We start from the raw sequence: 72,089 nt of genomic DNA, 5'->3' as shown, positions 1-72,089 counted from the left end.
TTCTCAGTTAAGTCCAGTCTGCACGCCAAGTTCCTCAGCAAGAAAGAGCACGTGAAAGGGCTTCCTTTGACTTTTGATCAAATCCATTTAAAATCTTTGCCATGGGACCCTAAATATGTCTGGAATGCCACGTACCTGGGTAGTCCTTTTATTAGGTTTTTCGTTCTTAGCACAGAGCTTCTGGTCAGTAGGGTTACAGCGCTCTCATGTAAATGTGTTCATAATAAGGCATTGCCGTGGAGCTGGGTGGAAGCCAGGCATATGTCTACATTTGTCTCAGCTTTTAGAGGCCTAACACCCCTATGTGGGTACAGAACTGGATACTAGATCGATACTTACTGAATTGAAAAACAAAACAAAATCAACAAAAACAAAAACAAACTCTAAACAACAGAGTTCTAGCAGAATACACACCAAATAAACAGATGGTAAAAGTTTCCTAGACTCCTTGGTAGCCTATTTTCTCAGTTACCCTTGGTGAGGACTGCTATGTTTGTACTCTGAGGCTAACAGAAGTTTTTCACCCCGGGAAGCTCAGGGTGATGGCATTGTGCCTACCTTGTGGCTGTCCTTTAATCCCTCCTGCTTTGAAATGCTCATTTGTAAGCAGGAAGGCAGGTCCCCTGCTTGGATCTGGTCACAGGGCTGTAAAACAGGCTCTCACTTCAGTTCATTTTATGTTCTCTTCCCATTTAAGAAAAAGGAGGGCTGGCTAACTGGGGACATAGTTTTCAGATTTCATCAGTGTCTTTGCTATTGATTTTAAAATGATAACACAGCATTCCCATAATCCAGAAGAAGGAATTTTGTGAGTTCCCTCTAAAAGCAATATTCTCCTATTTCAAGTTAGAGAAGTTAGATTCAGTAAATGTAAGGATGGAGCCCCAAAGCAAGAGCCAGGGCTGTCTGGGACATGCTCACAGCCTTGGGCTACTCTAAATTGCCTTACTTGGAGCAAAGCATATCTGAGAGAGAAAGAGAGGGAAAGAGAGAGACAGAGAGAGAGAGAGAGAGAGAGAGAGAGAGAGAGAGAGAGAGAGAGAGAGAGAGAGACGGAGACAGAGAGACAGAGAGAGACAGAGACACTAATGCTACCATTATTCTGATGAAGAGTTGGCAATTAGTGAGCTTGTAATTCTCAACTCTGAAGATTTAGAAAACTGATCAAATCATGTTTTTCCAAGCTGAAGCAATATTTGCAAAGGAACTTCAGAAAGAACAAAAACCTGTGAGGTGGGGCAGGTATTGTCTGAAAGAAGTGCTGGTGGCCAGGGCAAAGTGGTGTATTTCTGGCTGTTAGACATCAGAGATGCTAGCATAGTTTAGCTAAGAATGTCAGTGGCTGTGTGTAGCCCTTTGGTCCTTATTTCTAATGCATATTTCCTACTCTAGGTTTTTTTTTTTGTTTGTTTGTTTGTTTTCTTTTTTTTAAATTTTAGGACAACTTTGTTAAGTAGTAGGAAGCTAGCTCAGATCTATTTATGGTCACCCATGTGACATTTTTCAAAAGTCATGATTTTAAAAAGAACTGAAGATTCAGCTGTGCAGAAACAATGTTTTTGTTTTTGTTTTTTTTAAACAAATCGGCTTCTTAACTGAAAATGCTCAAGCCATTCCTATGAACCCAGTCAGGTTCTTAACTTGACCCTCTACAGCATTCCTCCCTTTGAGCGCCCCCATGAGGTCAGCATCTTTCATTAACAAGGCCTTCCTGTCAATCACTGTTTTCTGAGAGCTGTCACAGGCTGCCCAAGAAGGAATCTCCCAGGTACTGTTAGTGCTAAGAAAACATCAATGGAAAGGAATGTAAGAGAATATTTATACGGATCTCCCCCCTGATGTCTTGTTAGATGAAGAAGCACTCAGCGCATCCTCTATATGCAGAAATTGACTTGCATTCCAGAAAATTCAGAAACTGGGGGAACTAATGACAAATATAAGCAACCATTCTTCCCACCTTCCTGACACTTAAATCTCTTTTACTGTCTCTTCTGCTTTGACCTTTTTAAAAGAAATTGTGCCAGCAGGATTCTTTTCAAGTTTGTTCCTTTCTCACTTTATATTTCATTATTTATACACTCCCTTTCTTTGTTCTGCTTTCAATTACAGTCAATTTTCTGAATATTTCCACCCCAGGATCTCTCTACATCCATACCAGCTTCTTCTGAGTGACAAACCCATGATTTGGATTTTCTATTGGAATTTTCAACAAGGATGTTTCAAAGTCATTTCCAATCCAATCCAACCAAACAACATTCAAAAGTTCCAACTGTTTTATGCCAAATGAGCAGCAGCAGAAGCAGTGGCGAAGGCGGAGCAGCAGAAGCAGCAGCCGCCACCTAGTGTGGTGAATCTAGAAGATCCTTTGGGGCTGAGACGTCTGAGAATACCTCACAGTAGAGGCTCACACACACACACGAAGGCTCTGAACAAGGTTGTTGGTGACTAATAGTGAATGAAATCAACACCACACCTGTTGTTGCTTCTTTTGACTCAGAGTTTTCTGCAGCCTCCGTGCTTCCACGGTTAGCTTGCCTCTGATGCAACAGTTTTAAAGAGCTGTGTGTGTGAAGGGCTGAGGTCACTTGCTAAACGGTATTTTCTTTCTCTCACATTATTTTTCTACCCTCTTCGAGATAGGAAGCTGAAACCAGATGAGAAAGAAGGCTCCATACACATTCAACCCACAGTAAACACACACACATACACATACACACCACAGTTCTCTTTCTGAGTGCATGTGTGTGTGTGTGTGTGTGTGTGTGTGTACATGTGTGGGTGCGTCAATGATGTTTAGAGGACTACCCTTGAAAACAAAAGTGCAAATGTACCACATTTTCTGTATCCACTCCTCTGTTGAAGGGCATCTGGATTGGACATCAAAGGAAGGAGAGGCCTTGGTCCTGAGAAGAACTGATGCCCCAGTATAGGGGAATGCCAGGACAGGGAAGCAGGAATGGGTGGGTTAGTGAGCAGGAGAAGAGGGGATAGGATAAGGTGTTTTTGGAGGGGAAGCCAGAAAGGGAATAACATTTGAAATGTAAATAAAGAAAATATCTAATAAAAAAAAAGAAAATCAAAAATGCAGTCCAAGTTGAGATTCAGTTCTTGAATATCAGGCATTTTCTTTGCTCATTCTTCATCAACTTAAGCATAGTTTTGTGGCCTGCCAAGCAGTACCGCTCTCAGGACCAGCACTGCCCTGACATCTTCTAAAAGGCTCCTGTTTTTGCTGCCCCTCCCTTTCAGCCTTGAACCAGCTCCCAGCCCAACTGGACCGCGTCCTGATGCAAAAGGCAACCTCTTTTGATGCTGACTTTTAAATACAATAGATGCTGCCTCCTTTTCATCTCACATTGGGTTTCTTTTTAGCAAGAACATGGAGACTTTTCTGAAGGATTCGCAGAAGACTCTTCGCTCATAGAGATTCATACCTAATTAAGAGCACAATTTTTGATTTTCATGTACAACTGGGTACACCATGTAAATCTTAGTTATGCGGATTTTTTTTTCACGAGGAGGAAGAACCCTCTTTACTGGGATAGCTTCAAGGGTGGAATGAATTACACCGTGACAGTGTACAAAAAATGGCCATACAGTGGTGGAAATTCAATTAACACACACACACACACCACACACACACACACTCCAGACTCCACTGAAGAGTTCTAACATCCTGTGCTTTTTTATTTCTTCTTTTTCTTTTCCATTGTAAGTTATAAAATTCAGATTCCTTTTTATTTTTTATGAACTTCAAATAGAAAGTCTGTCCACTTATAAGGCAGATAATTAATTACCTTTAGATATTTTGAATTTATTCATCATGAAAAAGATCTTGTATTATCATATCTACTGGAGTTAATTAAGCAATGTTGTATATCAGGGCCTGTTTGCCATAACAGTGGCTTTGTTCTGAACTGAAGTGGTATTTTTTTGAGTTAGTTTAATGAAGAGCTATGCTAAAAATTCTCTCTCTCTCTCTCTCTCTCTCTCTCTCTCTCTCTCTCTCACACACACACACACACACACACACACACACACAAACATACACATACACACACCTACACACACAGTCGAGATGTATGAATAAAGATGGAACAGCATAAAGAAAGAAGCTTCCTGCAGTGTTTGCATTGGAAACTATTGGAAAATGTTTTGTGCTTAGAGATAGTATTGCACTTGGCTTAGGTTTTGATGAGTCAGTCATTAAATCATTAAGCTTTTGGAATTGTATTTTGAATATAGTGCCCATCTGTAAAAAAAAAAAATACATAGAGACCAGGGACTAACATGACTTGCTTCAGGTCAGGAAGCAGGCTTAATTATAATATGTCTATCAGCATCACTGACTCCCTTGAATTAGTCTGACTTCCACAGGTGTGGCAAAATACCAAAAATTTAAGATGGCCAACTTAAAACACAGAAAAATCACTCTGCCTATGATTTCAGAGACTCTGCTTCATAGTTGCTTAGTCACTAAGCCTTTGATGTCATAGTAGTAAATCATGATGGGGGCAGGTGGTGGAGGAGAACGTCCTAGCAGGGATTCTATTCCTGCACAAACATCATGACCAAGAAGCAAATTGTGGAGGAAAGGGTTTATTCAGCATACACTTCCACATTGCTGTTCATCACCAAAGGAAGTCAGGACTGGAACTCAAACAGGACAGGAGGCAGGAGTGGATGTAGAAACTATGAAGGGATGCTACTTACTGGCTTGCTCCCCCCTGGCTTGCTCAGCTTGCTTTCTTATAGAATCCAGGACCTCCATCCCAGGGATGGCACCACCTACAATAGGCCCTCCTTCCTTGATCAGCAATTGAGAAAATACCTTACAGCTGGATCTCATGAAAGCATTTCCTCAGTGGAAGCTCCTTTCTCTGTGATAACTCCAGCTGGGTCAAGTTGACACACAAAACCAGCCAGTACAGGAACCTTTCTACCTCTTGACAGCCAAGAGGAAGATACAAAACAAGGACCACAGATATTCCATTCACGTGTTTCATGAGAGATGGATCCCCAAGGATCCAACTCGCTTCCACAAGATCCCGTCTCTAAGAGATCTCTGCTTCCTAAAGGCACTACAGGTTGGAGACCAAGCATTTAACACATAGATCTTGGGGGAACAATTGAGTTTCTGGATTATAGAATTCCACAATCACAAGGGAATCATATATTCTCTTGAAGTTCTGTTTAGAGAAATGAAATAAAACAAAATGACATTAGTCATTAAGTTATCAGTCCACTGGGAATTTTTAAAAATCTGAGAACCTAAGGAATTTAGTCTAAAAAAAAACCTACTAAGAGGATTTATCCTGAGTCCAATGCCAGGAACTAGACAGGCTAATTAGTCCCTTTTGTCATTACTGCACCCTAGTCTGAAGCACTGATGCTAAGACCCAAGTTTTCACAGTTTGAAAGACAGTGCTTACGTACTAATTTTTGTTTTTGTTTTCTGAGTTGCATTGATTTTTTTTATCTTTTTTAGCCAGAATACAAAAGGGTTATCATGACATTTACACACACACACACACACACACACACACACACACACACACACGCTCGCGCATATATTATACTTAACTAATATCTTTCTCCCTGTCATATTCTACTCTCTCGTTTCTTTGTTTTTTTCCTCCTACGGTTGCTGGGTTATTCTTGTGTACACACATACACATAGCCGTATCTTCAAACTTGAGTAGTGAGAGAAAGTATTCCAGGCGAATGAAACAATACATGCTATTCCAAAAGATAGGAGAGGTATGGCAACGTCTGTATAAAGACAGAAAAACATTTGAAATCTAATTACTTTGTAACCTAAGTTAACTATATAAGATTTTAGGGGATTTTGCTCTTTAGTTGTTTTTTTTTTCTTTTAACTTAAAGAAGTAGCTTCTTAAGCTAGCATAAGAAGTAATTAGTTTCAGTGTGACATTTTCATACATGCGTGGTCTTCTTCTTTGGTTTCATCCTTACACTGCTCTCATTTTCTTATGCCATTTTCAACTTTGTTCATTTTTACCAGGAAACCAAATTGACTTCATTATTTTTAATTGTGTAAGTACCCAACATGGTAAAAAGAAAACTCGTGACAGTGGGAAATATTAAACCTAGGAGGGATATTATTTTTCACAATGTTATAGAGCACTATTCAAAGCAGACAATAGAAGGGAAGGCAGGACAGTGATTAATTAGAAGTATCTAAACGGTGATCATGCCAGTGCAAGCACAGTGAGGCACCATTTGTACACCTGTTGAAGGTGGTCCTGAGGAAAGGGCCAGAGAAAGGCCTCTAGCTCTCCCACAGCTCCCAGATATCAGACAATTTTAGAAATAGTCTTGATTTCATAGTTTTCTTGAAATGGAAGTATTTTAAGATTCCTCTTTTTATTTTGGTTTCTGAATTTTACAATTTTTATCCTTCTCTGTGTTTGCTAAGCCCCAAATCTGTGGGGTTGTTTTGTTTGCTGTTAACTTTGGAGATTTCTCAACCATTATTAATCAATCTTCCTTTTTCCTCACCTCCAGTTGCCAACTTGCATATAGTGCATATTTTGAATGGCAATGTTTTTCTTTAATGTTCTGGTTTCTATTGTTTATCACTAGTTTGTTCTTATCTCAGTTTGAGGAATTTCTTTTTGCTTATCTTTAAGCTCATGGCTTTAAAAAAAAAAAAAACAAAAACCAAAAACCTCGACTATGTTCTAGTATATCCATACATCTATAGGAGGCATTATTTATTCATGCTTTTCCAGAACATGATGGTAAAATAATATCGCTGAAGTTACCACACAAGTCATATAATGTGAAAAAAAAAATCAAGTTGCTACCAATGTGGAAGTTTTACCCCTACTGGCTCTACCAGAGAAGAAAAGTATTTATCAGTCGAACTCAGCTGTGAAATCTGCAAGCCACAGTGATGACAGGCCTGGCAAGACAGGCTCACTGGTGATAATAATGGCATGAACACTATAGAAGTAACCAACCACTTTCTGATTGGATTTAAATCTTTCTCACATTATGGAACACATTACCTGGTACCATTATTGGGATAAGAGCTCATGGCTAGACAGGTCGTAGGCCCTAGGGGAGAACATATAACTATTTTTCAGCTAAGTGAACATAATATTAAACTAACTTTTAACTAATGATCCATTATATCCACAGATAAATGCATCTCTCACCATTCATCTGAGAAGCTTCTATTTGTAGTAGCTGGTGTTTAGCACGAAGCCTACAAGAGGTCACAGAGCAGAGGATAAGAGACACCTTAATGTTCAGCCCTAGAAGAAATATGTTTATCATACCTCCTCCCAAAGCTCAGGGATCATTTCAAAAGAATAGTTGGGAAGAGTATAGAGCCAAAGGCAATGGATGACTATAAGGAAACTGTCTTTTGGACACAAGAGGGCTGGTGCACATAAGAACTCACAGTGGTTGCAACAGTACACACAAAATCTATAGAATCGCAAGCCAGACTGAACCCTAGCATAGGAGTTGGGTATGCAGTTCCAATAGCCTTTAGCTCTCAATATGACAGTTGTTAGCTCCTGGGAGATGGAGAGGCAGTCTTCTCTAAAAATGTGATCCCTGTTAGGTTGACCACAGGCCTATGAGAGATCACACAATTCAGAACAATTCCCTAGCACAAATTGATCTTGAAAGATCAATATGGGGAAGGGATGTCAAGTTGGTTGGGTATAGAAGGGCAGTGGATCCTGAAGATGTGAAGGAGAGAAGATGAATATAATGAAAACACATTGCATCAAAGTCTACAAGAAGTAATGAAAATCCTCTAAATTTTTATTTTTTTCCTATTTCACTTGTGTGTATATATGTGTGAGTGTCAGGGTTCATAGAACTCCGAGCCTTCAAATTTCCATGGAGCTAATGGTTACAGGTGACTGTACATTGCCTGATGTGGGTGCTAGGAACTGAACCTGAGTCTATGCTCTTCTCCACTGAGCCATTTCTATAGCACTAGCATTCTCTAATCTTATGACTAAATCTCACTCTTTCAGCAGGCCTGTGCTGCAAGGCCAGTGCCCAGAGAACTTACTCTGTCTTTTCTGCTCTGCGTATGAAGCAGAAAGTCTGAGGAAGCAGAAGTCACAGGAAATGCCCTGTGCACAGGTGGGAAGGGACTGCACCTGTCTTCTCTCCTAGAAGCAGAATTACACCCGCGTCAGAGAGACCTGGTCCTTTCTTGAAAACCATGCCCCAAAGAGATGCTTTTTGCTTTTTTCTGGAAGAAGTGGGTGGGATTTCAGAAGGTGGGACATGTGAAGATGTGTGTGGTTCTGGTGTCCTTATGGGCATTTTTCTTTCAGGCTGGGTCACATTAAACCTGCAGCAATTGATGGAAACCACGATTTGAGTGTCTAGACTCATCGATGGTTCCAGAACCTTTCTCTTCCAGGAAATATGTGGAACTTTGACTCGTGATTTTATGTCTTGCTAGATCCAGGAGAAGAAGCTTGCTAGGCATCCTTGTTTTTGTCTGATGTGCCCAGAAAGAGGAGTCACTGTCTTTCAGTTTGTTATTTTTTTTTCTTTGTGAGGATAAAAGCAACATGCTCTAAACCTTGACTGTGTCAGAATCGATGACATTAAGTCACACTGCGGGTCTCATCCCGTGTCTCTAAAATTTACACATTAAAACCCAAAACAATGCCATTACTTTCTTTCAGGCTTCTTTGTCTCACACTTAGACGATTTTAAAACTCCCCCCACTGTCCCTGGTGATCTCCACATTTCCTCAAATTATGGTGATCTGGTTTTCCAGGGACGGCCCCAGTTTATGCCTGTTTTAGAAGCTGGATAATTACAGCATCCACTTTCATTGTCTCAAAGTGTTCCATTTTGGCAATAATTATGTAATGCCCTATTTGTAGTAAGCTTTGCCTCGAATCCATGTCTGTCTTCAATGATTTTTGTAAAATATGATCATCTCTCTCTCTCTCCTGTACCAGACTACATAAGTTCTTTTCTCAGTCCATGCGGTAAACTTTCAGTTGGTCATTCTATCAGGACATCTAAGATCTCTTGTCTACAAAGATACAATGTATCAACTTTGAATAGCTCTCTCCGAAGCTTGTTACCAGTTTTCTGAGGGACATTTGTACTTTTTAATATGGAATATAGTAGGGAATGGTGGCAGTATTCTAAAACATTCCCAATGGATTGTGAGCACTAGAACACAGTAACAAAGGATCTTTTATGCTGTGAGAGGCTACTTCTTTGGCATAGAGTATCTCCACCACTTGGAATTGCAAAACTGCAAATCTGTGAACAGAAAAAAGAACCTTCTTAATGTTCAGAAATAATTGAAACTGCCATCCTGGTCTATAGAGTTTTACAGACATATGGAGACATGCAGGTATGTTTAACTTAAAAGTAGGGCAGAAGTTTCACTGGATTTAGGAAAGTTCTATTATTGGAGTGCTTAGTACATCTTCTTGGAAAGAATAAAGCAGCATTGATACTCAGGGAACACATATCAGTGTAGCCCTCACTAACGCTCAGGACTAGACCACAGTGTAGCCTCAATGATTATTGGGAATACAGACTGTTCAGAGTAATCATTGGTATTTTGGGGTAGAAAGGATAGATAAATGTGTAAATTCTCTGTTTGGATGATTCTAGTCAGCCTGTACCAGTTTGTGTCTTCTACCCTGCATGTGATTTCTTCATTGTGATTTCTTATTTGTTTGGTTGGCCTTAATTTTTTTTTAGACCAAGTTTTGTTATATAAACTAGGTTGGTTGTGAACCTAGGATTCTTCTGTCTTAGTCCATCATTTGGGATTATAGGTATGTGCTATTGCATCTGACTTGTCCCTCAGTGTTTATTTATTTATTTATTTATTTATTTATTTATTTATTTATGCTACTGCTTACTACAATTATTTAGGTACGGTAAGGTCAAAGTTCAGGGAGTAGCTTCCACAGATAAGATGTTGTGTTGTAGAAGAGTGGATGCAAAAAATGTGGTATATCTACACAATGGAGTACTATTCAGCCATTAGAAACAATGAATTCATGAAATTCTTAGGCAAATGGATGGAGCTAGAGAATATCATACTAAGTGAGGTAACCCAGACTCAAAAGGTGAATCATGGTATGCACTCACTAATAAGTGGATATTAACCTAGAAAACTGGAATACCCAAAACATAATCCACACATCAAATGAGATACAAGAAGAAAGGAGGAGTGGCCCCTGGTTCTGGAAGGACTCAGTGAAACAGTATTTGGCAAAACCAGAAAGGGGAAGTGGGAAGGGGTGGGTGGGAGGACAGGGGAAGAGAAGGGGGCTTACGGGACTTTCGGGGAGTGGGGGGGCTAGAAAAGGGAAATCATTTGAAATGTAAATAAATTATATCGAATAAAAAAATTAAAAAAAAGATGTTGTGTTGTATTAAAGATCTCAACTAAAGAATAACACAGATGTGGAGAAATGCTACCACTGTTGGTAATTAGCAGAGTGTAGCAAACTGTGAGCAAGGACTTTTGTCATAGTTCTTGTGGAAAAGGTACAAGTAATCCAAGTTAGAGTTGGTTAGTTTGAAGAATCACAGCAGGTTAGAGTTGTCTGACATAGCCCTTGGGTTAATTGACTAGACAAATCAAAGGAACCCAACCTGCCCAAGGGATTTGCCTTGAAATTACACACTGGGGAGTACTGTTAATAATATTAGTCCTTCATCACAGATCAGCAGTCATTAAAGTTCTATTTTCTTTAGGTAAATTATGAGCAAGTTGCTCAGTCACTTGATTGACAGCTGTTAGGCCCTTCCCTCGTGGCCAGTTATCTTAAGGGAAGAACTACCTATTAAGCAATATCTTCATCTTTGGTGATTGTCCTGTCTGATTGTGTGGAACATTTATAGTCACTCTTAGAAGAAGTTACTCCAGCTGAAAGATGCCTGTGGCTGAACCTGTAACTCCTGCTTGACCAAATGCTAAAGTTGTAATCAATCACTACAGGAATGGGCTTTAGGAGACCCCTCCTCTCAGGAAAACAAGCTTGTGGGAGAACCCTAGGTGACCCTGCTCATCCTTTAGTTATTCCCACTCACTACAGGAAGACTGTACCTCCTTGGTTGCAAAACACTATAATTAGTGTCATACCCAGCTTGCAGTTGACTCCTAAAGAAGGCTTGTGATTGGTTTATAAGTAAGCTTTGTGACTGGTGGAACTGGAAGCCATGCACATGCAAGCTATTATTTGTAAAATTATCATTTGAGCACAGCATACCATATACCTTTTCTAGCTGTATAAGCAGGCTACTTCTCAATCTCTTTAAGTTAGCCTGGAAGACATCTGTCCCACAAAGCAACACTTGGCTCCAACTACGGCCATAATATTGCCTATTCACATGCATGTCTGTCATGGATAGAACGGCCATGAACTGGCTGCATATAGACCAGAAGTGTTTTCCTGTGGCTTTTAGCCCCTTACCTACCCAGCAGTAGTGGGAAGGTAGCTGGAAAGTTCCAGAAAGTGGTTGGAAGCAAATGCTGTGGAGAGTTGAAACTATGGGAGGCACTGAAGTAGAGGCCAGGAAGAGCAGGAAATCCATGCCTCAGTCAATTCAAGAGTTTCTGAGACACAGCCAGAGCAAAGACCCAAGGGTCCTAACACTGGAAGCTCACAAGCTGTAACATGAGCTTTTGGATACTAGGCTGTGGTAGCTTAAATTATGGAGCAACAGACTTCTGACCTGAGCATTTACAGTTATTAGTCTCGGAGTTTGAATGTTTGGGGCAGCAAACTTCTAATTTTTGGGGCCATTAGTGGTAGGTCAATAGGGTTGAAATCCCATAGCTTTCTCTAGCCTGAGCACAGAAGGCTGGCATTTACAGTCTGACTTTTAAAGTCTAGAGTCATAAGCCTTTAGTTGTCAAGGCTTTGAGCTCTGGGTTTGAGAGTCCAGCCAGGAAGCCTCTGGCACTCTCATGAGCTCAGATCTGTCAACACAAAGGGAGCAGTATTCATGTCTCTGAATAAAGAGGAAAGACATTCAGAAAGCAGTGTATGACTTTAGGGCAAATGAGCAGTGATCTGCAATGTGAGAGTCTTATACAGCAGACATTCAAGAATGCACATTTTAAGTTATCTACTGTTTAAAATGTGTGACCACGAGGACGAAGAATCCTCTACAGGGAGAGAGCACAGGAAGCCGGCGTGACTAGGCATGCTACAAGGTTGCCCAGAGTAAAGTCTGCTGACTAATATATGAAGTCAGGTGTCAGGCTCCCTGAATCCAGAAACATGGCTAATGTTCCCTTCCCTTTATCCTGTTCCCTTTACCTTCCATGCTTCCATTAATGGTGACAAATAGTCACCATTCTCTGATGTTAGATGGTGACTGGAAGAGAGATTCTGGTTTGAAGCTGAGATACTTCAGTAGGACCAATATCCTCTCTTAAAAAGATTTATAGTATCCCTAGTCAATAATAACCGTAACTTTGATAAAAGAGCCTTTTTGTGTGTGTGTGTGTGGCAGAGAATGAAGCATTGTTTAACTAGTGGTGCTCCTATCAGTTAAAAGCTGTACTAATAGACCAAGAGAGGTATCACTTCTCTGTGAATCCAGCTGAAGCAAGAGGATCCTGTGTTTGAGGTCAGTCTGAACTATAAAACAGAACCATATCACAAGCAAACGAAACCACTAATATTGTTGAAAAATTTAAAAATCATGAAAATAACTGGACAAACAATTTTTTGACAACTATAAGTACCTAGCAAGATACATAGGGTTCAAGCATGCCATTAGAACAGCAGGTTTCAACCTGTGGGTTGTGACCCCTTTGGGATGGGTCAAATGATCTTTCATATCAGATAGCCTGCATATCATATATTTAATCTTAAGATTCATACAAGTAGAAGAATTACAGTTATGCAGCAGCGATGAGATAATTTTACAGATGGGGGTCACCAGAACATGAGGAACTGTGTCATTAAAGGGTTGCAGCATTAGGAAGGTTGAGAACCACTAATTTAGAGAATAAAGTGGATTTATTTCATGTGTTTGGTTTATGTATAAACTGTGTTATATATAATATATAACAAATAAATTATTAATTTGGATATTATTCACATATTGTCCATGAATTTAAGTGACTATGCACTGTATATGGAATTAAAATTCTTGGTACTCTCCAACAGTCTATACATAAATTGTCATTGGATGCCTATGAGATTATCAGCTCCTTCCTATTAAGTTGTCTAGGATCATTAATCATGTCTCTTCTGCAATGTCTTGGCAGTGCCTTCTCAAGTTTCAAGATAGTATAATTGCTTGTCTTGCTCTGCCTCAGTACCTAGAGAAAATGCACATTTCTCAGTATGGACCCCTAACCAAATCACTGGGAAAGAGTTCCAACGGAAGGATGCATTCCTAGTTGAGACTTTCAGTTAACTTCACAGCCGTCAATGTGAAGTTGAATGCAAGTTACTGTCTCATTGCTGTCATAAAATACTTTATAAGAAGCAACTTCAGGGAAGACATGCTTATCTTGACTTACAGTCTGAATAAATACGACCTGTCAGGGTAGAAAAGAGACAGCGCAGGGATGTGAAGCCACTGAGTGTAGGATGTCTCTCTACAAAGCTGACACTGCACAGGAAATTTGACTGCACTAAGAAACCACAGGGCCTGACCGTAGTGACCAATTTCCTCTAGCCGGGCCCTACCTCAAGTTCCACCACCAGCTGTGAACAAACAGTTCAAATATATGGGCCTTTAGGGAAGCCCTTTCACATTCAAACCGCAAGACTAAGAAAATATTTGAAACTAAAATGTCATTTCTCAAAGCATACAAAATTTCCTTGGGGGCATCATAAAACCAAAGAAAAAATTACCAGAGAATTTAAATCCTTACCTCTCCTTCCAAATTAGGGTCCCTGGGAGTGAGTACCAGCCTTTAACAGAATAACCTGGATCCTAGTGCTCCAGCATCTTCACACCCATGGACTTATCCTAAATCCCAATCAGTTCTCGCCACCGAACTTCTCGTGTTCTCCAAATGAAAACTTTTTTTGGACAGTTCTCACAATGCTTCTAAGCACAAGCCTTTATCCCAAGCTCCTTCATTCAGCTTTCTCCCCACCATCCATTTCTAAGCATTCCAGCCACCAGAATTCTGTATGGACTTATGGTTTAGGTGCTTATAATACATCCCACTAATGAGACCCATTGCCAAGCCTGTCACCATAGGAGTCCTGGCTGGAGACATTGTAAATTCCCTAAATAGTGGCAGGAAACCTTCTTTGTCCTCCTCATTTATTCTTGGCTGAGGCTGGAGCTTCCCGATCAGACAGTCAGCCATAATGAATGAGTATATTTCTAAATCATTGGCCCTTATCTGAACTCCAGTCTCACTGTGAGTAACTAGTCATACTTAGATAATAAGTTACGTGATAATATGTTCAACATCCCAGTCTGACTTGCTGTCTTCCCACACGTTTTAGATCAGGCACATGGGTTTGTTCTGCAGATAATTGGGTTTACAGCCTTGCCCTGGCTGGTCCAGTGGAGAAGTGAGACTTCCTTCTGTCTTGACTTCACTGCACTTGATTGTTGAATTTTTCTTAGATTTCTACATGTGATTATTTGACAACCATCTACCTCTTATACTAGACTAAAATTTCTAGGAGATCAGTGAACTTGCTCTAATTATTAAAAAAATATCCACTATACTCCTAATCTGTAATAGAGAGCTTGGCACATAATAAGAACTCAATAAATATTTGTTAAGTAAACAAGTGAAATAGATAACACTCTTGAGAGTATTGGACCACATAGTTTAACATTAGAATCTATCATGTTATTCAGACTTGCAAAATAGTGTAAGTAGTGTGAATCAAGATGCTCTTGGCGAAATACTGTAATGTGCTAGGACTCATAGGCTTTAGATTAATGTTCAATTAAAAAAATGAATTCAAAAACTTTGACCTAAATAAAAGGGGACATATCCCTGGATAAATGTGAAAACCAATTCCTGTTGCTTAGAACATTCCCAAGTTCATCTTGATGGGAGTATGCGGACTCCTCTTATGAAATCATTTCCTCCACTCTACCTTGGCAACAAAACCAAACTGGGTTAGTTAAGGAACTAAGCATAGTCCCTGACTATTGCACAGTCAAGAGGAAGGTTCATTCTGGGTGCGTTTTGTTTGGCTCTCATCTTGTCCATTTATTATGGAAATTAATTGGCATTTCTTGCTTCCACAAATGCACTCAGATCCAACTTGATACACCAAGAACTCAAAGGATTGAGGCTATTTTATTTTTTTCTCTCTATCCACTCAGAACAAAGACTTTTCTTTCTTTACAGAAATAGATACAAAAATAAGACTTGGAAAGGTCAATAACAGTATCCTCAGTGTAATGTTCTGCAGCAATGAAGGTGAGATGCCAGCCCAAATGCAAACCACATATATAATTTCAAGCTTTGCAGAAGCCATATTTTAAAAGCAACAGGAAGTAATTTTAGTAACTTAAATATTAAAATCACAATTTCTGGATGTAAACAGTATGAAAAATTGAGATGTTTTGTATTATATCTTTTACTAACTCTTTGAAACTTAGTGCATATTTATATTTATAGTACATTCTAATACAGAGTAGCCACATTTTAAAATCTGAATAGCCATTCGTGGGGCAAACATCATACACTGGGCAAGGTAGCTCTAGAATAGGCTTTTGTGCTATAGCTTCCCGTTCTTTCTAAAGAGATGATCATACTTGCTACTACTGCAGCCACTAGAATCCCAGTGAACGACAACACAAAAAAGATCAGCTATGACATTTCTGACAAGTTTTAGCAGATTTGATGGGCAGGATCCCTCAAAGGCTGCAGTAGCCTCCCAGGCCCACGCTGTTGTTCTTGCTGCAGCTAGTACTGGACAGCTCGGTTTTGTCCAAGCCCAGTGTGGCTGAGGCACAGAGGGTGTGTCCCCCCTGTCTGTTCAGCACAACTAGAAACAGTCAAACCCAAACTGAATGTAGTGCACAATCTCTTAACAGTTACTCAGATTAGCTTTAGCTTTTGTATTTCCTACTCTAGGTAGTTCTGAATGTCGGGTTGCATCCCTCTAGGCCAAGAGCCTACCGATTTTAGTAAATAAGCTATTTTCGTATTTTAGAATTTTAATAGAGATGGCCAATGAATTTGTGAAGAATGAACGAACCCTATTTTCACAAGACTACATACAATTTCTCATGTTAATTTTTTTTACACTTATGAGAATATGTGTGTCTGTCTGTCTGTCTGTCTCTGTGAGTGTATTCACAAATGTGACCGTGGGCACCTGAAGAGACCTGTAAAGGACATCGGATTTGTTGGAACTGTGTTTTTACAGGTGTTTGTGGACTACTCTCCAAGGATGCTGGAATCTCTGAGTCACAAGTGTTATTAATGACTGACTGATCTTCCCAGCCCCTCTCATATTTTAAATGCAATAAATCATGAACGTTATAGTGTGGGTTGTGACCTTAGTCTCAGGTGATGTTCAAACGTTGCTTAAATCTACTGTTGCTGTGGAGCCTACTGAATGAATGGCGTACACAAGTCTCAATAAAGACGGGCTGACAGCAGGCTCCAGTACGCTTTCTCATTCTCTCTGCATTAACATCTTTTTTTTTTATTTTTTTATTTTTTACTATTATTATTATTACCTTTGATTGTTTTTATTTTCGTGCTTCTGGGCAAGATCTGGTATGAATAAATAGGTCTTGTGCCAAATAGAAAACCACCCACCCACCTGAGGGAATTGTCTCTGTTTTGATGCTCTTGGAATCTTTTCTATGTACTTCTCAGATTGGATTCTTGACTTCCCATCTGCACTGAGATGCCCACTTTTTCCTTAGAGACTTTGTTACTAAGAATTTAGTTTTTTTCTGGTGCAATTGCTCAAGGAAAGCCTTTTATTACTACATTGCTTCAGTTTGCATTTATTGCTACTATTGTTTTCTGTTTATTAAAATAATCTGTGCTTATTGTAGGAAAACCAAAAAAAAAAAAAAAAAAACCAAAAGAAAGAAGAAAATAATAATTGCCCACAATAGCAGTACACAGAAACAGTGTTAATATTTTGATTTATTCCCTTGTAAGTTTTTGTGTGTATATATTTAAACCTAAATTGGAATCACATTTTACATGGTTCGCATTATCATGACCTCATTTCTACTTCATGAAAGCGTAGTTGTTATTAGCTTTTAAATCCTTAAGTCATGTATGCTTCATGACTTACTTAGCAGTCACCCTATTGTTGGAAATGGCAAGTGTTTGTGATTTTTCTTCATTAGGAGTTATGTTTTCGTTAGCATTCTTGCACAAAAATGGCACTTCAGTGAATGTTGTTGGACATCAAATTTTAACAACTTCGCTGAATTTATTTTCTAGGAATGGAACTGCTAAATAAACTTTCTAAATGTTTCTAAATGTTTACCGTGCATCTTCTTAAACTGTTGCCTCATTGAATCAAATGTAAACCCAAATGGATATGTGAATGTTAATTTAAAGTCATCCATTTTGGCTTTAAGCACAGCACTTCAAACAATCTTTTTCAACAGCAATTAGTTTTTTGAGAAGATAATTTCCTTTTGTTTTGTAAGTCATTATGCCTTATTATTGAGCATGCACGCACACACACGCATGCATACACACACACACACACACACACACACACACACAGTTATCCTGTTATAGAAAATGCACAATACTATTTTAAAAAGTACAGTAGAATGGATGGCTTACAAATAGTAGACATTTATTTCTCATAGTCCTAAAGCCTGGTAGTCTCAAATTAGCATGGCATCCATGGTCGATCTGAGTGATGGCCCATTGCTAGACGGCAGAACTTTGATTTTGCAAGGAAAGGGAATGATAAGAAAGCTTTCTGGGATTTCTCATACAAGGTAAGTACTCATGAGGGTTCCACCAAATAACCCACTCACTTCACATATGGTTCATCTCTGACTGTCAGCATATTGATGGGGAAGAATTCAATATGAGTTTTTGAGGGACTACAACTCCTATGTCAAAGTTTCTTTTGACATTTTAAGAATTAAAAAATTACTCTGTGAGTGTTTGATGTGTTTAGGCTCACAAATCTTGGTCTACCATACTCATTATGAATGGAAATGAGGAGTTTCATTTTACCTTTCAATTGTGTTGATTGCTTCCTTTGGAATTTTTAATTGCATTGTGTGTGTGTGTGTGTGTGTGTGTGTGTACACAGACTTAACACTTCCAATAAAGGAGCCACACTTTTGAGCATGTGCTAGATGACTTTTATTTGTCAGAAGGGGAAGTAAATGTGTGAGAATAAGGGCCACCACATTTTGAACAACACTGTATCAAACTGAACTAAAATAATAATAATACAAATTTAAGAGAGTCCTTTGAAAGTTCTGAGCTCTTACAAGCAGGATAAAGGTAGAAATGTTTACTCAACTGTAAACATGGATCACATCTATGGAAGAGGAAATATGATAAAGATAACAGGGTCAAGAACTCAGAAGAAAACCAAGGGTCACCGAGTAAATATCTTTTGCACCCATAGGTCCTAATGAAAGGAACAGAAAAATGTCCCTTGAAGTAGTTCCAAAGTACTAGAGATGATGCCTGTTTCTACCCCTGTGGAATGTGAATATGCACTGCAGGTGTCTGGTCCTATACTGTGCTGGGTATTTCACAGTGCGATGGCTAATGATGTATGTCAGATGGGACAGCAGGGTCGCTAGATATTTGTTCAAACACTATTCTGAGTGTTTCAGAGAGGGCATTTTTTGGGGTGTGTTTAACATTTAAATTAGGAAAGCATATTTCCTTCCTTAATTTATGTGAGACACATTCAGGAAACAGAATGTCTAAGTCTAACAAAAGGTTCTTTCTCACGAATAAGAGTCATGAAAATGTGTGTTCTGCTTATCCCTGTGTCTCCTTAGGAATCTCCTGTGTCAGTGCTGATTCTTGATCTGTTGAGTTCTGTAAGGTAGGCTCTCTTCTATCCTTTTAACTAACCTTAACTTAGAGGTGGGCACTTTCCCTTTTGCCTTCAAAACTGAACTTAGATACTGGGGACAGCTCCAAGGCTGGTGGTGACTGTCAGACGGGCTCTATGACAGTGGTTTTCTTACTTCTCAGATTTTTAGTCTCATGCTAGAACTATGTCATGGGTTCTTCTAGATCTTCAAACTCCCTAATAACATGAATCAATTTCTTATAGATTCACTCCCTACAACATCTCTCTCTCTCTCTCTCTCTCTCTCTCTCTCTCTCTCTCTCTCTCTCTCTCTCTCTATTCCACTGATTTCATTTTTCTGGAGAACCACCTAATACAGGGACATACAACATGTGTCCTTATGTTTTAGACTTTATTGAAGAGCAGAAATCAAGGAGCTTTACCCAAGGAACAACATTTGAGGAGTCTCATCTGAATGCAGGCTTGACTCAGAGTTCATAGACATTGAGCCAAAGCCTTGTGTGACATAGTAGAGGTTAGTTGACAGGGGCCTAAAATTGATAAGCTGCTCACGTGTTTCTTTTTCTTTTTGTCACTGTAACAAGTTCCTGAGAAACCATTTCAAAGGAGGTGATGTGTATCTGCAGTCATGGTTTCAGAACTTTAAGTCTCTGGTCACTGAACTACGTTTTTGTGGGCATTTGTAATCCAGGTGCATCCTGGTGGAAGGGTGTGGTAGAACTCTGCCTTCCAAATTTTCCATCACCTTCTAATAATGCTATCACATTATGAGACCCCGCCCCCCTACATAGTTCTCCTGACCTAGTCACATGTCAAAGACTGAATCTCCTGATCTGCTATCTGGGGGCCAAACCTTTAATACCTGAGCCTTTCTTGACAATACTTCATGTCTAAACCATAGCAAACTGTGAATGAGTTTTCTTTGTGAAAATAATGTAAACAGTATATGGTGGTAATATACTTTATACCAGTCTAAAGTAGATAGTTCTTTCCACTTAAAACTGGGTTGACTTGGGATCTGCTTCCAACCAATGAAATGTAGCAGAAATGATTCTGTTCATTTGTCAAGATTAAATCAGAGATATGCTGCAACTTCTGCTCTGTTTTCAAAAGATTTTAATTTAGACTGTGTAAGAATCTGACTTTCCTGAGGTTTCCATGCTGCGTGGAAAGATTCTACTTCTTGCTCATTAGTTTGAGAGTCTCCGCTAAGTTGAAACATTAGGCAACATGATTGGAAACCTCTTTTAGTGTGAGATTTCTTAAGCATGCACTAGCATTTACATTATTCATGACATCATCTCTCACTGACTATGATATTAGATTCTTACAAGTATCCCCTCAATTATGTGTTTTCTTCACAATTTTGTATCTTCTTATCTGCATACATTTCTGTTCTTGTGGACTTATTAACATATCTCTGCTGTCTCTCTGGGATAATATACTTTGGGTATTGTTTAGGAGCACAGCAAGAACAAGAGCCTTTCAATTTCCTATCAGACATTTAATCCCTGACTCTCAGACTTAGCATAGATCAGAATGAAAAGCAGAGTAACATGTAGGAGACCTATGACTCCTCTGGAGTCACATTTACAGATTATCAAGTTATGCTACAACTCTTTATTAATTGTTGTACAAATGTAAAGGATGACTTGTGGAAAAAACCTTCTTACATAGATATTTACATTTGTTGTCATAAAAGTATTAATCAGCCTCCTTTCAGTGCTCATCTCTCTTCACATTTTCCCTCATTTACATTTTTTCCAAAATATTCACATGTTGAGTTTAGTCATCCCATAATACTCTGATTTGTCAAATGCTAGATTTCTAGTCAAATAAAGCTAATAATTTCCAGATTTTTATATCATTGTTGTTTGTTTTCCTCATGTTTCAATGGCTGACAGGACATTTTAAAACTTAATGTGGTGTGTGCGTGTGCCCATGCAAGTGCATATGCATGTGCGTGTGTGCTTTTGATTCTATTACCCGCTTGGTATGACGGTTTAATGTACTGTAATTGATGACGTTGTCCTATTTTTGAGATTATGTGCTTTTGCCATGTGCTAGTTTTATGACTGTATAAACCTTAATATAGACATTGTATCCAAACTTACGCTACTATTTTACCCCTTCATGTTTAACTGCTTGATACCAGAAAAGAAAGGAAACTTCCACTACAGTCCTGAAACTTCCATTACAGTTTCATTTCCCTACTCACCTGTATACTTCACTTTTGGCCTCTCCCGCAGTCTGTGATGTAATGACTGTCATAACCACCTTATGAATTATTTGTCTTTCAACACAAAACATATTTCAAATTTTTATTATTTACATTTATTTGAATGTAATGTGTGTGTCAGAGGGTGTGGGAACTCAGTACAGCATGTGTGTAGAAGGGGGAAGTCATTGGTTTGCTCTATGCTCCATGCAGGCCACAGGGATTGACCTCAGTTCAGAATACTTGGTGAGAAGAACTTTATCTAGCTCCTCAACACACCCAAAAAATCTTGATTTGTGAATGTTTTCTTCATCTCAAATAATCTTGTAATTTTTAGAATCCTTTCAGATTTATGCAAAAATCTCCTCTGCTTTTAATATTTTATGTCACCCAAAATGCATTTGTTGAAACCGTAAGAAACCAACTCTGGCACATTACTAATGACTAAATCTCAGATTTTATTCAGATGTTGAAAGATTTTTTTCCCACTAAAGTCCTTCTTTGTTGTTGTTCTGAAATTCTACGCAGGATTCAACGTGACATTTACTTGGTCTGCCCTCTCAACCTTGTCTTGTTCTTAGTTTTTCCCTGAGATAGCAAGCTCTTGACATCTTTAAGGGATACGGGCAGGTGTTTTGTAGAGTACCCCTCGACCTCAGTGTGTTGTTTTCCTTACTGTTAGACTATACATGACTCATGGTTGCCACTCCATCACCCAGGTGAGGCAATGTAGCTCAGAATTCTCCACCAAAAATTTTCTCCTCTTCTCACTCTCCTCTTATACTCTGCTCTTTGGAAGCAAATTTTTAAGAACTCCCCATCTTTGGACTTGGACAGGTAGTAAGGGCCACCTAGTTGAAAATTTATGGGTTTTTTCCATTTTAAATTGTATTTGGGGGCTTTGTTAGTTCATATTTGACTTTCAGATTTTTATGTTTAGCTTTTAATATTTTTTGTTGCTTGTATCATTTTTAGTATTCTGCTTTTATGGTTAGATTTTCTGTGCTTTTGTTTGTCCCTTATCAGAAGGATTCCTAATTAACTTTATTGGCCGTCATCTGAGGGTTTCTGCTTGCTTCTAGAATGTTCATCCTTGGAAATGCTAGTTCAACCCAGTCCAATTCACCAGTGCTCAGTGCAGCAGGGACTTGGTCTTTGCAATGGCGGAATGTTCAGCTCCCTACTACCTAACAGAAGAATCACGGAAGGGATCAGCCTAGCTCTCATGGGGCTGAACTAAAAGAGGACACTTTAAACCTCCGTTGGCACATTGAGTCATTCCTGAGCTGAAAATGTGACCTAAAAAGAAATCTCTCATTTTGTAACAGCATAATCTTTTTGGTTCAATTTTTAATAGCTACCATTTGTGTACTTGGCGCTATCCTGGACTCATTTTGTGGAACATCTTATTTTATCTCCCCAACATTCCTTGAGGGTAAGCCTTGTTCCCATTTTACAGAGTAGAAGTCACGACATGAAGTTCAGAGGAGAGAGGAGATCCTACCTTACATGAACTCAGAAGATCCAAGGTTAGCCCTGACATAAGGCGACTCCAGTGAAGAGACAGGGCTGAGCAGAAGACAGATTTACAGGTGAGGAATTAGCTCGAACCTTCTGATAAACAAGAATTACATTTCACAGGAATGAAAGTATGCAAAACATGTTATTATATCATGAAAATAAAAAAAGGCTATTGGCATTTAAACACCATGATTTTGGCCATGGGTTACTCAGACTGGAGGAATGGACTCATGTGGAGTATTATTTTTCAGCCAGGAAATTACACGTTTTGAAATACTTAACAAGTTTCGTAGATATCCAACTTGTTCCTGATAAATAAATAAGCTTTTTTTCAATTTCAAAACAGCCTATTTGCATAGATTTTAATAGATAACTCACAGACAGTTCAGAAAATTAACAAACACAAACCTAGCATGTTGCGAGATATTGTCTTGATACAATAAAGAACAACATGAAGTAATTAACCCAAGTCTCCTCCCACCCAATTACAAAATAAATGTATACACACAAAATTTCATTTTTATAAAAGGCAAGTTTGAATATGGAGAACTAAATAAATGTATTTTAAGGGAACAGGATATATTCTTGGTAGTTCTGTTAGTGTTTTCCAAGCACAAAGTTGGGCTGGAAAACTTAAAGCTTACCATATTATTTTCCAAGACACGATAACATTCAAAATGTGTTCACATTTTAGCCTATAAAATGCATTTGAAGCAAAACTGTTGCAGAACTTTTAAAAGGCAGACTTTTTCTCCAATCTTATATCCAACAGGGAATATTGAACTTCAGATTTAAATGAGATTATCTTGAAATCTGATATTTGTTAAAATGGCATTTACTGGAAGATTGGACATCCTGTCACATTATATAACGTTGTAACATTTCTAATGTTATGCCAAGTTCCCCCATGCACATTCTGTCTCTGTGCACATGTAGGGGAGTTGCAGCAGACACTGGCAGTGCTGAGACATTTAAGTCCCTGCCCTGTACTTTAAGAATTTGTAAGTTCTATCTGTAATGGTGGGTTTTAAAAAAAAGTAGTTTATTTAGATTGCTGGACATGATGTTAAGCTTTGTTTTAGGGTTTTATTGTATCCCAAATTGGAACAAATCAGAAAAGATAAACCTTTATGAGACTACAGTTATTTCTTGTAAGACACTTGCTAGTAAAATTGTTCTCTGCTTTCGTTTATTTTTATTTTTAGTTTAAAAGCTAAAGCCAAGCCAGGAAGAAGAAGATAGGAAAAAAACCCTCAAATCAAGGTAAATATTACTTCAGCAGAGGTTAGTGGTATGAAATAATCCATACAGCAGTGCATGGTTCCCGAGAGACAGGATGCTACCCACGGTCCTTCCCTGCCTATCTTGGACCATCTGTCTTGTGGATCTTCCTGCTGTGAGATAGATTCTATCAAAAAAAATATTTTTTATACTTGTCTCCCAAATCCATGCTTCATTCATATTGTGTTTCTTTTTGCTATTTCCAGATGATTAAAAAATATAAATGATATTCAGACCTTGCCCAGTCATTCGTGGGTTTTCTTTATCAAAAAGTTAAAGGATAAAATTTGACAATCACGTATATTTGACGCTATATCTGTATTATCTGAACTTCTTGAGTTTTTAAACATATGGGAAAGTGCTGTGAAAGCCAGTTATGATGCTCAGGCCTCTTGTAGCACTTGGGAGACAGAGATAGAAATATTCTTGTGAGTTCATGGCCACCATAGGCTAGAGAAATTTCCTCTGTCTCAAGAAAAAAAAATATCACTGTGTTGTTCTCAAAGGATCATTTAATTTTTTTATTTTATTTCTTTTTTATTGATATATTTTTTATTTACATTTCAAATGATTTCCCCTTTTCTGGGTCCCCACTCCCCACAAGTCCCATAAGTCCTCTTCCGTCCCCCTATTCTTCCATCCACCCCTTCCCACTTCCCTGTTCTGGAATTCCCCTATACTCTTGCACTGAGTCTTTCCAGAACCAGGGGCCACTCCTCCATTCTTTTTGGACATCATTTAATTTGTGGATTATGTCCTGGGTATTCAAAGTTTCTAGGCTAATATCCACTTATCAGTGAGTGCATACCATGATTGATCTTTTGAGACTGGGTTACCTCACTTAGTATGATGTTCTCCAGCTCCATCCATTTGTCTAAGAATTTCATGAATTCATTGTTTCTAATTGAATAGTACTCCATTGTGTAAATATACCACATTTTTTTGTATCCATTCCTCCGTTGAAGGACACCTAGGTTCTTTCCAGCGTTTGGCTACTACAAATAGGGCTGCTATGAACATAGTGGAGCATGTGTCCTTATTGCATGCTGAAGAATCCTCTGGATATATGCCCAGGAGTCGTATAACAGGGTCCTCAGGAAGTGTCATGCCCAGTTTTCTGAGGAACTGCCAGACTGATTTCCAAAGTGGTTGCACCATCTTGCAATCCCACCAGCAGTGGAGGAATGTTCCTCTTTCTCCACATCCTTGCCAACACGTGCTGTCTCCTGAGTTTTTGATCTTAGCCATTCTGACTGGTGTGAGGTGAAATCTCAGGGTTGTTTTGATTTGCATTTCCCTAATGATTAATGATGTTGAACATTTCTTAAGGTGTTTCTCAGCTCTCTGAAGTTCTTCATGTAAAAACTCTTTTTTAGCTCCGTACCCCACTTTTTAATGGGATTATTTGGTTCTCTGGGTTCTACTTTCTTGAGTTCTTTGTATATATTAGATATTAGCCCTCTGTCAGTTTTAGGGTTGGTGAAGATCCTTTCCCAGTCTGTTGGTTGACGTTTTGTCCTTTTGACGGTGTCCTTTTTTTTTTTTAATTTTTTTTATTCGATATAATTTATTTACATTTCAAGTGATTTCCCCTTTTCTAGCCCCCCCCCACTCCCCGAAAGTCCCGTAAGCCCCCTTCTCTTCCCCTGTCCTCCCTCCCACCCCTTCCCAGTTCCCCGTTCTGGTTTTGCCAAATACTGTTTCACTGAGTCTTTCCAGAACCAGGGGCCACTCCTCCTTTCTTCTTGTATCTCATTTGATGTGTGGATTATGTTTTGGGTATTCCAGTTTTCTAGGTTAATAACCACTTATTAGTGAGTGCATACCATGATTCACCTTTTGAGTCTGGGTTACCTCACTTAGTATGATGTTCTCTAGCTCCATCCATTTGCCTAAGAATTTCATGAATTCATTGTTTCTAATGGCTGAATAGTACTCCATTGTGTAGATATACCACATTTTTTGCATCCACTCTTCTGTTGAGGGATACCTGGGTTCTTTCCAGCATCTGGCAATTATAAATAGGGCTGCTATGAACATAGTAGAGCATGTATCCTTATTACATGGTGGGGAATCCTCTGGGTATATGCCCAGGAGTGGTATAGCAGGATCTTCTGGAAGTGAGGTGCCCAGTTTTCAGAGGAACCGCCAGACTGATTTCCAGAGTGGTTGTACCAATTTGCAACCCCACCAGCAGTGGAGGAGTGTTCCCCTTTCTCCACACCCTCTCCAACACCTGCTGTCTCCTGAATTTTTAATCTTAGCCATTCTGACTGGTGTAAGATGAAATTTTAGGGTTGTTTTGATTTGCATTTCCCTAATGACTAATGAAGTTGAGCATTTTTTAAGATGCTTCTCCGCCATCCGAAGTTCTTCAGGTGAGAATTCTTTGTTTAACTCTGTACCCCATTTTTTAATAGGGTTGTTCGGTTTTCTGGAGTCTAACTTCTTGAGTTCTTTATATATATTGGATATTAGCCCTCTATCTGATGTAGGATTGGTGAAGATCTTTTCCCAATTTGTTGGTTGCCGATCTGTCCTCTTGATGGTGTCCTTTGCCTTACAGAAACTCTGTAACCTTATGAGGTCCCATTTGTCAATTCTTGCTCTTAGAGCATACGCTATTGGTGTTCTGTTCAGAAACTTTCTCCCTGCACCGATGTCCTCAAGGGTCTTCCCCAGTGTCTTTTCTATTAGCTTCAGAGTGTCTGGCTTTATGTGGAGGTCCTTGATCCATTTGGATTTGAGCTTAGTACAAGGAGACAAGGATGAATCAATTCGCATTCTTCTGCATGCTGACCTCCAGTTGAACCAGCACCATTTGTTGAAAAGGCTATCTTTTTTCCATTGGATGTTTTCAGCCTCTTTGTCGAGGATCAAGTGGCCATAGGTGTGTGGGTTCATTTCTGGATCTTCAGTCCTGTTCCATTGATCCTCCTGCCTTTGACGGTGTCCTTTGCCTTACAGAAACTTTGTAGTTTTATGAGGTCCCATTTGTCAATTCTTGATCTTAGAGCATAAGCTATTGGTGTTCTATTCAGGAACTTTTCCCCTGTGCCCATGTCCTCCAGAGTCTTCCCCAGTTTCTTTTCCATTAGTTTCAGTGTGTCAGGTTTTATGTGGAGGTCCTTGATCCATTTGGAGTTGAGCTTGGTACAAGGAGATAAGAATGGATCGATGCTCATTCTTCTGCATGCTGACCTCCAATTGAACCAGCACCATTTGTTGAAAAGACTATCTTTTTTCCACTGGATGCTTTCAGCTCCTTTGTTGAAGACCAAGTGACCATAGGTGTGTTGGTTCATTTCTGGGTCTTCAATCCTATTCCATTGATCCGCTTGCCTGATATTGTACCAATTCCATGCAGTTTTTATCACTATTGCTCTGTAGTAGAGTTTAAAGTCTGGGATACTGAATCCCCCTGAAGTTCTTTTAATGTTGAGAATAGTTTTAGCTATCCTGGATTTTTTGTTATTCCAGATGAATTTGAGAATTGTTCTTTCTAGCTCTATGAAGAACTGGGTTGGGATTTTTATGGGGATAGCATTGAATCTGTAGATTGCCTTTGGCAAGATGGCCATTTTTACTATATTAGTCCTGCCAATCCACAAGCATGGAAGACTTTTCCATTTTCTGAGATCTTTGATTTCCTTCTTCAGAGATATGAAGTTCTTGTCATATAGGTCTTTCACTTGTTTGGTTAGAGTCACCCCAAGATACTTTATGCTGTTTGTAGCTATTGTGAAGGGGGTCATTTCCCTAATTTCTTTCTCAGTCTGCTTATCCTTTGAATATATAAAGCCTACTGATTTGCTTGCATTGATTTTGTAGCCAGCCACTTTGCTGAAGTTGTTTATCAGCTGTAGGAATTCTGTAGTAGAGTTTTTAGGGTCACTTAAGTATACGATCATACCATCTGCAAATAGTGATAGTTTGACTTCTTCCTTTCCAATTTGTATCCCTTTGACTTCCTTATGTTGTCTAATTGCTCTAGCTAGGACTTCAAGAACTATATTGAAAAGATATGAAGAAAGGGGGCAGCCTTGTCTAGTCACTGATTTTAGTGGGATTGCTTCAAGTTTCTCTCCATTTAGTTTGATGTTGGCTACCGGTTTGCTGTATATTGCTTTTACTGTGTTTAGATATGGGCCTTGAATTCCTGTCCTTTCCAAGACTTTTAGCATGAAAGGATGCTGACTTTTGTCAAATGCTTTTTCAGCATCTAATGAAATGATCAGGTGGTTTTTTTCTTTGAGTTTGTTTATGTAGTGGATAGCATTTATGGATTTCCTTATATGGAACCATCCCTGCATCCCTGGGATGAAGCCTACTTGATCATGGTGGATGATTGTTTTTGATGTGTTCTTGGATTTGGTGGGCAAGGATTTTATTTAGTATTTTTGCATCGATATTCATAAGGGAAATTGGCCTGAAATTCTCTTTCTTAGTTGGATCTTTGTGTGATTTTGGTATCAGCGTAATAGTGGCTTCGAAGAAGGAGTTGGGTAGTGTTCCTTCTGTTTCTATTTGGTGGAAAAGTTTGAAGAGTATTGGTGTTAAGTCTTCATTGAAGGTCTGATAGAATTCTGCACTGAAACCATCTGGTCCTGTGCTTTTTTTGGTCGGAAGCCTATCTATGACCCCGTCTATTTCTTTAGGGGTTATGGGTCTGTTTAGGTGGTCTATTTGATCCTGGTTTAATTTTGGTAATTGGTATCTGTCTAAGAAAATGTCCATTTCCTCCAGATTCTCCAGTTGTGTTGCATACAGGATTTTGTAGTAGGATCTGATGATTTTTTGAATTTCCTCGGTTTCTGTTGTAATATCTCCATTTTCATTTCTAATTTTGTTAATTTGGATACTTTCTCTGTGCCCTTTGGTTCGTCTGGCTAAGGGTTTATCTATCTTGTTGATTTTTTCAAAGAACCAGCTTTTGGTCTTGTTGATTCTTGGTATGGTTCTCTTGGTTTCTACTTGATTGATTTCAGCCCTGAGTTTGATGATTTCCTGTCTTCTTCTCCTCCTGGGTGAATTAGCTTCTTCTTGTTCCAGGGCTTTCAGTTGTTCCGTTAAACTTCTAGTGTAAGCTCTCTCGAATTTCTTTTTGGAGGCACTCAAAGTTATGAGTTTTCCTCTTAGCACTGCTTTCATTGTGTCCCCATAGATTTGTGTATGTTGTGCCTTCATTTTCATTAAATTCTAAGAAATCTTTGATTTCTTTCTTTATTTCTTCCTTGACCAAGGTATCATTGAGTAGAGTATTGTTCAGTTTCCATGTGTATGTGGGCTTTCTGTTGTTTTTACTGTTACTAAAGACCACTTTTACTCCATAGTGATCTGATAGGAGGCATGGGATTCTTTCAATCTTCTTATATTTGTTGAGGTCTGTCTTTTGACCAACTATATGATTTATTTTGGAGAAGGTACCATGAGGTGCTGAGAAAAAGGTATATTCTTTTGCTTTGGGATAAAAAGTTCTATATATATCTGTTAACTCCAATTGGTTCAAAGCTTCAATTAGTTTCATTGTCTCCCTGTTTAGTTTCTGTTTCCTGATCGGTCCATTGGTGAGAGTGGAGTGTTGAAGTCACCCACAATTATTGTGTTAGGTGCAATGTGTACTTTGAGCTTTAGTAACGTTTCTTTTATGAATGAGGGAGCCCTTGTATTTGGAGCATAGCTGTTCAGGATTGAGAGTTCTTCTTGTTGGATTTTTCCTTAGACCAGCAAGTAGTGACCTTCCATGTCTCTTTTGATGACATTAGGTTGAAAGTCAATTTTATCTGAAATTAGAATGGCAACTCGGCTTGTTTCCTGAGACCATTTGCTTGTAGAATTGTCTTCCAGCCTTTTACTCTAAGGTAGTTTTTGTCTTTGACCCTTAGGTGTGTTTCCTATATGCAGCAAAATGTAGGGTTCTGTTTACGTAACCAGTCTGTTAGTCTGTCTTTTTATTGGGAAATTGAGTCCATTGATGTTAAGAGATATCAAGGAGTAGTGGTTATTGCTTCCTATCCTTTTTGATTTTAATTTTATACGTGTGTGGTTATCTTCTTTGGGTTTGATGAAAGAAGCTTAATATCCTGCTCTTTCCAGGGTATAGTTTCCCTCATTGTAATGGTGTTTTCCCCCTATTATCCTTTGTAGGGCTGGGTTTGTAGAAAGATATTGTGTAAATTTGGTTTCGTCATGGAATACCTTGGTTTCTCCATCTATAGTAATTGAGAGTTTCACTGGGTATAGTAGTCTCGGCTGGCATTTGTGTTCTCTTAGAGTCTGCATGAGCTCCGCCCAGGATCTTCTAGCTTTCATGGTCTCTGGTGAGAAATCTGGTGTAATTCTGATAGGTCTTCCTTTATATGTTACTTGCCCTTTTTCTCTTACTGCCCTAAGTATTCTTTCTTTGTTTAGTACTTTTGGGGTTTTGATTATTATGTGTCGGAAAGTATTTCTGTTCTGGTCCAGTCTGTTTGGAGTTCTGTAGGCTTCTTGTATATTCACGGGCATCTCTCTCTTTAGGTTAGGGAAGTTTTCTTCCATAATTTTGTTGAAGATATTTGCTGGCCCTTTAAGTTGTAAATCTTCACTCTCATCAATACCTATAATCCTTATATTTGGCTTTCTCATTGTGTCCTGTATATTTTGGGTTACAAGCTTTTTGCATTTTGCATTTTCTTTAACTGTTGAGTCCATGGTTTGTATGGTATCTTCAGCATCTGAGATTCTTTCTTCTATCTCTTGTATTCTGTTGTTGATATTTGCGTCTATGGTCCCTGATTTCTTCCCAAGGTTTTCTATCTCTAAAGTTGTCTCCCTTTGTGCTTTCTTAGTTGTTTCTACTTCTGTTTTTAGATCCTGGAAGTTTTTGCTCAGTTCTGTCATTTGCTTGTTTGTGTTTTCCTCTAATCCTTTAAGAGATTTTTGTGTTTCCTCTTTCATGACTTCTGCCTGTTGATCAAAGTTCTCCTGTATTTCTTTAAGTGATTTTTGCGTTTCCTCCTTATTGGCTTTTGTATTCTCCTGAATTTCTTTCAATGATTTTTGTGTTTCCCTTGTAAGGGCTTCTAATTTTTGACCCATTTTCTCCTGAATTTCTTTAAGTATGTCCTTCATGTGTTCCTGTACCAGCATCATGCCCAGTGATTTTAAATCCAAATCTTGTTTTTCTGGTGTGTTGGGGTATCCAGGACTTGCTATTGTTGGAGAATTGGGTTCAGATGCTGCCATAATGCCTTGGTTTCTTTTAGTAACGTTCCTAAGTTTACCTTTAGCCATCTAGTTCTCCCAGGTGTTAGATGGTCTTATTGTCACTGGCTGGTGCTTCAACCTACTATGGATCTTTAAGGTTATCTCTGCAACACTGGATGACTGGGTTTCTTCTGGCACAGATTACTGATATGCTGGCTTCCTCTTTTGTGCCTTTGGAACCCTTCTCTGTCTTGCCTTAATCAATGTCATACTTAGGTTGTCAAGGTCAACCAGGTGTTCTCTGTCTGCTCTATTATGGAGCGAAGATGTTTTGGTGGGGGTCACTCCCTCTGTTGATTCTCACATAGGACACAGGTCCTGCGATGGACTGGCTTGCAGATGAACCGCCTATGTGCTCAGTTCCTGAGTACAGGCAGACCCCTGGTGGTTTGCACCACCAGAAATTTAAAGCTCAGGGTGATACAGTACTTAGTGATCCTTTTCTGTCCTGGCAGGCAGCAAGTATGGCCGCGGGGCTTCTCTCCTTCCGCAGCTCACTGGGCAGGACACAGGCCCTGCGCCTGGCTGGCTGGCAGACAAACCTGCCTATGTGCTTAGTTCCTGAGTGCAGGTAGACCCCTGGCGGTTTGCACCACCAGAAATCTAAAGCTCAGGGTGATACAGTACCTAGTGATCCTTTTCTGTCCAGGCAGGCAGCAAATATCAGGATCATTTAATTTTATTCAAATTTTCAGCAGTGTAAAAGGTATTTCAGAAGCTTTAAAAAAGAGATACATTTGAGAGTTTTTGCTTCTAGAAGCGGATGGCCAAAGTGGTTATTAAATGTTTATGCAAATTTTGTATTTTAAATTGGCCACAAAAATATGGACAATGTCAAAGAGTAAAACACATTGCTTAAAATAATTTTACTCAAATCTAGTCTGAAGACAATGGCAATAACCTGAAGACCAAGAAAACTACACATGCTTATCATCATAAAGCATCATAAACATTCGCAATTGAGCTAAGTTTAAAAATTACCTCAGTGAGTTAATCAAGCATTACTAATATTTGATTTGAATAGATTATTTAATACAGATAATTTTTCTGTAATCCACTATGGAGACAACAAAATCGGAACTAAATAAAAATAATCATTGATAAATAAATGTAGTCATTAATAGAGTAGTTACAAATAAAAGTGGAACAGACAAACCATTGGGAATGCAAGCGTTCCTTCATTAAAATCACTAATTTAGCTGTGTCACTCCCAATCAAAATTAAAAGGGTATTTCCTTCTTCTCTTTCATCTCTCACTAAATAAATGATGAGGACTAACTTCGGTTTGGTTTTTAGTTTTCCTTTTCTTCCCCACATATGAACTAACTTCATGTTTGAACATGTTGGTTAAAAGCCCATGTATATCAGATAATGGCTGATTGATGTAGGCTGAACAATGTAAAGATACTAGAAGAAAGCGCTGGTGAGTTTGAGCTGTCTTCACCTGGAAACATGTTCTGGAAAGATGATGATGTGAGTCCTCCTTCACTGCTAGTGTTTTTGAAGAAGCAAAGAATGGAAGAACACTTTTTGATCATGAGTCTGCAAACAAATTCTAACCAGATAGTTATTATTTTCTAGACTTCCTTATTTTCAGACACCATAATCTTTTTATTCTGGTCTGTTCAATGTCTTACTAATTTCTTCTAAGATCTCAGGGAACAGAGGAACTATTTTAATAGTCTCTGCTCCCATTTTTTTTTCTAAATCTTCAATTCTTTTGGAAAACATCAAAGCTAGGAAGGCAAGACGAGTTGGGAAGACACGGGGACTTGACCTTAGTTCCAACAAAAGTAAACTTGTAATGTCACAACTGCCATTTGTTAGACACTTCCAGGATGCCTTAGTGACATCCACATTAGCCAATGTCCTCTTCTAACACTGGAATTACCCAACAATTCCAAGTGTTCTCTATGTGAACAGGGTAAACAGACTCAAACAAACAGATGCTCTACAAACAAATGCATAACTATGGAAACAAACAAAGTCATTGGAAAGCAAAGGGTAGTGTCTTGGGATCCAGGGGCCAGTCTTTCTGATCGGCCTGGCCCCACGACTGTACATCTTGGATGACTGAGTTCTTCCAGAACCTTATGATTTCTCAAGCTCATGGCTACACACATAACAACAGTATTACAATGTGAAATGCATTTGGCACATCATGAAACCATTATCTAAAAGGAAATCATAAGCCTCAGGACTGCAAACAAACTGAAATAGTATGAATGAATTATATATGAAAAGAAGACATTTATAAATGCATACAGGCATAACTTTACATTCCATCAGAAAAGGAATTTTTCAGAGGCATAATAAGGTTTACTTTCTCCTTTTTAGACTATCTTAAACTATAGCATAATTTTGAAGATGTAAGATGCCTTACAGGCATATATACATATGTACATATTATATACATATGTATATATATATATATAATAATATAATTATATTATATTATATATCACATATGTGTGTTGTGGATAGCCCTGGTGCTGTTTGTATTTTGATGTTAATTCTGCTTCCCCAAGAGGGGCTGCCTAGGATGAGATACTCAGGTGACTTCTTGTGAATCTTCCTCTAATGAATAAAGATTTCAAGGAACCAATCACTGGGCCAGTAGGCGGGACTTCCGGGTCAGACAGCAGGACCTCAGAAGAGGAGGAGATGGGCTTTAGGACAGCAAAAATGTAGGTAGCAGAGGCTCCCCACCCCCGCCCCCGGTTCAGGTGGCAGATCAGTTGGGATCTGCTACAGGAGGATTTAACTTAGAATGGCTTACAAATTAGGATGCTAGCTGCTGCACCCCACGATTGTGTTACCTGTTAATTCTGAACTAAGTTTGCAAGGTGATTTCCTTCACGCAGCGACTCAACTGGGTTCCAAGAAGAAAGGTACTGTAGCAAAGCGTGGGGTTGTGAGAAGTGCATCCCAAAAGGCTGTGGGAATTTGGAAATGTGGGGCTGGCATGGCAGCAACCCACCATGGGAATTTAGTGAGTCCGGTGGAGAGATTTTGGAGCTCCAGGTCAGAGTGTCTGCAGAGATGAGAACAGGCCGGCCTACCTGCCAGTACACTGCCGGCGAAGGTGGGTTGCTTTTTAATATATATATGATATAAAAATATATCATGTTGCATATATATATATATCTTTGCTTGCTAATAATATTTAGTATTGGCATATATGTGATTATCCAGGAATACAGTTTCCTGATCTTTAAGTGCTCATTTTTTAGCTAACAATATTTTCTTAAAGGATTGAATTGTTCGGGGACAGGATTTAAAACAGAGCCGTACCCGAGCATGAGGACCAAGCTTAATTCCTACACTCCACACCAAAAAGTGAGGCGTCTTACATTGCAAGCTCATCATCCTTGATTTGGGAAGGTAGAGACATCCTAGTCTAATTAACAAGCTCCCAGCCTAAGGAAGAGATCCTATCTCTACATAAACAAACAAACAAACAAACAAGCAAATAAATAAATAAATAAATAAATAAATAAATAAATAAATAAATAAATGGAAAACAAGGTAGACTGCGCCCAAGGAATAATCCCTGAGGCTGAATTCTGGCTTTCAGATGCATGTGCTCTATATAAGCACACAAATGCACACATACTTAAATAAACAAAAGATATAAATTATTTATAATGCAAACCTGATAGCTTTCTTGAATGCTAGAAAGATGGTCCAGTAGTTCAAAGCACTTGCACTTCTCACAGAGAATCTGACTTTCTAACTCCAGCTCCAGGGGATTTAATACTCTCTTCTGACCTCTGTTGGCACACACACACACACACACACACACACACACACACACACAAATTCATTTCTTAAAAGGCTTAGTGATATTTCTTCTCAATATAAGCCTTTTATCTGTAAGGAACTCAGAAATAAATAATATGAACACACAGCTTATCCCATGACAATTTTAGAACATTATCCAACATAAAAAAAAACAATTTTAGAATGAAATAATTATAAAATCAAAATAATTTAAAAATTAACATCCCTGGGGCTGGAGAGAGAAACATCTGTAATTAAGAGCACTTCCTGCTCTTTCAGAGGAGGCTGCTTAGGGTCCTAGCCCATAGTTAGTACTCAGCCATCTGTAACTTTAGTTCCAGGGATGGTCTTATGTCTTCTAGTGCCCTCTGCTGGCACTGTCCTCACATTGCACACATACTTGCACATAGACCAAAAAACTCATCCACATAAAATAAAGATAAATAAGGTCTTTTTAAAGATTAATGTATATCTACTGGGAAAAAATCATGAATCGAGGTAGATAAAAGAGTAAAATAAGCATTTATATTGAAAAGTAAGAGAATAGTGAGAAAAGAAAAAAAAACCAAAAATATTGATATGATTTATGGTCTGAAGATAAATAATAATAGTATCATATTTGAGACTGTCCATGAAGTTTTTCATGTATATGTAAGCAATATCTAGTTGTAGGACCTTGTTTTAAGATAAATAATAATAGTATCATATTTGAGACTGTCCATGAAGTTTTTCATGTATATGTAAGCAATATCTAGTTGTAGGACCTTCTAGAAAACAATGCTACATTTGCCAGGGCCACCAAACGACTCAAATTTGATCCAGTATTCCTAGGATCTTTTGGTCAAAAACTTTTCATTTCTAGTTAAGGCAACCAAATAGTTCAATGGACAAAGACATTTTCTGCCAAGCCAGATGACCCAAGTTCAACCACCAGGTCTCATGTGGTAAAAGAAAAGAATTAATTTCCATACATTGTCCTCTGACTGCCTGTGGGATGTACACGTCCACATACATACACGTAAAATAAGTACATGTAATTTAAGAAATTCGCTGTCCAGTTTGAATGATAGGAGTTAGTCATGGCTGCTTTAGGGTTTATCTCAGACTTGACCCTTGTACTTGTTCTCAAGATGGCTGCCATCTCAGACTCTCTGGTACCTCACCCTCCCTGACCTGATGTTCTAACACCCATCCTTTCTATGTTTTGCTAGAAGAACTAACATCCAAATATGTCTCATTCTGGGTAAGGGGCAGTAACTTTTTTGTAAAGAGGCATATAGTTAACAAGTTAGGGGTCATGGCTCAAGACATAAAGCCACAGACTATATTGGTGTTTATAATTAAGACAAAAGTAAAAGGTTTCTGCATACTTTTTAGCTGATGAAATATAAGTCTAATAAAAATAGCAACTGAACACTAGCATACTTAAATAGAGCAGCTACATGATAATGTTTTTAATATGTCTCCTAATGACAAAAGCATGGTTCTTTTTTGTTCAGGAAGAGAGGATAGCATTTTTCATAATTGCAATTCAAAATTAGTGTTCTCATCATCAAAATCAATTACAACTGTTCATCTGCTAATGTTGTCTGTATGGAGATTTTTATCTATTTCATCTTTCAAAGTGTCTTTTGACACAGATCACATTGCTAAATGCTATCAATCCACCAGCATGTGGATCCAATCATACTTAAAACTTGAATATGTTAACAAAATTTGATGAGATTCTTTTCTGATATCTGGTTTTTAGTGTGTGCTGCATGTCATATTAATCACTTTTTAAAAATATTATTATTTTTACTTTAGGTGCGCAGGTGTTTTGTCCACATGTATGTCTGTATGAGGGTGTCAGATCATGGAGTTACAAACATATGTGAACTACTATGTGGGTGCTGGAATTTGAACCTGGGTCCTTTGGAGCAATTGTCAGTGCTCTTAACCACTGAGCCATTTCTCCAACCTTCACACTGATCACTATCAACTGAAGATTACACCGAAGCTTCTCAAATGTACAGCTTAATAGGTTTTCCAATGTGCAATTGTCTTTTCCTCTTACGTGGAAATCTGAAAATTATTGTTGTAACTCTAAGTGTATACATATACAATATATATATGTGTGTTGGGATGAGAATCTTAACTCTTAATTTCATTATTATTAACATTTAGCTAAAAGTGTGCACATGCGTGCACTTGCATTGGGAGATCAGATCAGAAGATGGTGTTGTATGCCATGGGACTGCTGTTACAGATGTTTGTGAGCCACCTGCTGTGGGTGCTGGGAATTGAACCTGGGTCCTCTCCAAGAGCAGTCAGTGTCTTAACCACAAGCCACCTCTCCACTCTGGCGCTTGTCTTATGTTATGTACTGGCTAATTTTTGTGTGTCAACTTGACACAGGCTGGAGTTATCACAGAGAAAGGAGTTTCAGTTGGGGAAGTGCCTCCATGAGATCCAGCTGTGGGGCATTTTCTCAATTAGTGATCAAGTGGGGAGGGCCCCTTGTGGGTGGTTCCACCTTTGGGCTGGTGCTCTTGGGTTCTATAAGAAAGCAGGCTGAGCAAGCCAGGGAAAGCAAGCCAGTAAGAAGCATCCGTCCATGGCCTCTGCATCAGCTCCTGCTTCCTGACCTGCTTGAGTTCCAGTCCTGACTTCCTTTAGTGATGAACTGCAAGGTGGAAGTGTAAGCTCAATAAACCCTTTCCTCCCCAACTTGCTTCTTGGTCATGCTGTTTGTGCAGGAATAGAAACCATGACTAAGAAAATTTGGTACCAGGAGTGGGGTATTCCTGTGACAACCTGACCATGTTTTGGGGAGGACTGTGGAAGAACTTTGGAACTTTGAGTTAGAAAAGCCATTAGAATACTAAGAGCTCGGTGGAAAGTTCAGTAGGCGCTTGGAAGATAATGTTGAGAACAGTGCAGAAGATGGAGGCCTGGCCTGTGAAATTTCAGAGGGAAGATTAAAGACTCTTACAGTGGCCCTGTTTTGATTGTGAAGATTCTGTGGTTTTGGTTAGCTGGGGCTGAAGAATCAGCTGTGAGTAACAAGATACCAGAACCACTAAAGCAAACCTTTGTGTTACTGGGAATATTGATTCTGGTTAGCTGGAGCTAAGAAATTAGCAGTGATTAAGAAGAAACCAGCATCACTGAGGTGAAATCTGGGAAGTATTTTCTGAGAGCACAGAGAATGTGTTCCAGAGATAGCCACAGTTGTATTTTGTGCTGTGGCTGAACTTGGTACTGTGTAAGAGTCACCCCTGGTTTTGAAGGCATGAAGGGATCATGAAGAGCAGCTGAGGCTCTTGGCACAGTGAGAGGCCATGGAAGGCCATTGGTGAAGGTGCAGCCTCAGTTCCAATTGATGGCCCAAGATTTGAGGAGGTCATGCATAGGAGCAGAGGCTTGTCACCATGAAGAGAGCCTATGAGAGGCTATTGGTGAAGCCTAATTACAGTGGAAGATAGCAACGTTTTGGAGATGCCAGTACCATGTGATGACCACCAAGAACAGCAGCAGCAGTGGAGTACAGGCAGCTGGAGCCTAGAAGACAAGCTGTGTGCTACAAAGGGCAGAGCTGGAGAAGTGACCCATGCCCTTGGAGGAGCCCAGAAGATTGTGAGTTGGATCCCACGACATTGGACATTTGGAGTTTGAGTTTTGCTTTTGGTTGTGACTGTGCCCTCTGTGCCTGTGATATGTTTCCCTCTTGAAGGAAGAAAGTATTTTAGTGGAGCCCACAGTTAAAAGACTTTGAACCTTTAAAAGACTTTGAATTTTAAAGATATTGGACATTTTAAGGTGATTGAACTTTTAATATGTAAAGACTGTGAGGTTTTTAAAGTAATTTAGATCTTGGGGATGAACAAGAAAGTAAGGGTTGAGGCTTAATCGTGATGTGTTTGCGTGTCAAGTTGATAAGGGGTCAATTGTACTGGCTAATTTTGTGTGTCAACTTGACACAGGCTGGAGTTATCACAGAGAAAGGAGTTTCAGTTGGGGAAGTGCCTCCATGAGATCCAGCTGTGGGGCATTTTCTCAATTAGTGATCAAGTGGGGAGGGCCCCTTGTGGGTGGTTCCACCTTTGGGCTGGTGCTCTTGGGTTCTATAAGAGAGCAGGCTGAGCAAGCCAGGGGAAGCAAGCCAGTAAGAAACATCCGTCCATGGCCTCTGCATCAGCTCCTGCTTCCTCACCTGCTTGAGTTCCAGTCCTGACTTCCTTTAGTGATAAACTGCAAGGTGGAAGTGTAAGCTCAATAAACCCTTTCCTTCCCAACTTGCTTCTTGGTCATGATGATTGTGCAGGAATAGAAACCCTGACTAAGAAATGTTGCATGCATGAAATTTATGGTTTTCAATCAAGGAAGCATTAGTCACTGTACTGTGCTGCAGCATGTTTCAGATGTGTTCTCTGTACTGTCTTGCAATTTTGAATTGACTGTATGAAGTCATTAATGCCTTTGCAGAAAGGGCATATTTTGAAATCTACGAAGTTTCCATTAATACTAAGGGCTGTTCTTGTCCAAGCAAATTTTGAAGGTTTAGTAAGTTTGTGGGCTCAAGTTGTTTCTGCTGCACTTCTGCTTTTCCAGCTTTAATCCTTGCATTCAGGATTCTGTTTCAGAGAGTAGAAAGTAAGCACATTCTCAGTTTTGTTTGAAATCCCCTCTTTCATATTTGTCTTACAAACTGTTCACAGATCATAGTTTTCTGTAATAGCATACTGTGAATTAATCCCATAAATAAAAAGCAAACTTCACCAACATCTTCATCAAAAACAGAGGGATCCCCTAGAAACAATTTGCTATGGAGCTAAATCAAGGGAGTAACAGTTTAGAGTACTAAATGCTCTTGCAGAAGATCCAGGTTCAATTCCCAGCATTCCTCAGTAATCTGCTATCCTCTTCTAGCATCTGAGGCCATCAGGCACACATGTGGTGCACAGACATACATGCAGGCAGAACACCCTTATGTATGAAATAACATTTAAATAATAATAAATGTCTATATTTAAATGAATTTTTACTGCTTCAAATCTAATATCATAGAGATAACTTGCTTTGCATAAATAGATTTCCTTGCTGTTTAATAAATCAATAATGAATACATAGCCTGCCTTTAATGTTTTCTTGCTTGTGAAGCAATTCTTTTATGCTGAGATTAAATGCTCAAAGAAAGCCATACACATGCTCAGTCTGGTAGTAGTGATGTGAATGGTGTCCTTTTGACATAGCCGTAGCACCAGTTGATAATAAAATAACACACACTTCAATGGGTATAACCTAAGCATGACTTTCAAAGTCAGACCTTTTCTACTTTCTATTTTGTATGCTGGTCACCTGCTAGTCATTTATAAAATCCATTCATTATGCCAATATGTATAGTATCTAAAGAGTCAGTTATAACTGCATCACTATGATGTGGTGTGTGTGTGTGTGTGTGTGTGTGTATGAGAGAGACGGAGAGAGAGAGAAGAGAGATGGTCTCTTAAAAGAATTTGCCAATATTTGCAGTATAGCAAAAATGTAAGGATATGTCTCTCACACACAGCTGAATCTGGAAAGCACCATATAAATAAACAAAAAATACAGCAGTGTTTCATTCCCATTTTTTAGTATTAAAATTTGGATTCAACATAATTTTTCTTGTGTCATGAAGTTTATTTTTACTTGATTTACTTAGGCTGAAAGCAACATTGCTACGTTTGTCTTCTGTTCATACAGCCGTGACGGTCTTGTGACTTTAAATTTGCACAGAAGAAAATGAAAGGAGTCATTTCAGTTGTCTCTGTTTTAGGCTTAGGATTAAGGTCATTTACGAGTGTTCTGAGAATATCAATTTGTTCTTTATATCTTAGTCAAAAATCTATAAAATAAACAATGTTAGGAATTTGTCACATATGTGTTACTTAATATTTTAAATATCTATACAGTTAGTGCATGCATTATATATGTATTGCGTATAGTTTTTCTATACCTCCCCCTATAGAATGTCTACTTCAGGGAGGAAAATCCTAAGGAATTAGTTGCAGGCACTACTTCCCAGGAAGAGAGCTAGGACTAAGAGATGTGACTGTTTAAGGTCCCCCACGAGGGACATACTCACTCTGAGTGAAAGACTCCGTCTTCCAGACAAAGGTGGAAGATGAAACAGTCTTTTATTTTACACACACATGTGTGCATATGCATGCATGTTTGCAAGTGTTTGGAACCTGTGATTTGGTTTAGTGATATTGATGCCCATTTTGATCAAAATGTCATTACTGGCTGGTCAATTGTGTAAAGAGGGAAGTTTAGCTGTGATCAACATATTCTAGTTGAAGCAGTATTTTCTATGGTCTTGTAGCTGGAATGAATCCCAGATTCCTCATCTACATTTGACCTAAGTCAGGGCTGCCTTTGGACTATAGAAGAGAACAAAGAAGAGAAACTTTCGACTCCTTGCAGAAACAGTCACGTCAAACAAAGTGGGAGAAGCCTGAAAAGAAGCCCATCTGGATTTCTCTGGGCCATATAAGGAAACATCATGGGCAGGAAGGAAGGGGGTTCTATAGGGACTGCAGTATGCAAAGGATCCACTGTGCTAGCTGCTCTGGAAGGAATGCCAGTTTTCCTTTCTTCTCACTTTGTTAGCACCCCCAAATTTGCCCACCTCATCTGGCCTTTGCCAGATGGGTATGTTTAATACAGTGGCATCTGGTAAGACACAGTGGCAGTTAAATTGTGTTGGAGTTAGATGCAGAAAGGACAGAAGAAATGACAGGATTTCTTTTCAGAAAAAAGCAAAGGATTTCAGATCTCTCTGTGTCTCTGTGTCTCTCTGTCTTTCTGCCTCTCTGTCTCTGTCTTTCTGTCTCTGTCTCTCTGTCTGTCGGTCTCTGACTCTCTCTGTCTCTCTGTCTCTGTCTCTGTCTCTGTCTCTGTGTGTGTGTGTGTCTGTGTGTGTGTGTGTGTGTGTGTGTGTGTAGGAAGGATGGAAAGTGGAAGTACCTAATTCTTTGAGGATCTACATATTTACCCTGGGGTTGTCTCCATGATTCTTCAACTCTATATGAGTAGGAAACTACAGGAATCTGTCACAGCAGTTTTGAAAAAAACCTAAGTTTTATTTCATAGCCTTATGTTAGTGATTCTCAAAGTGACATTCATACTCCACATGGTCTACAGGCCTGGATAGTCCAAACTATTTTCAAAATCTAAGAAAAATTGGATTTTTTAAAAAAATCATAAGTGTACATCAGTTCTAACAGTGTGGTGTATGGTATCACCACAGATGACTGCTGTAGCAAACAGAAGACCCCAGATGTTTTCTATTAATCCCAATGTTAATGAGATCTGCTAAAATGTAAAACAATGCCACTCCCTAGGTTTATGTTTGCTTTGGAAAATGTAGCCATTTTTTTCACAAATAGAATACTTATACTGTATATTGAATTATTGTCTCCCACATCAAATTTATATAGTCTTCGTGTTTCCTATAGGATTTTAACTTTTGTATTTAACTTTTTAAAATAGTGTTTTAATTTTTTTTGAGTTAATGAGGTGATTACACCATCTGCTCTTTCCTTCCAACCCTTCCCACCTTGCTCTCTTACAATTTCTTTGATTGTTGTTGTTGTGTTTGTATTTTCCTAAGTACATAATACAACCTGCTCACTCTGTATAATATTACTTGTATATGTTTTTAGGGTTAACCCTTTGGTATTGGATGACCAGCTGGTGTGCTTTTCCCTCCGGAAGACTATTTCCCCTGCTCTCAGCATTCCTTACTTGCCTGTAGGTCTTTCTCTAGGGTTGAGGTCTCATGGGCTTTCCTCATTCAGTCTGTTGGTATCAACCTTATTCAGATCCTGTTTAGGCAGTGAGAGTTGGTGGACTTCATGGTCTTATCTTCTGATATTCCTAGGAGACACAACCTCACAGCAAAATTCACTCATGATCCTCTGGCTCTTACCATCTTTCTTTCTCTACTTGCACAGTCATCCCTGAATATTTTAATGGCAGTAAAGGAGGGGTACCCGGTGGGTTTAGAGGAAAAGGAGGAAGGAACATGACATCATTATAATTCCCTCTCCCAATTCCAAACTATTTTAAAAGTTAAATGGAAATATTAAAATACAATAAGAAATATAAAGACTACATGTTTATTGGTTGTAGTTTTCTGTTATCGCATCTTTCTGATGAGAGGAGAGAATGGTACTTGTCTTTTGGTATAAAGAAAATATTTGGAATGTATTTAGGGATTGCAATAGTTTAGTATTAAGTAGTAATTGTATGTTTTCCTCCAAGATCCATGGCTTCACTAACTGTAGGTACTTGGCTAAGTTTTATGTAACAAGCATGATTTTCTACTTGTTGAGTGGGTTACAAGACCAGTTAGAGAACTGTTGGTTCCTGCCAGGGTGTGTGTGTCACTATAGCACCCTTAGAGCTACCATGACATTCTGACTGTTTTAGTGGTTTGTATTTAATCTTTTAAAAGGATTGAGATTGATATTTCTGTAAAACAGGATAAAGAATCTAGCTTTTATTTAAGCGAGCAACTAGCTCATTTTTTATATAGTCTTTTCTTTCAAAATTATTAACGTTACTTTTACCATATACAAAATCATATATACAAGTTATTGTTTCTGTTTTGTTTTCCAAATTTTATTTGATCCTCAAGTGCATTAATGGGTATCACATTTTGTGTTTTGATACACCTTATATAGAATACATCAAGGGCCCTAGAACGATGCTTTTTCACATTTTTTCTAAATTAATTTTTGTTTTAGAAAGATAATATGTTCAGAATTATGGCTAAACATATGACTTAGAAAGAGAGTATTATCAAAGTGTTGGGGGCATCTATTAAAACTAGAAATCTCAGCATGAGCCACTGTAAAATGTGTTTCCTTGGCACTGAAGCTAGTATGGCATATTTTGTCTTCCTTGCTCAACATGCCAATTGGAGATACAAGGGGTAGTCACTCATCTTCTAAAAATGTGGCTGCTATTATCATTTCCTCCCCAAATTAATAGCTATTTTTAAAAAACATTTTATTAGCATATGTTGATTGTAAATAGTAATGGATTTCATTATATCTTCATATAACATGTCCACGATATATTTTGATCATATTTTGCCCATTGCTTTCTTTTCCCATCTCTTCACAGCTTCCACTTCCATGTCCTTTTGTTTTCCTAGTTAGTTCTGTTTTTCTTTTCCTTCTCTTTTTTCTTCTTCCTCTTCTTCCTCCTCTTCTTCCTCCTCCATCCTCCTCCTCTGCTTCCTCTTTCTCATGCCCTTCTCTCTGCGTTTAAACCTAATCAATTTCATTGGGGTTGCTTACAGAAACTGGATTAAGAGGTTTTTGTTTTTTGGTTTGAGGTGTTTTGTTTGTTTTAACAAAGGCTTGGGCACCTTACCAGTTAATACACAATGAAAAATATTTCTCTCCTCCTCCAGCAACCATTAACTACCTATGAATCCTTAGAAAAGAGTTGGGTCTAGTGTGTCTCTCCAGCCTTGATTGATCTAAGTCAGCAGGTCATTTTTCAGTGACAGGGTCCTGAAAAGTAAAGTCCAGAAATCAAAGATAAAGAAAGATAGAATAGTTGGTCTTAGGAGATCTTGCATAAGCTATGCCTTATGCCAAGCAAATTTATTAAGAAGTACAGCATCTTATATACTATTTTAGGGGAGAAATGGGACAAAGTCAGCAGAAATTATCATACCATAGAACTAAGTCAACAGGAAGCTAATCAAACAATGTTATATAAAGGGAATACTAGGGATTCCCAAAAATATTACAGGCAAAGCACACATTAGCCCATAACAGTAGGAAGAGTTAGGTATTCAGGTTCCAAAATCCCAGAGACCCTAAATCTCTGGTCTCCAGACCATTGTTGTATCTGCCAAGCACATTCCTGCTTCTAAAAAAGGAGCTGTGTTTCTTCCCTATACACCAGGGTCTCAAAGAGGAGTTAGGTGAAGGGGTTCCAAGGATATGGCCCTAGGCTACTAATGGCTCTTCCAAGCATGCTCCTGATTTGGGAAATCAACTATGCTCCTTTCCTGTATATCAGAGCCTCAGGGAAAGCCTTGGATCAACCCAGCCTTCTATACTCCAGTATAAGATATGAATGGGTTCAATCTTGTGGAGGTAGTCACAGTGAGTATGAGTTTGAGAGTAGGATATACATGCCATTTCCAGAAGACAACATTCCAGTCTTCCCTACGCCATTTGCACCAGGAAGCCGGGGAACTCCACAGCCTTCTGTGCATAGCCCGCAAAGAAAGAGTTATCTCCCAGCAATGCTTTCACTTCTGAGCACAGAGGTGAGATCTCCACCTTCTCTCTGGAAGGGACCAGCTAGGAGCACACAGGGCACAAGATCAGTGGAGCAGCTGGGACCGAAGTCTTCTCACTGCCATTTGCACCAGGGAGCCAGGAAACTCCACAGCCTTCTGTACATAGCCACCAGGAGAGAGAGAGAGAGAGAGAGAGAGAGAGAGAGAGAGAGAGAGAGAGAGAGAGATCTTCCTGCAGTGCTTTCATTTTTGAGTTCAGAGGAGTAAGAACACAGGCTTATAGGCCCACAGAAGGAACAAACTCCAGCCAGAGACAACAATACCAACTAGCACCAGAGTTAACAAGATGGTGAAAGGCAAGCACAAGAACCCTACCAACAGAAACCATGGCCACATGACAACATCAGAACCCAGGTCTCCCACCACAGCAAGTCTTGGATACCCCAAAACATCGGAAAAGCAAGAGTTGGATTTAAAATTGAATTTTGTGATGGTGATAGAGGGCTTCAAGAAAGACTTAAATAACTTCCTTAAAGAAATATAGGAGATCTTAGAGCATAAGCTATTGGTGTTCTATTCAGGAATTTTTCCCCTGTGCCCATGTCCTCCAGGGTCTTCCCCAGTTTTTTTTCAATTAGTTTCAGTGTGTCAGGTTTTATGTGGAGGTCCTTGATCCATTTGGAGTTGAGCTTGGTACAAGGAGATAAGAATGGATCGATGCGCATTCTTCTGCATGCTGACCTCCAATTGAACCAGCACCATTTGTTGAAAAGACTATCTTTTTTCCACTGGATGCTTTCAGCCCCTTTGTTGAAGACCAAGTGACCATAGGTGTGTTGGTTCATTTCTGGGTCTTCAATCCTATTCCATTGATCCGCTTGCCTGATGTTGTACCAATACCCTGCAGTTTTTATCACTATTGCTCTGTAGTAGAGTTTAAAGTCTGGGATATTGAATCCCCCTGAAGTTCTTTTACTGTTGAGAATAGTTTTAGCTATCCTGGGTTTTTTGTTATTCCAGATGAATTTGAGAATTGACAAATGGGACCTCATAAAACTACAAAGTTTCTGTAAGGCAAAGGACACCGTTAAAAGGACAAAACGTCAACCAACAGACTGGGAAAGAATCTTCACCAACCCTAAATCTGACAGAGGGCTAATATCTAATATATACAAGGAACTCAAGAAAGTAGAACCCAGAGATCCAAATAGCCCCATTAAAAAGTGGGGTACGGAGCTAAACAAAGAATTTTCACATGAAGAACTTCGGAGAGCTGAGAAACACCTTAAGAAATGTTCAACATCATTAATAATTAGGGAAATGCAAATCAAAACAACCCTGAGATTTCACCTCACACCAGTCAGAATGGCTAAGGTCAAAAACTCAGGAGACAGCAGGTGTTGGCGAGGATGTGGAGAAAGAGGAACACTCCTCCACTACTGGTGGGATTGCAAGATGGTGCAACCACTTTGGAAATCAGTCTGGCGGTTCCTCAGAAAACTAGGCATGACACTTCCTGAGGACCCTGTTATACCACTCCTGGGCATATATCCAGAGGATTCTTCAGCATGCAATAAGGACACATGCTCCACTATGTTCATAGCAGCCCTATTTGTAATAGCCAGAAGCTGGAAAGAACCTAGATGTCCTTCAACGGAGGAATGGATACAAAAAATGTGGTATATTTACACAATGGAGTACTATTCAGCCATTAGAAACAATGAATTCATAAATTCTTAGACAAATGGATGGAGCTGGAGAACATCATACTAAGTGAGGTAACCCAGTCTCAAAAGATCAATCATGGTATGCACTCACTGATAAGTGGATATTAGCCTAGAAACTTTGAATACCCAGGACTTAATCCACACATTAAATGATGTCCAAAAAGAATGGAGGAGTGGCCCCTGGTTCTGGAAAGACTCAGTGCAAGAGTATAGGGGAATTCCAGAACAGAGAAGTGGGAAGGGGTAGATGGAAGAATAGGGGGATGGAAGAGGGCTTATGGGACTTGTGGGGAGTGGGGACCCAGAAAAGGGGAAATCATTTGCAATGTAAATAAAAAATATAAATAAATAAAAATGAAAAAAAAAGAAATATAGGAGAACATCGGTCAATAAGCAGAAGCCCTTAAGAAACACAAAAGTCCCTTAAAGAATTGAAGGAAAACACAAACAAACAAGTGAAGGAACTGAACAAAACCATCCAGGATCTAAAGTGGAAGTAGAAACAATAAAGAAATCACAAAGTGAGACATCTCTGGAGATAGAAAACTCTGGAAAGAATTCAGGAGTCATAGATGCAAGCATAAACAACAGTATACAAGAGATAGAAGAAAGAACCTCAGGTGCTGAAGATACCATAGAAAACATTGGCTCAATAGTCAAAGAAAATGCAAAATGCATAAAGCTGGTAACCCAAAACATCCAGGAACTCCAGGATACAATGAGAAGACCAAACCTATGGATTATAGGTATAGACAAGAGCGAGGATTTACATCTTAAAAGCCCAGTAAAATCTTCAACAAAATTGTAGAAGAAAACTTCCCTAACCTAGAGAAAGAGATGCCCATGAACATACGAGAAGCCTTCAGAACTCCAAACAGACTGGACCAGAACAGAAAGTTCTCCCATTACATATTAATCAGAACACCAAATTCATGGAACAAAGAAAGAATACTAAAAGCAGTAAGGGAAAAAGGGCAAGGAACTTATAAAGGCAGACCTATCAGAATCACACCAGACTTCTCACCAGAGACGATGAAAGCTAGAAGATCCTGGGCAGACCTCATACAGACCCTAAGAGAACACAAATGCCAGCCGAGGCTACTATACCCAGCAAAACTCTCAATCATCATAGATGGAGAAACCAAGATATTCCATGATAAAACCAAATTTGCACAATATTTGTCCACAAATCCAGCCCTACAAAGGATAATATATGGAAAATGCCAACACAAGGAGAAGCAAGAAAGTAATCTTCTTCCAACAAACCTAAAAGAAGATACCCTCACAAACATAAAAATAACATCAAAAATAACAGGAAGCAACAATCCCTATTCCTTAATATTTCTTCACAACAATGGACTCAGCTCCCCAATAAAAAGACATAGACTAACAAAAATATTTCTCATGTAAATCTTCAATTTTATGAGAAAATGTTTCTAATTCCCCTTTTAATTAATTTAGTAATTCTTTTTTATTTCTACCATTTTATCTGCATTATTTTATGACAATCTTCAATTTTAATATGTCTTTCTATATATTTCCTCTGTTTTATCAGAAATGTTTTCAATGTAAATCTTGGATTTTATCAGAAATGTTTTTAATTCCACCTTCAATTAATTTAGAAAGAGTTTTTATATTTGCCATTTTATATGTAAAATTTTTCATGAAATAGTCAATTTTAACATCTGTCTATATATTCCTTGAATTTTACCAGAAATATTTTTCATGTAAATCATCAGTTTTATCTGAAAATGTTTATAATTCCACCTTCAATGAACTTTGAATTATCTTTATGCCTATCATTTTATCTGTATAATTTCCATGATAATCTTTAACATGTCTTTCTATATATTTCTTCAATTTTATCAGAAATATTTTCCATGTAAATCTTCAAGTTTATCAGAAAATGTTTATAATTCCACTTTCAATCAACTTAGGAATACTTTTATGCCTACCATTATTATAACTATATAAATTTTTCCATGATAATCTTCAATTCTAACATGCTTTTATACATTTTTTCTACAATTTCATCAGAAATATTTTTCAAGTAAATCTTCAGTTCTATCATAAAATGTTTTTTTCATTTTCAATAAAAAAAAGAAGACAACATTCCACAGCACACCTCCCCTTCTTCCAATGTTTACATCCAATCTGTCTCCTTTCCACAGGAGCTATACTTCTCTCACGTACTATCCAAACTCTTTTTTTTAATGTATATAAAATCATTACATTGAAAAGAACAAGAGTTGTCCATTTTCCCCTTTTATAAGATTACACAAGTAATGTGTTAATGAAAACAATCTCAGCTGTTCAAACCAATGCACCATAGCTTTCTGTCCTCACTGGGAGGTTGTTGCGATTTTGTGGAAAGTTGTTTTCAAGTTTCCTGCTGTTTTGTGACAAAAGCCTAGAATCACAGCAAAGACGCAATACAAACGGGCAGTACCATTTGTACAAACTCGTTCTTCCAGATTATCAGGTAACTTTTTGGCCTAGAAGATGCAGCATATTAACAAAGAACTATATAGCCTTTCCTTTAAAGTAATGAAGAAAATCAACAATCGCTATAGTATTCAGAAATCTATTTGAGTGGCGATTCTGTAGTTTCCTGCCATTGTAATTAATTATCCACTGATACTAAATGTCTCCTAGGCATCTCCTTTGGGAAGTCTCTATGTTTTCCCCTCTTCTCTGTGTTACTCATGAAGCTGGAGCACGGTGTCTATATGGTTCTTTACATGGATGTTTTCCTCACTAAGCCCTATAGAAAATGTCTCAGCATGGCTAATTTATTCCACATTTTACTGTTTTGAAATTCCAAGACGGTTTCCTGTGTTGTGTGGGCCCTTCCCTACTTTCTTCTGTCTTTCTCCCCCAATTCGTATGTTCAGTAATATCAAGTGACTATGAGGACATCTGATATTTCCTCAAAGAGAATTTTCTTGTTGAAGAAAAAATAAATAAATCTTTCTGGAAACAGGAAATAATTTTTAGTTGACCACATTTAGAGTCCCGAAACTAAAAGGTTTGGAAAGTTTTATTTCATTACTTTTTGATGTTAGCATGATGCAGGCCCCCGTGCCTCGTCTGGAAGTCTTCTTTGGAGTCACTAATTTCGAAAGTGATGTTTAATATTTTTCAGAATGTAGCCTTGTGTATGTGGCCATAATTCTCCCTACCCAGGCACTGAATCTGTCTGTGAATATCTTCTGTAAAGTGAACCATGAGTGCAAAACACTTGGACCATAAAATACAAATAAATAAAATGGGAGTAAAATTCACAGTAGCATGTAAGAGGACATTCCTTGAAAAAAACTATTTTTTTTATTAGAAGTTTTTAGTTAACATAGTGGGATAGTTAATTGCTTTTTGTGGTTGTTTGTTTTGTCAGCTTGAGCTAAGGCAGGGCCATTTGGGTAGAAGGAAGCACTGTTGAAGAATCAGTCAGTTTCTTCAGACTAGCCAGTCTGCTATGACTGTGTTGCTATGAGAGTGTCAGGCATACTGTGGGCAGTGCTACCCCCCTAGTCACGGGGTTTTGGATTATATAAGAAATCAAACAGAACCAACCATGGGGAGAAAGACATAAGCAGCATTCCTCCATAGCTTCTGTTTCTGTTCTTACCTCCAAGTACCTGCCTTGAGCTCCTACCCTGACATCCTTTCAACATTCACTGTAAGCTGTAGGATAAAACCAAGGCTTCCCTCCCCAGATTGCCTGTGGTCCTGGTATTTACACAGCACTAGAAAACAAACTAGGACATGATATTAGGTTTTGTTATAGGATTTTTCAAACATCAATTTATTGCCGTCCCTCTGACCATCCTTGGACTTACCCAACAACTCCCACTCAGGACAATTTTTTTGAAAGTATTTTTCAATTTTTATGCTTGATATTATGAATGAAAATTACCTTCATAGATAAATAAGAAATTGGAAAATAAAGAATATGACAATCTAGTTTTAAGTTTTCTTCCACTTTATATGGAGACAATTGATGACAGAGAAAGGCCAGCTTGAGTAATGTATGTCTAAATCACAGACTCAGAAACACAATCAATGCAGAATCATGGCAAAGGGCTTATCGTCACCTTATCATTCTTCTTTGTTCCTCTTGCTTTATTACGTAAATTCTTAATCGAAAGAGAGAAATGGTCATGAATTGACTCTCACATTTTTTTTTTAAAGAATTTATTTTTGCATGTAGCAGTCAGGTCAGGACACACAGGGAATGTGAAAACCGGAGCTGAGCGTTCATTTTTGTTGTTGTTGTTGTTGTTGTTGTTGTTTAATTTTTTTATTGAATGTATTCTTCATTTACATTTCAAATGTTACCCTTTCCTGGTTTCCCCTATACCTGAAAATCTCCAACCCATCCTCCCACCCCCACCTTCAAGAAGATGCCCCTCCACCCAACCCACTCCCACCTACACCTCCCCCCTCCGATTTGCCCATGTTGGGGTATCTATTGAGCCTTCGTAGGACCAACGATGCCTGGCAAGGCATTCCTCTGCCATATGGAACCATGTGTACCCCTTGGTTGATGACTTAATCCCTGGGAGCCCTGGGTGGGAGTCTGGTTGGCCAACATCATTGTTCTTCCCATGGGTCTGCCCCTTCATCTCCTGCAGTCCTTCCTCCAACTCTTCCATTGGCAGTCCCACACTCAGTCCAATGGTTGGTTGCTAGCATCTGCCTCTGTATCTGTAAGGCTCTGGCAGGGCCCCTTAGGAGACAGCCATAACAGGCACCTTTCTGCAATGAGCGTTCAGTTTTTAAAAGTTCATTTTTTTTTTGTTGGGCAGTGGTGGAACACACCTTGACTTCCAGTACTCGGGGGTAGGGGGGTGGGGGGGGTGGGAAAGCAGGCAGATTTCTGAGTTCAAGGCCAGACAGGTCTTCAGAGCAAGTTCAGACCAGCCAGGGCTATGCTGAGAAACTCTGCCTCATAAAAAGATAAAAGGGAAACAGAAAAGAAAGTGCATTCCTTATTCTTTTTGCATGACCAGTTTGGCATTCTAAGAGGGGAATGAAGTCTACGGCCGCATTTCTCTTTTGTATGGTTCACATGTAATATAATGCCAACCTACTCTGTCTGAGTGGCTGAGTTTGGACCTGCCTAAAAGAGAAACACCACACTAGAAACTAGGAATTTAAGCATCAGTGGTGGCCATGAGAGTTGGCCTGAGGGAACATGCACCTATAGTAAGTCTGCATCCAGGTTATAAAAGGCACAGAGAGAAAGTCAAATTCTTGGTGTGACTGGCTGACATGACGGTTGCTTGGACCACTTCCCAGAGATGTGCTTCTTCTTTACTAAAATTCCCTATCAGAGAGGTCCTACCTCTAGCCTTCTCTATGGCATCTACTGAAGATAAGACATTACCTTCTTATGGATGCCAAGAGAAAGTAAGAAACGTTGTAAATTGAGGTGATTACATTGAGTGTTCCAGCTTCAAAGGAATGTAGGATCGATCAGTGTGGCAAAGGTCATCAGAAACTTCTCTTCACCGAGATGAGCGTGGTAGCAGCTGCGATGGCTGGGAACCATGGTCACTGAGAGCGAGGGATGCTGGACAAGCAGAGAAGGCAAATGTTTGCATTCTTTGCTAAGAGCGATTGCTACTGAAAAGTGTAAACCCTAAAGCCAGTTCCTTGTTCTCTGCCATGTCACAATATTTATAAGGAGTAGATGTGGAATTGAAGATGCAAGGATATAGGCATAAGGAAAGACGGGTTATGACTTACCATTTCATTCTGTGAATGAAGTTCACAGGCTCTTCTGGTGTCACCTTGTGCTTGGCATAGCTGTCACATTGTACCTTTTGGGGCTCCTCTTTAAAGGCCTGGTGTTTTCATTTTCAGCTTTGTAGGGTTAGGGGTATGAACTGACCAATAGGAGCTCTGCCCACAAGAGCGTGCCTTTAGATCAACCTCTGGGATTTAACCACTGAAGGATTTTTAGGCACGGTGGCTGAATGCTCAATAAACTGTACTGGGCTAATTACAAAGGGGAATGTCTAAACCAAATCTAGAGTTTCCATGTCATAATGTTTTCCTGAAGGATTCCCTTGGCAGGAATCTCTGCTGGTGCTCACTTTTTCCAATGCACCAGAGGCACCTCCATTCAGAAAAGACCCATCTGCAGAGAGGTTGTTTGAATCATAGTACAATAAAGCACAATAAAATTCAAGTCGAGAGTAGCTGATGTTCACAGGGTGTTTCAGCAGAACTTGTGAGTGAGTAAATTCCATTCCAAAAGCCAGGATTCTCCCCCTAAAGAACATTAGAGGGAAAGAAAGCACGGCCAGATAAACTGACAATTGCAACAAATGCTTGTGGCCAGGTGAAATAGGATCTTTATCTTGGAACACTGCTTACCAAAGGACTTAGACTGTCTGTTTAAAATTACAGCCTCAGAGTTTCCTCCGTCTGTGCTGGAGACATCTCTTCCAAGTTCGCTCTTCTTGATGCCAACGTAACCGCCTAAACTCTTTACCCTGAGCAGCTATTTTTCAGCAAAATACCCGGTGTCTTTACATTTTAAAAACGAGAGCTTACAATAGTGGGAGCTATATGGTTATTTGTAGTGCATGCACAGAACAGATCACATAAAATAAGATTCCTTAGTATTTCAAACCTTCAGAGATCATGGCTGATCTGTCCCCCCCCTACCCCACCCCTGAGCTGAGTCAAAGAGGACCCTAATTTCAGCCTTCACATCCTGAGACAGTTTTTGCTAATGCGATTAGGATGCCATCTTTCTTTAAACACCGACTGTAGCAAAATCCCTTTTAAAAAAAATTCACGAACATTTAGAAGACATGGAAAGACTGAAAACAGGAAACGGAAAGCGCCTATAATCTTCTATAGCTGTGGGGGTGCGTTTGTCACTCTGACAAAAAATCTCTATTTTCTTTGCATGTCTGGGTTTTCCCTGCAGTTGTCTGTTGCGCTAACTCTGAGCAAGCGTGCATTAGGCTTCCCAATTACTACGTTATTTTATCCTCGTTCACAGTGTGTCAATCAAGAACTGCATTTCACAGGTAAGGAAACTGAAGTCAAGATAAGCTCAGCCAGAGCTGAAAGTCACATCTAAAGATCGAGGATAGGAAGTCGCAGCCGTGCCTGTCATTTTAATGACCACGTTTAATGTCTACTGTCAATACTGTTATACAGATCTCAAACACAAAAACATTTGAGAATCAATTCTCTACAAGGGTAACAACTGTATGTTTATTTGTTTATTTCTTTAATTGTATATTTAGAGACATAATTCACAGAGCCTCAGATTTACTATGTGTACTAGGATGAACTTGCTTCTCCTGCCTATACTTCCAGAGTGCTGCGATTACAGATGTATTCCACATGATTATGAATCTGGGGACCAATCCCAGAGTCTTGCATGCAAATGCCAGGAAATCGTGTTACCAACTTAGTTATACTCCTAGACTTCAATTTTTGGAGACAGAAATTTTTGCTATGCAGTCCAGGCTGACCTAAAATTCCCTATATATTCCAGGTTGGCCTCAAACTTGCAATCCTCCTACCTCAGTCTTTCAAATGCTGGCTTTATAGGCATGCTCTGTTTAATAGACATATTTTAAAGAGAAAAACCTCATACTATAGTTATATTTCATTAAGTCAGTTAATCTATAAACCTCTAAATTCAGTAAAGTGAGAAATCTGACCACTGATACCTAGATGCTATCAAAATCAAATGTCACCCTTCACCATTAAAAACATCAGGCAGCCCTGACTGGGCACACACATTTGTTTCTTGTGTGTGCAGAAGTAAAAAGATGCTCCAACACTACCAAACTAAGAGAAACTTGTCCCAAATTTAATGTTGAAAACCTCTAGGGAAATCTTGCTGCCGACGCTGTCCTCAGCTCTGAGAAGAAATTAGAGGGTTTCAATCATTTTGTTAAATATAGGGGCAAGAAGTAAGAAACAGCCCATAATTCAAATGCACTTAGGATAATTTTTAATGGACTGGAATCCTTAACTGAGGTATTCTTGGCTATAGCATTGTGATAGACAAAGCTGTATGTGGGTGGACCTCACCTGTATCAGTGACTGTTTTTGTTTGTTTGTTTGTTTAATGTTTGTTTTGACTTTGTTTCTCTGAAAAGTTGTAATGAGTACAGATCTGTTGACTGCTGTGAGGGACAATAACCCCATGGCAAGAATTCAGGAGTGCACTTGGCTTATTAACTGCATTGAGGAGACGTTAGTCATTTACAAGTATAAAAGATTAATTACAGAAATTTTTAACTTGTGAGTTTGTCTTTCCTTAGTGTTAACACATGTGTGTGTGTGTGTGTGCATATATATGTACACACATACAAATATATAAAGTTTGGAGAGTTTTTGAAAACTTAAATGATATATACCAAGGGATATATATCTATATATCTATATATCTATATAGATATATATGTTAAAAATTTTAATTATGTATTTTTTAAACTCTCCAAGCATAATTAACTTAGAACCATTGTTCTTAGATTTTCATGCCATTTTTTTCTCATCATAGCGATACTTGGCCTCCTTGAATAAATGTGAAGAATTCGATTTTCTTCTTTTTCATAAACTGCAGTACTTTAAATTATGAATCATAATTTTACTGTTTAATACTAACCTGTGACTCTGATGTCAAAGTATCAAATCATATTTTTTTACTCTGTCATTATAATGCTTTATCCAGAAAGCTATAAATCACTGTGTTTAAAATTATAAGACAAAACAAAGAAAATCATCAGGGACAGAAAAAAGAATGAAGTCATATGAGCATCAGAGAATCAGAGACGATGGCTCCAAACCCTGATGTTCAGACCTTGGCCAAATCAGGCGTGAACCACAACTCGACTTTCTTGTGTATAAAGTTCACAATATCTGTCAGGCCGCTCTCGTTGGGTCTTGGGACATAAGACTGTACATATGTGCAAAAGCCCTCTGTAAATTCTCTAGTTGGATAGCGTGAAAGCTTGTTCTTCCTGTCCTTCCCCTTCTGGGATCAAGTCAACCAAACGGAAGCTCTATAAACCGCACAGCGCCAAAGCACACAGACTTTCTTACAGATACTTACTGAATCCTTCCTGAGCAGAAACAACAGAGTGTGTGCTCTGGTGTTCAGAAAAGGAAGCGAAATGAGAACCAGGCCCATTGACTCAAGGAACCACGGACAGGACAGAAAGGGACCACATAGGAGCACCAGTCGGGCCATGCTGCTCCCATGGTGCGCACAAGCCTGTGTGTGTGTGTGTGTGTGTGTGTGTGTGTGTGTGCGCGCGCGTGCGCGCATGTGCGTGTACAAGCGCGGGCTGAAACGGGAGGGTGGGGAGGCTGCTCAGATGTACTAAGCCTTCCTGTAGAGAAGCAGAAGGAGCCAGAGCTGGCAGGACAGACAGTGCAAAGGGAATGAATGCCAAATGACGCGCTTTGTTAGCACAACACACTGGAAAAGGAAGGCCACGGAAGGATTCTGAGCACGAGAAGGATTTGGTAAAAACTATGAACTCTATCTTCTGACAAACCCAGTTCTAATCCAAATTCGCCTTCTTAGCCAATGTTTTCTTAGGCAACACTTACTGGACACGCATGGCGCAGTGGAAAAAGTGCGAGCCTGGAGTCAAGGGAGGAACTGTGGAATGCGAGGTCTGTTTCTGGACCTGCCATTGGGCCAGCGTGGCAGGCAAAGCCTTCTGTCCAGCCTGGCTCTTTCCCAGCACTTCTGAGGTCCTTTCTGCCACATTTTTGCTTTGCTGAATTCTTGTCGATGCTCCCTCAGGTTAAGAGCACAAAAATAGATTAAGAGGTGTTTTCATCCAAAAAAATCTTCAAAGGGGTTTGAAATTGTCTTGTCTGCTATTAATTCTTTCCTCCAGTCTTTTATTGCTTCATCTCCCTGGGCTGGTCATGGGGCTTCTCAGCTGTGAGTGTGCTGGACCAGAAGCACATGATTACATTTTAAGTAACTGTTTCCTGTCCTTATTCATCTTTGAGAGCCTCTTTCTTTCCTTCCTTCCTTCCTTCCTTCCTTCCTTCCTTCCTTCCTTCCTTCCTTCCTTCCTTCTTTCTTTCTTTCTTTCTTTCTTTCTTTCTTTCTTTCTTTCTTTCTTTCTTTCTTCTTTCTCTCTCTCTTTCTTTCTCTCTTTCTCTCTTTCTTTCTCTCTCTCTGTCTTTCTTTCTTTTCTTCCTTCCTTCTTTCTTTCTCTCTCTTTCTTTCTCTCTTTCTTTCTCTCTCTGTCCTTCTTTCTTTCTCTCTTTCTTTCTTTCTTTCTTTCTTTCTTTCTTTCTTTCTTTCTTTCTTTCTTTCTTTCTTTCTTTCTTTCTTTCTTTCTTTCTTTCTTTCTTTTGCCTGCAAATTCCAATTTCTATTACATACTTCTTTGCCCTACTGTTTAAAAATACTTTCAGTCTCTGCAGAAATAGGCTCACCCTCTTCTGCTGAGGCCACACAAGGTAGGCGTGTGTGTGTGTGTGTGTGTGTGTGTGTGTGTGTGTGTGAGAGAGAGAGAGAGAGAGAGAGAGAGAGGGGGGGGAGGGGCTTGGACCAGCCCCTGCATCCTCTTTGGTTGGTAGCTCAGTCTCTGGGAGCTGGCAGAATTCCAGGCTAGTTGACACTATTGATAATCCTGTGAGGTTGCCATCTTTTTGAGGGCAACATTCCTTCCTCTAACTCTTCCATAGGGGACTCTGACCTTCATCCCATGTTTGTCTGTGGGTATCTGCATCTGTCTCAGTCAGCCTCTGGGTAGAGTCTCTCAGAGGGCTGCGATGCTAGACTCCTGTCTGCAAGCAAAACATAGCATCATTAATAGTGTGAGGGATTTGTGTCTGTCTGTGGAATGGGTCTCTTAGCCATTCCTTTAGTCTCTGAGCACATATGTAGCAGAGGGCTACCTTGTCTGACCTCAAAGAGAAAAGGATCTGTCTAATCCTGAAGAGACTTGATACACCAGGGTAGTGGTGTATGGGCATTTCACCTTTAGGGATAAAGGGGAAGGGGAATGCAGGAGAATCTCTTCCAGGGGATACTGGGATGGGGGCCAGCATTTGGGATATAAACAAACAAATAAATAAATACTTTCAATCTTTTAGGTACAGAGTTTGAAAATCAATTTTTTAGTCTCTTAAGGTTTATATTAAAGACATTTTAGGGCATAACTTGAACATTTTTTTTAGTTATCAGTATATCTCATATTGATCTATTTTTTAGACAATTCCTTATTGACAGTAGTTTCTTCTCTTCCCTCCCTCTCTTTCCCCTCCCTTCCTTTTATCTTAAGTCAGGAAAAACAAACCATTGGCCCCTGACTCTATTTTCTTAAAATTGTAAAGAGTTCAAAACACTGGTATTTTTACATATTCCTTGACATTTATCTCAGCTTCTGGGATGTGTCAGGAACTTGTCATCCCAGACATCCATGCAATATTGAGACAATATTGTTTAAGCCACACTTCTTACAACCTAAGAAGCACAGCAAGGATGAATCTTTCTCCATGTAATGAGCTAATAAACAGGGCTCAGAAGACAGCTCTGTGAAACACCAGTCAGTGGATAAGACACTCACTGAGAGGAATTTTAATCCAGCAACAAGGGTGCTCTGGCAAGGGATCACATCCGAACACCTTGTATGTTGTATTCCACAGCTGCCTGCAGCTGCTATGAACTGGGTTGCTGGAACAGAAGCTGAGGGATAGATGGGGAAGGGGTGAAAAGAAAGAAGGCCAGGACAATATTTTACTGATCGAGGCCCCCACTTTAATGGCGGTCAGACCTTTTAACAGTTTGGGCAAGCCCTTCCCCCCAGACTCCAGGTGGTCCTTGTCTCATCTGCTCTGGCAGCTGGGTGGGTCACCTGCTTAATTCAGGAATTCGTAGACCTGGAGGAACAATGAGCTTAACCTTCACTCTGAGCTTTTCCACCCTAGGATAAAAATTCCTGCTGTAACCTACTTCCCCATTGTCCTACATTCTGATTCCTGCCTAAAGCCAGGGGATTGTCCTTGGCCAGTGTCAAGTTCCTACCATGTGGTATGGCTCCCAATAAGGCTCTGTACACTTGTAGGTCTATATATACTCTGGCTGGAATACAAACAATGAAGGTAAAGCTAGTTTGTAGAATGAAGCAGCCATGTTTGAGAGTGACATCTAATCGAGGGGCAGATGAAGTGATGAATCAGAGAAAGATTTGACAGAATGAGTCAGAGATAGGATGGAGTCAATTCTCTTCAGAAAAACACAGGAAAGGGAGTGTACAGGAGAGAAAGGGCGTGTGTGTGTGTGTGTGTGTGTGTGTGTGTGTGTGTGTGTGTATGACAGTTGTACCAGGATAGTTTTACAGACAGAACAGGGGAAGGCAGAACAAGCCAGAGAATGAAAATGAGCCAGAAGATTAGAACGCATTGCCAAAGTGAATAGGAAACTAAGCAGAATGATTCAGGCAGAAGCCAAGAGAAGCTGGACTGAATCAGTCAGCTTGGTAGATGAGATTGTATAGAAGCTAGAAGCTTCCGGTTGTAGGCCTGGGGATAATTAGTGCAGAGGAAGAGGTGCTCTGGGCTCAGCCCAAGCTGTGTTTGGCTCTCATCTCTTCCCTTCATCTGAGGCGACATTTAGACATTTGTGCTCGTCAATCCTTATGATTAACTTGATGGATTTAAAATTACTTAGGAGAAACATTTTTTTAAGTGTATTTCCAGAGAGATTTACTTGAGGAAGGAAAATTCACCCTGAAAGTGGGCAGTGGCATCCACTAGGCTGAAGTTCTGAACTGGATTTTATAAAAAGAGAAATGGAGAAAACTAGAAGAACATCAATCAGCATTCCTCCCATCTCTGCTTCCTGATCCGCTAAGATGGGAGCAGCATCTGTTGCCATGAATGGATCTGATCCTGTTGTCGTGTTTTCCCATGATGATCAACCAGCATCACTTAATCACAAGTAAAGTGAATCTTCCACTTTTAAAGCTGTTACTTTTAAAAGCTGTTTGCTCAGAGCAGTGGTAACAAAATAACAATACAGTATGGTACTTGAGTGGCAATAGTCATGGGGGACATTCATAAATGGCTACCAGAGAGTCAAGGGCAAAATTTCTATTTCTCATACTTAAGTGCTATAAGTTGAAAAGAGTTCATTTCTATGTTATTTTTATATTGGAGAAATGCTGCAGATATTATGTGTCTGGAATAAATGCTGTTTAGCAATAGAACAATTTGATATTCTTATAGAAGAAATAAGGAATGACATAAATGCCCTTGGTAACTTGAGTCTATAAATGCTTATATAACCTAACTTTTGGACTTATATAGAAACCATATAAAGGCTATGGCATATAAGGATATTGTGAGTTTAAGGGTATTGTGGGTATTCAAATTCTCTCTTGTTGCCCAGAATGAAGTGTTAACAGAAAAACAGTAACCGTGGCAGTTAGCTGCTCTGACAGCTTAATATAGAATCATTTACTCATGTGCACCCCAGAGAATACAGAACTATGAACATGCACTTAAGAATGTACACAGAAAGCTAGAAGGTTCTCCAAATAACTTCAAAACATCCCAAACCTCCTTCAAATCATCACAGAGTAGATGTAGCTGGCAGCTGAGCTCAGTGGATGATTAGAAGGTTGAACAGCTAAAGTATTGACTAAAGAGTTGAACTGTCAGAACTATTCCACTAAGGAACAGACATTATTGAGAAGCTGTACTACCCTGCCTTAGTGGATTGGGGTATCTTGGAGACATGGATGAAGCTATAAACAAGACTCTTGAAATTTATTTAACTCTTACTTGTCTCACAAGACAACATCAATCTTTTGTAGAACCACACCAACAGATTGTGAAAGTTACAGGTTGCAAGATACAGGACATAAAGGGAGAATTTATTTATTTATTTATTTATTTATTTATTTATTTATTTATTATTCACGTTACAATCTCAATCATAGCCTACCTTCCTCCTCTCCTCCGGTATCATCTTCTCATCCTCCTTCTTCCATTCCCCTCTCCCCTTCTCCTCGGAGAAAGGAAGGCCCAACCAAGAACATGCATGGTCTGGATCTAGAGCCTCTATACATATGTAGCAGATGTACAGCTTGGTCTTCATGTGGGTTCCTTAACGATTGGAACAGGGGTTGTCTCTGACTGGGACTCTGTGGCCTGACTTTGGATCCCTTTCTCCTAGCTAGGCTACCTTTCTGGCCTCAGTGGGTAAGGATGTACTTAGTCCTAATACGACTTGATGTGTCAGGGCAGGTTGATACCCAAGAAATTTACTTTTAAGTCAACCCTCCAGAGAAAACAAATGAACACTCCTTATCTGTCAGATTCACTTCAAGTATGGGGATATGGAATTGGGTAGTAAATCAGCAATTAGGATTCAAGTTACCCTATTGATTATCTATAGAAAGAAACATTAGTAGCTGATCCTTCCCTACAGTGATATGAGAACTGATAAGACTGATCATTTATTGACTACCCGTGCTGGCTTTCCTCCCAGGTCAAACAACTAGAGGTAGAGGGTATCTTGGGCTTTATATTGCTTTGATGAAACGCATGTCCAAAAGCAAGCTGGCAAGGAAAGGCATTATTGGTCTTGCTCTTCCACATTGCAGTCCTTCATTGAAGAAGGCCAGGATGGAACGCAGACAGGGTGGGAACCTGGGGGTGGGAGCTGATAGGGAGGCCATAGAGAGGTGCTGATTACTGGCTTGCTCTCCAGGGCTTGCTTGCTCAATCTGCTTTTCTATAGCACTTGGGATGACCAGTCCAGGGACAGCACCACCCACACTAGTCAGGGACCACCTCCATCAATCACTGATGAAGAGAATGTCCTACAAGGCTTGCACACAGTCTGATTTTATGAAAGCATTTTCATAATTCAGGTTTCCTCCTCTCAGATGACTTTTGCTTGTGTCAAGTTGACACCAAAACTATTCAGGACAGAGGTAGCTGACCTATCTCTATAACAAAAGCCTTCTGTACCCAAGGCTTCTAAGGAGGAACCCAGATGAAGGTAGAAAGAATTACACTATGAACTTTCCCCCATACTTCCTAACTTCCTCTGTGGAGTTAGTACCTGGCTTTCCCTCATGGACAATGGCTGCTTCTCCAGTGAGCCTCTGTTTTTGACTCTTTCCTCCCTTCCCCTCTGGCATGGGGTGGGAAAGGAGAAAAGTCTCTATTCCTCCTAGTGCCCCAGGTCCCTGTATTATTCTAGCAGTTTCCTAAATTCCATTCACATCTTGGCCATTTGTCTCTTTGTAAATAAACCTTCCTTGAGTTCTCTGAAGTGCCTGGACCATCTGTTTCCCGTGAGGAAGGTCTCCCACTGACATTTAGATGACTGATACCAGACATGCCAAAACCAACTTTATAACATGCGGAGGCAAACTTGGCAAGCATCATCACTTAAAAAAAAATTAAAGTTCACTAAGAATTTTCCTTTATTGTGTATCTTTTGTAGAAAAGATATCACTGGGTCATCTAAGAGGACATAGGCTTTGGCCTCTAGTCATTTATGAAATGGCATTGTGCTACTGCTGACGTTCCCATCAGAGTCACAAACTAATCCAGCCATGGAAAAATGGGTGGCAGCGCAATCCTTTAGAGGCAGAAACAGATCGTGCTTCCAGCTGCATTGCTTTCCAAACCGTCCAGCACTGCCCATGTGCCAGGAAAGACGGCAACTTCTTGAAACTGTAAAAAGACCGAACTAAACCATTGCTTGATCAGTGCAAAACCACTTATCATAATAATCTTTCAAGTTCCCCTTCTCCTCTTCTTCCATTTATACACTCACTTTAAATCAGCTTGGCATTCTGTAAATCGTATTCTTTGAGAATTTTCAAATATTAGGGTGGATTTTTTACTAGTCAAACTTATGTCATTGTTTATTTTTCTGGTGGCTAGTGACTAGGAATAAGAGCATGTACATCACCAGCAATTAAATTTCCTGTCTAGTTACCCATCTATGTATGAACTAATGAACTCTACCAAATCATGGAAACATAGATCGAGAAAGTATTTTCTGTTAAATTCTCTGACTCTGACCTAAACCCTGAAAACAAACAAAGAAAAAATAAAAGAGATTTCTTATGCTAGGCATAGATGTTCATCCTTTACTTCTACCTGATGGTTTTATTAATTTGGCAAGCATGAGAGTTTTCACAAGTTTTAGTGTAGGCACTGGTGCTGAAAATAAAAAAGATAAAAGAAAATGCTGTATAAATCTTCCTTCTGAATAGTTCCTAGTCCAGTTTTAAATATGATACAAACATGTGAATACTATGGAATATTATGGTAAGGTGCCTTGTGTGAACACATAGGATGTGTATCTTAATCCAGGGAACTTAGTGTTGAAGATCTTGGAATGTTAGGTAGGAGAATTGTTTTGGAAGATAAGTAGAATTAGGTAGACCAATAAAGTGAATGGGAATCAAGTTTTATGTAATTAAGTTTTAGGGACAGACAAAAGTGCAAAGATCTAAGATAAGGTTAAGTGGTTCGAGCCCTGAGGGTACTTCACACCTGGAGGAGAGGGACAAGTGGGAAGGTAAAAAGTCAGGAGATAGGAGCAATTCACAAGACCTGATCACAGACCTGAAGTAGGCTAAGACTTACAGTTACAGCGACTGTGACATTATTATAGTGTTGGTTGTGTGGAGCACAGCAAAGGATTTAAATAGGAAGAGCGATGCTTCATGTAGCTGAAAATCTATAGTGGCTTTGGTCTGTACAGTGATCTAAACATTGGTGTTTCCTAGATTTCCTGAAGCTTACTTTCCATGTGCTCTGCCCAGTCTTGGGTTTCAGAAATGCCATAGGTGAGCAAAATAGTGTGTTCAGCTATCAGACTCCCATAGGAATACCATAAGGTCTAGAGAAAGGAAAGAAGCTTGTTCCCAGGCTAGGGAGATGGCTTTGTAATTGAGAGCATCAGTTGTTCTTCCAGAAGACACAGGCTCGATTCCCAGAATCTGCATTATGGCTCATAGCCTTTCTAATCCAGTTCTAGTAGATCAAAACCCCTCTCCTGGACTCCCTGGGCATCAGGCATGCATACTTGCAGAAAACACACACACACACACACACACACACACACACACACACACACACATAAATAATTTTGAAAAAAACTAAGTTTCTACTTTGGGGCCAGAGGCAAGGATTGTGAGATTTATTCTGATTAAAACTTTTTGGCTCATTCACTAGCTCACATTTAAATAAATGACTTTCTCGGTCCTACCTCATGGTAAAATTTCCCACCAGTCACTTATGTCAAATTCTCAAAACTTAAGAATTTAGAAGTAAAGTAATCGTTCCTTCTGTAGTCACTCTGCACACTTCACTGAAGCAATACCAGTGTTCTTTTAAGGGAGGTTCACTTGCTTCTGCTGTAGTGTGTCACTACCTCCAGAATGTAGGTGACCAGTTCTGAGAAATGCACTGTGATCCTGGTGCAATCTCACCCTTACAGTATCCTTCTTATGTTGATGTAAAAGGCTGGTCCTCTATAGCACAGCTAAATGCAAGTGTGCTTACAGAAAAATCTGAGTCCAGTTATAATCCCACCTTTTGCTTTCTTTGAGTTTCATTATTTTTTAACTTAAGAAATAAAGATAATGATCTGAACATGTTGCAAGACACTTAGACTCAGGCAACTGTAACTGTACTTTTTGGCTACTTTATAAGGGTTTTTTTATCTACCAACCTTCTCTACCACAATCCCTTCCAATCCACAACACTAGGTAGGAGTGAAAGAACGTTAGAGGGGAAAATGGGCATTGATCTCATGAGACTACTTCCTACTGATTAGGAACATGGAGTTCCTTGGGGCAAATCCAATCTTCATCATCAGGATATCCAATTTCATCTTCTTGTCGCTTTACTCAGCCCACTTGACAAGCCACAAGAGAACCAGAGTAGCAGCCTCTCAGAGCTCTGGCATTTTATACCCTCTTGAGAGCTTCTAGAATACCAAACATAAACTATCTTCAGCTGGCAGAATCACGTTCCTGCTAGAGCATGAGACAAATCATAGTTGGCTGCTGTGGACAGTCTGAAGCAGCCCCATAAGCCACAGCTGGGATTAAAACAAAAACATATTCATATTTTTTAAGAAACCAAAATCTTCACTACCAGCCCCTTCTCTGGAAAATCTTATACAATTGTACAAAGACATAAAAATAATCCATTTGCCACTATGTGGCTTTTAAGTGAAGATTCCAGGAATGTGATTTAGTAAAAGAAATGAATGATCTTGTTTTATAAAGGACAGATTGTCAAATAATCCCCTTGAAGGGTGCCAGGTATTTGTTTTCTGCCTTTTCATGTCACTAGTAAACAGAACTCAAGTTTGAAATACAAATTTTGGGGCTGGTAAAAAGGCTAAGTGAGGTAAGGTGATTGTATGCAGGTCTAACAGCCAGTGTTAGATACCTGGACCCTATAAGGTTATACAGACAATCAACTCTTGAAAGATCTCTATGGCATATACTCATGGCACACCCCCCCCCCACATACACAGACAGACACCCACTTTATTGCAGAAATTAGAAAATACTAATAAACACAAAAAATTTAATTATTAATTTCACTAAATATACTTTATCAGCATTAAGAACTAAATATACTCTTGATTTCCCTTCTTACCATCTCTCCTCCTTTCTCCTCTCCTGTTTGGACAAGGAATCTCATCATGTAATCCAGGCTGGCAGGGAACTTAAGCTCCGCCAACTTTATCTTCCTGGGTATGAGGGTTACATACCTCATATGTGCCTCCAGATACAATTTGACAAGTTGCTTTTCCTTCAGAGTTCACATTGATATCAACATTTCGAGGAAAAGAGTATTAAACACAAAAAAAGTATAGGAAGTTAGCCCTGTGTGGTAATATATATGGTACAGTGTTGTTTCGTCTATATCTTTACTCACTAAGTAATTTTATGAATGTCTACACTGATATTTTTGAAAGTTCATTCTCTGTTTGCATTAATAATGACAGACAGTCTTCTGTTTTGTGCTGGTGTCATTTGGGTTGGTCTTTAATGTTGCTCTGCTTCTGCTCAGTAATGACTAGTCTCTGCCCCAGTGGTCTAACTTCTAAGACTATTTGGGTCAACTCTTCAGTGATCATACATTAACTATATATGATGCTTTTCATTAAATGATAGGTTTCTTAACTAAAGCATAAGGACTTCCTTTCTCAATTTCTTTTTGAAGAACTATTATACCCAATGTATAACTGAGAAGTAAGATGTGCTTTTACAAATCAATTAAGAAAGATAGTCTTAACCACAGACCTTTTCTTTGGCTATATGAATAAATAAACTGATATATCTAAAGGTGAACTATTAGTTTTAAAATTTTTGGAATCTACTAATAGTATTTTTCTTATAATTTTTTCTTTATCATATATATGGATTGTCCTACATAGATAAAAATTTACTTAAATAATTTTAAGTTTATGGGAGGAAGAAAATATTGGATAGATAGATAGATAGATAGATAGATAGATAGATAGATAGGGTGCAAGTATGTACAGGGCTATTAAAGGATACAAACTACAAGATTTTTGTGCCAAAATGGCTAGTACAAAAAATAATAGAGCTTCAGGTTTCCATCTGTGCCTAGAGATGACCCTGTGCCTCAGCTCTCCATACCCAAATTCTGCTGGCAGAGAACTGGTTGCTCAGAAGTGCTGACACTCAGGCTTACAGGAGGGACAAGTCACAGTCAGAGACAGTAGGAGCAGTTAACACCACAGATAACCAGACAGCGAGAGGCAAGCGCAAGAACATAAGCAACAGAAACCAAGGCTACTTGGTGTCGTCAGAACCTAGTTCTTCCACCTCAGCAAGCCCTATATACTGCAACACACGGGTAAAGCAAGACTCTGATCTAAAATCACATCTCATGATATTGATAGAGGACTTTAAATACATAAATAAATCCCACAAAGCAACACAGGAGAACACAGGTAAACAGATAGAAGCCCTGAAAGAGGAAACACAAAAGTACCTTAAAGAAATACAGGAAAACACAACCAAACAGGTGAAGGAATTGAACAAAAACATTGAGGATCTAAAAATGCAAGTATAGAAACAAAGGGAGATAGAAAACCTAGAAAAGAGATCAGGAGTCATAAATCATCAACAGAATACAAGAAATAGAAAAGAGAATCTCCGGTACAGAAGATACCATAGAAAACATTGACACAATAGCCAAAGAAAATGAAAAATGCAAAAAGCTCGTAACCCAAAACACCCAGGAAATCCAAAACACAAGGAGAAGACCAAAACTAAGGATAATAGGTATAGAAGAGAGTGAAGATTCCCAACTTAAAGAGCCAGTAAATAGCTTTAAAAAAATTATAGAAGAAAACTTCCCTGAAACATAAGCATATAAGAAGCCTACAGAACTCTAAATAGACTGGACCAGAAAAGAAATTTCTCCCATCACATAATAGTCAAAATACCAAATGCACAAAACAAAGAATATTAAAAGCAGTAAGGGAAAAATGTCAAGTAACATATAAAGGCAGACCTATCAGAATTACACCAGACTTCTCACCAGAGACTATGAAATCTAGAGGATCCTAGGTAGATGTCATACAGACCCTAAGAGAATACATATGCCAGCCCAAGGTACTATATCCAGCAAAACTCTCTATTATCATAGGTGGATAAATCAAGATATTCCATGACAAGACCACATTTACACAATATCTTTTCACATATCCAGCCCTACAATGGATAATAGTTGAAAAACTCCAACACAAGGAGGAAAATTGTACCTTAGAAAAGGGAAGAAAGTAATCTTTCAACAAACTCAAAAGAAGATAGCCATACAAACAATTCCATTTCTAAGAACAAAAATAACAGGAAGCAACAAATCCTTTTTCCTTAATATCTCTTAACATCAGTGGACTCAATTCCCCAATAAAAAGACATAGACCAACAGACTGGGGGCATAAACAGTACCAGCATTTTGCTGCATACAGGAAACACTCCTCAGTGGCAACGATAGACACTACCTCAGAGTACCAATCCTATATCCTATAGAGGGCTAATATCCAATATACACAAAGAACTCAAAAGTTAGACTACAGAGAATCAAATAACCCTATCAATAAATGGAAAACAGAGAATTCTCAACTGAGGAAACTCAAATGGTCGAGAAACACCTAAAGAAATGTTCAACATCCTTAGTCATCAGGGGAATGCAAATCAAAATGACCCTGAGATTCCACCTAACACCAGTCAGAATGGCTAAGATCAAAAACTCAGGTGACAGCAGATGCTGGAGAGGATGTGGAGAAAGAGGACCACGCCTCCATTGTTGGTGGGATTGTAAGCTGGTACAACCATTCTGGAAATCAGTCTGCCTGTTCCTCAGAAAATTGGAAATAGTACTACCTGAGGACCCAGCTATACCACTCCTGAGCATATACTCAGAAGATGCTCCAACATGTGATAAGGACATATGCTCCACTACGTTCATAGCAGTCATATTTATATTATCTAGAAGCTAGAAATAATCCAGATGTCTCTCAACAGAGGAATCGATACAGAAAATGTGGTACATTTACACAATGAAGTACTACTTAGCTATCAAAAATGACTTCATAAAATTAATAAGAAAATTGATGGAACTTGAAAACATCCTGAGTGATATAACTCAGTCACAAAAGAAAACACATGGTATGCACTCACTGATAAGTGGATATTAGGCAAAGAGTCTAATACCCACAATACAACTCACAGACCACATGAAACTCAAGAGGAAAAAAGACCAAAGAGTGGATGCTTCAGTCCTACTTAGAAGGGGGAACAAAATAATTAAGGGAAGTAGAGATTGGGATGGTCTTGGGATGAAGAGAATAGAGAGAGAGGGGAAGAATCAGGTATGGAAGGAGATGGAGGAGATATACAGAGTCAGGAAATTGAGCAGAGGTGTATAGCAATGAGGCATGGGAGACTGGTGGTAGCAACCAGACAGTCCCAGAAAGCAAGAGCCTCCCAGGACCCCACTGGGATGACATTAGTTGAAATACCCCACAAAGGGGAGGGAGAACCTGTTGAGGCCAAATCCATCAGTTAGGCAAGGACCCCCAGTTAAGGGATGGGCCACCCCCCCATCTCCGAAATTTTAATTCAGAATTACTCCTGTGTGAAGGAAATACAGGGACAAAGAGTGGAGCAGAGACTAAAGGAAAGGCCATCCAGAGAATCCCCACCTGGGTATCCATCTCATGTGCAGACACCAAACTCAAACACTGTTGCTGATGCCAAGAAGTGCTTGCTGACAGGATCCTGATACAACTGTCTCCTGAAAGGCTCTGCCAGAGCCTGACCAATACATATGCTGATGCTGATGCTCACAGTCAACCATCTGACTGAGCACGGGGACCTGGATGGTGGAGTTAGGGGAAGGACTGAAGAAGCCTAAGGAGCCATATCTGACATCAATGGGAGGTGAGGCCCTTGGTCCTGCGAAGGCCTGATGCCCCAGTGTAGAGGAATGCTAGGGCCATGAGGCAGCAGTGGGTGGGTAGGGGAGCACCCTCATAGAAGCAGGGTAAGGGGGGATGGCATAGGGGATTTTCAGGTGAAAAACTAGGAAAGGGGATAACATTTGAAATGTTTTTAAATGTATTTAAACAAATAAAATATCCAATTAAAAAAAGAGGTGGAAAAATAATGGAATTTAGGCCTAATAACAAACTACACTATTCAATATTTTTCTCATGCTCAATCCTTAAACTGTAGTGATTTTTCTTACATTGTATTATGTTGTGATTTTAGTGAAGCTTGTATTGCCATGAATAATGCAATAATTTATTAGAACATCAGTCTAGCCACTTTTGCATCAATAACTCATAGGCTATGAGTTTTCCTCTTAGCACTGCTTTTATTGTGTCCCATAGATTTGGGTATGTTGTGTCTTCATTTTCATTGTGTTCTAAAAAGTCTTTAATTTCTTTCTTTATTTCTTCCTTGACCAAGGTATCATTGAGTAGAATATTGTTCAGTTTCCACGTGTATGTGGGTTTTCTGTTGTTTTTGTTGCTATTGAAGACCACTTTTACTCCATAGTGATCTGATAGGAGGCATGGGATTAGTTCAATCTTCTTATATTTGTTGAGGTCTGTCTTGTGACCAATTATATGGTCGATTTTGGAGAAGGTACCATGAGGTGCTGAGAAAAAGGTATATTCTTTTGCTTTAGGATAGAATGTTCTCTATATATCTGTTAAATCTAATTAGTCCAAAGCTTCAATTAGTTTCATTGTGTCCCTGTTTAGTTTCTGTTTTCCTGATCGGTCCATTGAGGAAAGTGCAGTGTTGAAGTCACCCACAATTATTGTGTTAGGTGCAATGTGTGCTTTGAGTTTTAATAAAGTTTCTTTTACGAAAGAGGGTGCCCTTGCATTTGGAGCATAGATGTTCAGGATTGAGAGTTCTTCTTGTTGTATTTTTCCTTTGACCAGCAAGAAGTGTCCCTCAGAGTCTCTTTTGATGACTTTGGGTTGAAAGTCAATTTTATCTGATATTAAAATGGCTACTCCAGCTTGTTTCCTGAGACCATTTGCTTGTAAAATTGTCTTCCAGCCTTTTACTCTAAGGTAGTGTTTGTCTTTGACCCTGAGGTGTGTTTCCTGTAAGCAGCAAAATGTAGGGTCCTGTTTACGGATCCAGTCAGTTAGTCTGTGTCTCTTTATTGGGGCATTAAGTCCATTGATGTTAAGAGATATTAAGGAATAGTGATTGTTACTTCCTATCATTTTTGACGTTATTTTTTAAATTTGATTGCTTAACTTCTTTTGGGTTTGATGAAAGGTTACTATCTTGCTTTTTTCAGGGTGAAGTTTCCCTCCTTGTATTGGTGTTTTCCTCCTATTATCCTTTGTAGGGCTGGGTTTGTGGATAGATATTGGGTAAACTTGGTTTTGTCATGGAATATCTTAGTTTCTCCATCTACAGTGATTGAGAGTTTTGCTGGATATAGTAGTTTTGGCTGGTATTTGTGTTGTCTTAGAGTCTGCATGAGATCTGCCCAGGACCTTCTAGCCTTCATAGTCTCAGGTGAAAAGTCTGCTGTGATTCTGATAGGTCTTCCTTTATATGTTACTTGGCCTTTTTCTCTTACTGCCTTTAATATTCTTTCTTTGTTTAGAACATTTGGTGTTTTGATTATTATGTGACGGGAAGTATTTCTGTTCTGGTCCAGTCTGTTTGAAGTTCTGTAGGCTTCTTGTATATTCATGGGCATCTCTCTCTTTAGGTTAGGGAAGTTTTCTTCCATAATTTTATTGAAGATATTTGCTGGCCCTTTAAGTTGTAAATCTTCACTCTCATCTATGCCTATAATCCTTAGGTTTGGTCTTCTCATTGTGTCCTGGATTTCCTGGATATTTTGGGTTACAAGCTTTTTGCATTTTGCATTTTCTTTAACTGTTGAGTCCATGGTTTGTATGGTATCTTCAGCATCTGAGATTCTTTCTTCTATCTCTTGTATTCTATTGTTGATATTTGCATCTCTGTCCCCTGAGTTCTTCCCAAGGCTTTCTATCTCCAAAGTTGTCTCCCTTTGAGTTTTCTTAGTTGTTTCTACCTCTGATTTTAGATTCTGGATGGTTTTGTTTAGCTCCTTTACTTGCTTCTTTGTGCTTTCCTGTAATTCTTTAAGAGATTTTTGTGTTTCCTCTTTCATGACCTCAGCCTGTTGACCAAAGTTCTCCTGTATTTCTTTAAGTGTTTTTTGTGTTTCCTCATTATTGGCTTTTGTATTCTCCTGGATTTCTTTCAATGATTTTTGTGTTTCCCTTGCAAGGGCTTCTAACTTTTGATCCATTTTCTCCTGAATTTCTTTAAGTATGTCCTTCATGTATTCCTGTACCAGCATCATGACCAGTGATTTTAAATCCAAATCTTGTTTTACTGGTGTGATGGGGTATCCAGGACATGCTGGTAGAGGAGAATTGGGTTCAGATGTTGCCATATTGC

This window comes from Apodemus sylvaticus, chromosome 19 (assembly GCF_947179515.1).
Source record: "Apodemus sylvaticus chromosome 19, mApoSyl1.1, whole genome shotgun sequence".
In the NCBI taxonomy this organism is placed as follows: Eukaryota; Metazoa; Chordata; class Mammalia; order Rodentia; family Muridae; genus Apodemus; species Apodemus sylvaticus.
The sequence above is the reverse complement of the archived record's forward strand: the minus strand, read 5'-3'. Positions refer to the sequence as shown.